Raw genomic sequence first — 72,089 nt, forward strand, 5'->3', positions numbered from 1 at the left:
GGCCACACTAGCAATGCTTATCTCATGACAAGTTTCCACTTTTGAAAACAGCATAAAACTTAGGCTTATGAAAACACATAAGCCTAAATGATTTATTCAAATTCCCTTATTATTAATGGTGGGCTTCCCTGGTAGCTCAGACGGTAAAGAACCTGCTTGCGGTGCAGGAGACCCAGGTTCAATCCCTGGGTTGGGAAGATCCCCTGGAGAAGGAAATGGCAGCCCTTTTCAGTTTTCTTGCCTGGAGAATCCCGGGATCGCAAAGAATCTGACAGGATTAAAAAAAAAAAAAAAAAAAAGAATCTGACAGGATTGAGAGACTTTCACTTTCGTGTGATGCAATTCCTATGCTAACCACAGGGTGGTGCTGCAGACAGATCTAGGGATTTGGGGGAACGGGTTTAAGAATATTTGGGTTTTTATAAATCGAGGTACAGCTATACAATGAAAGCTAATTAGAAGAATGAGGTCAAGATATATGACTTTTAAGGACCATCTTCAAAATATGCCACTAAGTGAGAAAAGCAAGTCACTAAACAATATGAAGAGTATGCTTGTAATCATGAAAATTTTAAAATGTAAATATATATGCAGGTACGTGCATCATTTTTTCCTGAGAGTTAAAAAAATAGATTCTTACCAGTTATTACTTTGAGGAGTGGTACTAGAGTCCAGGAGGAGGCAAAAGTGTGCTTCTTTTCAGTTTTATAAGTTAAAAAAATTATTTGATTTTTAAAAATGACTTGTACTCACTAATTTTAAAACCATCATTACAAAAACAATCTGATTGCTATAAAAATTGAAATACTGCAGGAGTTAACAGAAGTCCCTTCTCTTCCACCTTTTAACCCCATTCCCCAGAGGACAGGTGACCTCTGTTTGGTTTCTGGACCAGCAGCATCAGAACCACATGAGAAGCGGCCAGAAACGCAGATTCTCAGGCCCCACCCCAGACTTGTTCGAACTCCACAGTGGGGCCCAGTAATCTGTGTTTTCAAAAGATTTTTTGGTGATTGTGATACACTCTCCAAGTTGAGAGCCTTTAGCAGGTTAGACCAGCTCTTTGGTGGACACGTGGAGAAGAATACTGCTGCAGAAATGAATAACTCCAATGGCCTGCTTCCACTCACCCAGTGCACTTTAGGTTGAGGTTGGCAGCCCTTTGAGTCCACTCTGACCTCTCTGTTGGGGCTGAGTGATGACCATTTTGTCACAGTTTGGAGGAGAAAGGAAAAGAGGAGTGGAGTAGAAACTTTAAAAAAAAAAGGGTAAGGAAAGGGGGGGAAATGGCAGAGAAAGAATGCAAATAAAATAATCACATGATTTGGAGACAAAAAAATGTTCCCCGCCATTTCACTAAACAAAGAATGTCACCCCCCACCCCCCCACCATCAAGACATCAGCCACTGCAGTGCACCAGCCCAAAGGGATTCAGGATGGAGAAAAACAGGATACTGCTCGTAAATCCTTAAGATGCATATCTAAGGAATAATTTCAATAAGCCTAGATTCTTGCATCTTCCCATACAGAGAAAAGCAGTAAAATCATTAACTTGAGATGTTTTCTGTGATTAGCAGTAATTTTTTTGGATGTTCAATTACTTGTTTTTTTTTTCAGCAAAAATTCCTGGCTCCTTCCTTTGGAACAGTTCCTCAGCGCTATTTAAGAGGCTGTTTCATGGGCTATAGACCAGTAAGTTTTTTGAATAAAACTTAACTTTTAGACGGTGTTTTTCTTCAGTCAACAGACGGCAGGGAGACGAGATCAGAGCCTCAGGGCTGCTCATTCATTCATTTAATAAGCATTTCTCCTTTTTCCATTCTAAATCTATATGTTGATGTTCATTTCCTCCCTCGGACCTACACATTTCATTGTCATCATTTACCAAATCTGAGAGGGTCATTATCTCTTCCACCCTTCGGTGTGTTCACTTTTCGGGGAAGTGTTTACCAGCGATTCCTTGCTCTCAAAGCAGCTCAAAAAGAGTCAGAATCTACCTGGGGTGGCGTGGGCCTGGGGGTGGGGTGGGGGAGGGGGACTGAGGAGTTTTGCGCAGGCAGGTGGGCACGGCGTCCCCTAAGAGAGGAAGTGCGTGTGAAAGCGCTCCCTTTCCTGGCAACAACAATCAAGTCCACAGCTGGGAAGCTCATATGCCAGGGGAATCTCACGAAGTTCTTCAAACCACCGACCCTAGTCCCACTTAGGAATCTGCCTCTCCTGCAGAAGAGTCAGGGGCAAGTTCCTTCAACTGGCCCGGCGATGGGAGACAGTGCAGAAAAAAGCGAGTAGTTCCCGCAGTATCTCCGAGTGCGGAGACAACTGCGTTTGAATTGTTACATTAAATTAAGTTGTTAAATTAAACAAAGGTTTGACAGTTTTGAGCCTGTGTCTTCTGACAAAATAACCGAACCTTTACTCACCAATCCCCCACCCCCCATCTTCCAACAACAACAAAAAACAAACACTGTTCTGTCTCCTGAAGGAGGCTGTCCCGGTCAAGAAACCAGCGTTTGTTTTGCGGGAATGGTGGTGATGGGGGCGGGTGGGGGGAGGATTTAGCTTGTAAGGCCACTGATATCTCTCTCTGTTCCATTTTTTTCATTTGATTGACATCTGCAAGAAGTTCAGTACAATTGGTTAAACGGAATTCTTGACTCAATGGGACCCTTTGTTTTCTTATATTTTATACAAATGAGCATTTACTTTCATAGAATCGTAGACTTGTAAAGCTGGGATTACCTTCAGTTCATCTCTGGCCCATTAATACTGTCTTTGGGAGTTCTAAGAAAAATACAGTGCCCAGGCCCCAGGCCTTATCTACTGAATCAGAGAATCTCAAGGGGTGGGACCAAGGGTCATCTCTAGGTTTTAAGCCCTATAAGTGATCCCAGAGTGCAGCCGGCGCTGAGAAACAGCTCTAGTCACACGTTTCTATTTTATGGATGTAGAAGCTCAAAGAGATGATGTGAAGGTCATGGTGTCCGTCAGAGGTATCTCATGCCCAACTCTTCTGAATGTCCACCCAGTGTTCTTTCCACTATGCTCTTTTATCTCTTCTTAGCATTTCGCTGAACATGAAATTTAGGCAGTTTATAATTGAGGGAGAAGGGACAGAGTCCCTTCATTAAGGATTGAGCAGGGCGGGGTGGGGGGCAGTGTGCTTCCCTGGAGGTCCAGGGGTTAAGATTCTGTGCTTCCACTGCAGGGCTCACGGGTTCGATACCTGGTCCGGGAATTAAGATTCTGCATGCCTGCATGCCATGCAGCACAGCCGAAATAAAAAAAATAAAAATAATGGGGGGGGAGCGCACTTCTGAGCGCTCAACTCAGCTGCCGGTTCTCCAGGACAGAGCTGCTTCCTAGCCTTATTGATGGGGCAGTTAGTTTCACTCATGACAGAACACATTCAGTGTTCTCACTTTCAGGAATTAATCACATTCAAGCGAAGGACAGTGGGGGAATAGATCTTAATATTGGAGCAGGAGTGGGTGTTAGGGTGAGAAGTCATAGGTCCTACTTAAGAAATTGTAAAAACTACCAACTTCCTCAGAAAAATACACACATGTAAATCTTGCCTGTAATTTTGGGGGATTCACAGACACCTATCCCCCACCCCTAGTTAATCCATTGGAACCAGATTAAGATCTCCTGGGACTAGATGATTTTGAAGCTCTATTTTCTGGTACTTGAAATGTAGTCTGGGAACCATAGGAATCAGAATCACTTGGAGTTCTTGTTAAAAGAACTGATTCCTAGGAGTGCCACAGACCTACTGTTTCAGAATCTCTGGGGAATGAGGTGAGGATTCTACATGTTATTAAAAATCCCCACATGACACTTGGAAACTAACATTTGAGAATCAACGCTTTGTCCCAATTTGAGATCTTCATAGTTTTTGAATGCTTTCATTTGTTGAAGAGTTTAGGTTTCAAATGTTCAGTTGTCAACTATACTAAATAATGTGTTTAGCGTGAATTCTAACTAAAGAATATTTACATGTGTATAGGTAGAGGAAAAACAGCTTGTTGGATGGTGTCTCTTTCTGTGTACTCGGAATATGGATGATCCTTTCTTCCCTTGTCCTTCTATTTCTTCCTCATTGTCTTTCTATATTTAAATAAGATTCTTCCTCTTTCTGAGTTCAGTTTCCCCATCTGAAAAACAGGGTGTTGTAACTAGGTGAACTTCAAGGCCTGCTCTGGCGTTCACTGACTCCATATCACCCTCTAGCTCCCTTGTCCTTTTAATGACATGAACTGCATGGGCAACGGTGTTTGGAGAATAATCCTGTTTTATTTCTGTAGGTATGACGTTGCAATACCTAGCAACCATTTTTACTCCAGCAAAAGTATTCTCAAAGAGTCAGAATTGAAATAATCTATACTATCTACACCCCCAAAAAAAGTTCGTCTCTCCTTAAAAACCTCAGAAAGGGCCGTCCGCGCGCATCTCTTAGGAGCATAAAAATGACTGTGAACCAAAAAGCCAGGGCGTGGTCACCCCGCCCACTGGGCCCAAGCATCACCACCTCTAGGGCCTCTTTCAAGCGCGCAGATTGGCTGAAGGCAAGAAAGAGCCCCGCCCCTGGTCTTATGACCCGCGCTGAAAGCGCCGAGTCCTGGCTTTTGCAGCGTTGTGGTCGGTGGTCATCAGCGCTCCTATCAGGTTTCAGTGAGCCTTTTTCCTGCTGTCGCTGCTCTTGTCGCCGCCGCCTGCTCTCCGGGATCATGGTGTGCTTCCGCCTCGCCGCGGTTCCGGGCTGTGGGTTCCTTCTCTTCTGCCTCGTCCTGGGTGAGTTATCGGGCCCTTCTGCTTAGTCCCTGATCCTGGGCCCGGGGCTCCCAGTTCAGAGGCAGTAACCTGAAAGACTGGTCCGGAGGGGAGGGGGTTGAGAGGCTGAATGACAGACACTGGGCGTTGGCGCTTGGCCCGAGGTGATGAGCAGTGACCTAGCGAAGGCCCGACTGAGGGATGGCGAGGGACAAGGGCCCATGAGAATAAAAAAGAGCAAGGGGTGGGGGTGGACGCCGAGGGAGTGGGTAGGGAAGAGTGAGGAGTGGAGCATTGGGGGTGGAAAGAGTAACTTGGGGGAGATGCTAAGGAGAGGTGAGCGTGGGAGGGCGGTACGTGCGGACTCTGGGGTGGGGACAATTAGTCCTGGTCCTAGGATCAAGGAAGAGTTTTGAAGATGGTGGGAACCTGTGGGGCGGGAGAGGAAACTGAGGAGGGAAGGGGACTGCCTGCGTGGAGAAGCTTGGGTTAAGGGGGGGTGGGGGACAGATAGGGGGAGATTCTGAGGGGCAATAAGAGGCTTGGTGGGGCAGGAGTTTAACGCTGTGGAGGAGGGGTGATCCTAGAGAGATAAATTGGGGTTTGGTACTTGGAGTGTTGATGGGGAAGGGGGAGCTACGGTGGCTGGGGCAATTTCCAGACGAGAAAACTTGGATGTACCCAATCTCTGGAGACTAAAAGGGGTGAATACCAACTTCGGTGGGGAGTGAATATCTGACTTGGAGGTGCTGAGGACATAGTTGTTTATTTTTTTAAAAACCAGTTTTATTACTTCCTTCCACCTAGACTGATTAAAAAAAGGTCCCCAGATATTGAGGTTTTGCGGGTGGTGTATCTGAGTCTTGTATACTGCCACTTTGCGTTCAGAAGCTCCTTTTCTTCTCTCTCACACAACTGGCCTGTTACCGCCTGGTTTTCGGAGGAGGAGGAGGAGGAGGAGGGCAGGTCATTTTCTAAGGATCGGGTTTTTACTAGGTCCTAAGAATGACTGGCTGGCTGCTGGCGCTATGAGCGCGCCGTGCCCCACCTCCACCTCCACCCCCCACCCCCACCCCCCGACCCGAACGCTTTAGGTCCCCGAGGCCTTTAAATACCTGAAAGGTGAACTTTGACCAGAATTTTCTTCCTGTCCTGATAAATTCTGAGCTTGTTACTACCTGAAAATTGCCGTTTGTGACCTAATAAAAGACCAGAAAGGGCAGACTCAGATGGAAATAGAGAAGAAATAGATACATTAGGGGCCGGGGAAGGGCAGTGAGAGGCACACATTTTGTAATTCACATTTCAGTAGAAGAATAAAGTCAACACGTGGAATGGTGGATTCTCACCCAAGAGGCATTTAGCAATGTCTGGAGACATTTTGGGTTGTTATCACTGGGGATTGCTTTTGGCATCTAGTGGGAAGAGGCCAGTGGTGCGTCTAAACATCCCACAAGGCACAGGACAGCACCCCCCCCCCCTGCCCAATAAGGAATGACCCATCTCAGAATGTCAGGAGTGCCAGAGGATGAGGAGTCTGGCTCCAAAGCTGTGGCGTTGGAAGGGGTCTGGATCATCTAGTGATTCTTAAGGATCTTTGGGGGTTGGGTGGGGGGAAGTTCCTGTCAGATGAAAACTATTTCCAGACTGAAATTAAGATATTTGTCTTTTTCACACTCATCCTCTTCTCAGTACGGTGGAGTTTTCCAGAAGCTATACAATGTGTGATGACATCACCACTCTCATGGGTCTGACGTGTTTTAGTCCTTTTTTTTAGTTTTAATTTCTAGTACAGCAAGTAACAATGGATATAAGTCACATAAACAAAGCCCTTTGAGGTCCTCAGTGGATAAGAGAGTAAAGGGGCCCTGATGCCAGAAGGGAATCTAGCTGTGCATTTAGTGCAGGAAAGCCTCTAGCCCTTTTGAAAGGGGCCACGGAGCTTTGCTCAAATGTAATGTGCAGCCTTGACTGCCCTGTGAAGCACTTAGGGAGGCCAAATGACCCTATGAGAGGATTGTTTACAGTGAGAAGCACCTTATCAGTGACTAGAACAGATCTGACCAAGGCATCTAGTAATCAGTAGTTCTCTGCCAATTGGATCAGCACAAACAACACTTTTATTGTTCAGAGAAAGGGGGAAAAATTCATTGTCTTGTTGGCTTGCTTGTCATTTTTTTCCTTTTAATGAAAGCTTTTTTGTGTGTTCTTTTTACAAAAGCAGTACTTGCTCATTGCAGAAAATAAACAGGAGAAAAGAAGCACATTAAAAAAAAGCATCAGCTCATCTGCTAGTTTGCCATTTATTGTTTGGGACTAACATCCTCTTGGAAGATTTTCAAACTCCTGTGTGTGTTTAAGAATTTAGCAATTCTTCAGTTGCTTGGTGGATTTTGCATCTTACCTTTATATATCAAAGTGGGGATACCAATAATAGTTTTTTGGAAAGTCAATAAAGTATCTGCTGTGAAATTCACACTGTTCTGAGCACTGCAGAGAGTCCCAGGGAGGAGGATTTGTTCCTGGATTTATGACCTCATCAACTGGTAGTGCACTGGTTTCACTTGGTAACTTTATAACTCTCTCCCAGCTCTACCAGGTAGCTCTTTAAAAATAGCTGCTTTAGAGTAAGTATAGAAAGGAATTCTCAGAGCCTGTGTATTGGCCTTTTTCACAAAGATTAAATTATGCTAGTATTTATTGGAATGAATTGACCTGCCTAGAGAACGTCTGAAGAAAAGCTACCTAGAGGCGTTAGAGAGTAGTGGATGAAAAACTTTTCCTAGCATCATTGCTTATGTTTCCCCTATGACATTATAGATTTCAGAGTTCCGTGGTTACTGATTCCCATAACTAGTCTGACTTCTGGTTTTTATAGGGTGGAGGCTATTCTGGGTGGGGAAAAACCTGATAGAAATTTCCCAAGTGTGTATTTCACTGGTAGAGGAGTTTCTCCTTCCCACAGTTGTTGATGGAAGCCACTAGGCAAAAGGGGTCGATAGAGCAATGGAGAAGACGGTTAGGTTCCTGCTCTCAGGGAGCTTACCTCTTAGTGGGGGAAGACAGCCCCTCAGGTCAAGAATAGAGTTACAGAGTGCAATAAACAGGTAAAGCCAATGAGGCAGGATGTGAGGAAGAAGAGCGAGCAGCAGCCGGTAGGAAGGGAGTGGTGGGGTTAACCCTCTTTGACATTTGTGGTCAGAGGCCTTTGTTGTTGGGTGACATTTGAGCAGCGACTTGAAGGAGGCCAGCCCAAGTGACTTATTTGGAGGAATAGGAGTCAGTCTTGTCTTGTCCAAATGCCTAGGTTATTAGGCTAGCCTGTTTTCCACCCTTTTATTCCCCCTCCCCCCAGCATCCCCCCCCCAGTACTAGGGAAGTCTCTGTGGATTTAGTCTCTGAGTGGAGACTGTCTGCTGTATTGCTAACTTCCCATTGCCTCCCTGGCACAGGGCCTGGGGGCACGGGGTTAACTCATTAGGCATTTGTTGAAGGTCTTTGTTGGTGAGTGCTGGGGAGACATCGGTGAACTAGATTAAGTTGGTTACCTTTTTCTTCTGTAAACCTTACATTGGGCTTTGCAAGAACTTTAAGATCAGTGCTAAGCTGTACAAATGATTATAAACCAACTGATTAAAGTATAATCCCATATAATAATGCTGGTATCTTACCTGTTGTTCACTCGCAAAGTTGTGTCTGACTCTTTTTTCGACCCATGGATTGTAGCCTGCCAGGCTCCTCTGTCCAGGGGATTTCCAGATAAGAATGCTGGAGTGGGTTGCCATTTCTCTCCAGCTCCAGGGTATCTTTCCAACCCAGGGACTGAACGCATCTCCTGCGTTGGCAGGATTCTTTCCCGCTAGGCCACCAGGGAAGCCCCATCTTACCTATATCCTTTCGCATAAACCTAAGCGGTAGTGAAGGTTCACCTGGGGAACCAGAACATCCTAGATGAGGAGAATAAATAAGATTTTCACAAAGAACCAGTTTCTCTCTCTTGGAGGTGATTGAAAAATGAGAAAGTAAGCACTGAGATTTTTCTGTAGCTTTACCACTGATAACTTTGGTTTCACCGTTTTCCTGAAATTATTCTAGTTTTAATAAAGATAGTCGAAAGGACAGGCTTATTATTCGTCTATTGGTCATTGGTTATCACATCTGATAGGATTTATAGATATTCACATATTTCCCGTGAGTGCAGCTTTCTTCCACTATATCCTTGAGTGGAATTTGTGATGAAGGATTATTTCACAGCATTATAGCTGAATTCAGTGATCCTTGGTGCAAGAAGACTGCTCTTCCTCCTGTAGTGATGAAAGCATTTCGATCATAATTTCAGATTAAAGTGATCAGAGATCCCATCAGCTCCAAAAGTGTACTTTATAAGTACTTGTTGGTATCCTGCTGTGCATTGAAAAAGAATTCTGGAGGTCTGCCCAACACCACTCAGCAATAAGCACTTTCCATTAGTTGAATGGAAATCTTTTATTTCCTTACCCACTCTCTGACCTTAAAAAAATATTTCATAGCTTGAAATCTATTATTTTTTAAAAAAATTTTAAGAGATTTACCAGAATCCAGAGTCTCAGGAACTACCACGTGGTAATTGTACTTACATTAGGAATTGAGGAACAGTTGATTTGACTTGGTTGACTCAACAAACCTGAGTTGAAACAAAGTGTAAATAGATGCTGTATGCCTATGTCCTGATTTTTTTTCGTGTTTTTGTTTTTAAGATCCTTTGCTCAACCTCATTCTGAATTGATATCAGAGTTTGAGGACAAGAGTCCATCACTTAATACAATGAAAGTAGACATACTGAAAATTTGGGAAGGGATCCCTTTAGGTGCTGTGTTTCTTAAAAGGGAAAAACAAACTTTTGTTGGAATCTCTTAACTTGCATGGCAAAGGTCTCTTAGCTCTGAAGGGCTCTCGTGCTTTTGAAGAATGTGTTAGAGAAATACACTGTACAATTTTTAGCAAGGTTAACTTGCCCAGAATCTCACAACCAGTGTTTAAATTGGACTGCCTGATTTGAATTCTAGCTCTTCAGCTCCAGTGATGGGTCTCTTTAATTGTCTCATTATACTATTGCCTCTTAGATAATTGTTTTTTATTGGTTTTTGTTTTACCACTATTATGATGTTCCCACCCCACCCCCATATTGTTTACAAATGTATATTTTTCAATCACACTTTGGATCGAAAAGAAAAGACTTAGGAAAACCTAGCCACTTTTTGCTGTGTGTCATGCTTAGAGACCAGAGTCCTAAAAGAACCTATAAATGATTTCTTTGGAAACAAGAGGATATTTGCATTTGGGAAAGTTGATTTTGCCTCCCCGCCCCCAGCCCGGAGAGTAAACTCAGGTCTATAATTACACACTCTAGGATATATTCAGCTGTGTTTTTTAATGTCATAAGGCCTTTTAGACAAAAAAGGTTGGCTAGTCTAAAATCTGGAGAAGGCAATGGCACCCCACTCCAGTACTCTTGCCTGGAAAATCCCATGGACAGAGGAGCCTGGTAGGCTGCAGTCCATGGGGTCGCTAAGAGTCAGATACGACTGAACGACTTCACTTTGACTTTTCACTTTCATGCATTGGAGAAGGAAATGGCAACCCACTCCAGTGTTCTTGCCTGGAGAGTCCCAGAGATGGGGGAGCCTGGTGGGCTGCCGTCTATGGGGTCACACAGAGTTGGATGCGACTGAAGCGACTTAGCAGTCTAAAATCAGACACTTCGATAGGATGCAAGTGGCTTGCTGAAGATTTTTTTTAACCAAAATGTAAATGTTTCAACTATAAACTTCTGGGAAAAGCATTATTCCTAGCTTGAATCCATGTCAAAATGTATTGTGAAAAACTGACATAGGGGTTGAGGGGAGTATCCAGAAGACTGATGGGTTGGGTTCATGATTTGGAGGAGGTGAAGGCTTAGACTTCCTGTAATTAGATTAAGCTGTGTTCCAGGTCCTGATTGCATGGTATTTTCACCTGGATATAATCAATCAGTATTTATTGACAATCTAATATATTCAGCACTACTAGGGATGGTGGGAGATAGAGGAAAGTAATAGATATAGTCTCCCCTTCCCTGACACCTGTGATGGATGACATTCATAAAAAAGACACACTCCTAGGGGCTGTGCATAGATAAGATCATCTGCCTAAGGGAGAATATTAGAATTCAAATGAGTAGCAGAAATCTTATCAAAAGCGAATCTTGCATCTATTCGTGTATATCATTCATTCATGGTCTTTGGTACTTTTTTATTAGCTAACAATTTATTTGCTGTATATTATAATTTACCCTGGCATATCAGTTTGTTGCAAAGTTACAGTTGAAAACTTGTTTTGGAGCTTACAGTAATAGAGGAGACAGGATTTACAGGCATAAACTAACTGAATAATTCAGGGTAGTATAAAATATATGGAAGTGTGGCAATATGCACTATGACTGCCCCTTGAGGGCTGTTATAGTCAGGAAATCTTTAAGGAGAGAATGGTGGCTGAAAAATGAACAGCCTATCAGCCTGGGTTCTTTATTGTAAACAACAGAAATTAAATCTCATCAATTTTAAGCAGAAAAGGAATTTCTTAAAAGGATATTGGGACATGTGCATACCCTTAGACCCTGCAGTTTCATTCCTAAACATATACCCAATTGACACACAACACACACCTGTGTTCACTGATGCGTCCATTTGTAATAGAACCAAACTGGAAACTCTTGCCAGTGTCCACAAGCAGTAGCATAGACATGCAGTGGAGTACTGACCTAATGCAGGAAGGCTGTAGGTAGATACAGAATTAGAAATGACAAACCGCAATTATGCTCAACACCATGGGTGAATCTCAAAAGACATAGTGTTGCATGAAAGAAGCCAGATACAAAAGAGAGCATAGTGAATGATTTCATTTACATCAGGTTGAACCACAGGCAAAAGTAAAGTGTGCTGTTTGTTAGAAGTCAGGTTGTTGGCTGCCCTCGGAAGGGAATTGGTAACTGGAAGGGGGAAGTGAGGGAACTTTCGAGGGAGCACTTAGAATGTTTTGCGTCCTGACACAAGTGGGTTCAGTTTGTGAAAATGCTTCAAGCTGCATACTTTATGCACTTGAAATCCCTTCTGTATGTATGCTTTATACACTTTTCTGTATGTATGTTACACATCACACATTAAAAAAACTCACGTTGGAAGAAAGGTACAGTGGATTACTCAGAATTTAAGCCAAGTTCAGTGTTCAAACTCATGCCACTGAGCTGCACTGCCGCCGCCAAGCATTAAGCAGCAACTTGCCCTGCTGGCTGGCCCCTGCCACATTTTCAGCTGTTACAGTGGGGGGGTGGTATCGGCCAGAAATTGTTTTCAAAAAAAGGGCGGGGGTGTTGTAGATTTTGGGACAGCCAGAAATAGTGAAATCCCCTCCCAGGTAAACAAGTCTATTTCAGATGTTAGGAACGGTAGAAGCCTGGGACAGAGGTTGACTAGAGCACTGCGAATGGGTCCAGTGGAACAAGTTCAGCCGGATTGAAGGGTGTGTTCTGGGAACATGGCCTTGAAAGAAGTTGAAGGAATAGGGTGGGACAAGATTAAAGGTTACTTTGAAAGTCAGGCAGAGGAATTAAATTCTAGGATGGGTATTTTGGAGCCCGTAAAAGGTTTTGAACAAGACAGTATCCTGAGAGGAAGAGATGTTTAAGGACCATTCATCTGACAACACCTCTAGGGGCTGCTAGGAGGCATCTGTAGTAAGTTAGGGGTGTGTTGGTGGAGTTGGAGTAGAAATTAAAGGCAGAGATTGGATTTCAGAGGGAATTGGAAGGAAAAAAAATCAAGACTCAACAAAGAGAATGAAGGAGGAGCCAGTTCCCAAAACATTTTGAGCCTGAGTGACTGTACAGGGTGCTGCCTTTCCTTTCAAGCCAGTGAGGCTGAGAAGGGGGGAATGAGTTTGGTGATGGACAGGGAAGCCTGGTGTGCTGCAGTCCATGGGGTCGGAAAGAGTCGGACACAGCTGAGCAACTGACATCAAAACTAACATCAAAACAGCCTACCCACCTACCCAAGGGCCCAGCACATTCTGTCCTCTGACTTCACAACCCAGCTCCCTGGGAGAACTGTGCTTTCAGAGGTCTTCCACCCCCAGCTGCCCAGGGGCCACTTTTACTCAATGCCTGTCACCTCAAACTCGACAGATCCAAAACATCCATCACCAAAAAAAAAAAAAAAATCCATCACCAACTCCCGGAGCTTGCTCTGACTTGATGGACGTACAGATGGACTGACGTCCATCGAGTCGGTGATGCCATCCAACCATCTCATCCTCTATCGTTTTGATGTTGATGTAGCGGCAAATACAGACAACTGCCTTTGCCTTCTGTTCCAGAGAGCCGAGTCCTCCACCCTTGATACTGATCCTTTGATACTGAGTGCTTTTTCACACGGTTTTGTTTGCTACTCTAATATCTTTGGAAAGAAAATGATTAACACATGGCAGGCTTTTTTGGTTGTTTCTGATGGTTTTGAATGTTTTGGGTTTTTTTTTAATGAGTTTATTCAGAATCAACAAAGAATTTTTTTTTTAATTGTATTTTTGGCTGTGTTGGGTCTTTTGTGCTTTGTGTGGGCTTTGCAATGAGTGGGGGCTACTCTCTAGTTGCTCGGGCTTCTCATTGTGGTGGCATCTCTGGTTGCAGAGCACCGTTCCTAGGGCTCGCAGGCTTCAGTAACTGTGGCACACGGGCTTAGTGGTCCCGCAGCATGTAGGATCTTTCCAGACCAGGGATCAAACCCGTGTCCCCTGCACTGGCAGGCAGATTCTTAGCCACTGCACCCCTAGGGAAGTCTTGAATACTTTGAATACAAGGAGAATATGTTAAAATGGGGGACTTTAAACAGACCAAGAGAATGTGTTCCAGCTGATCAGAATTCGGAGCTGCAGTTCTCAACACCACTGCAGGGTAGCCTTGGATCAGTGATGGTAGCTCCATTCCAGATTGTTCTGAGAAAAGAATGGCTGTAAAACCTACTTAGGCCTCACAGGTCTTTTGGAGCCTGTAGCCAGTACATTTAGGCATTGTCAGTGACCACGAGCTTAGACATATCAGATTCAGGCTTGGCGAGGCAGCTTGGTCTCCAGAGCATGACGCGGGCTTTGTGTACAGCTTGAAAGCTGTTGCTGAGGCACGCCTTCTTGGTATTCCTTTCGGGACCTGATTCTCTATAGTCTAGAGCGTGTCCCCACTTGTAGGGGACGCTGGCATGCTTGGGTATCATTCAAGGCTGTACAGCTATCTCAACAGGAAACAGTGCACCCCTTGGTGAGACAGTGAAGAAAATCGCTAGATGGTGGTCCATCGTTTATGCTGCTGGTGTGTTTTCTGGCATATCGTGTTTTGAGTCCTTGGGCTCTTCAATGTAATAGGTGATGTCCCCCATTTAACCTACTGTAGAAGATCAGAGTCAAGGTAGCTGAAAATCCCCAAAGCTTTTCTGTCCCTGAAAGGTTTCTCTGCTAAAAAAAACATGTAGCAGGTTGAGAATGGAGAAAGGGACTTTGAGTCCACGTCAAAAGATGAATTAGGCTTTCTAATCGATTGGGTTTTAAAATGAAACTGAAATGATGAACGTTGTGTTTATAAAAATTAACTTTTTGCTTGTGGATCTAACGACCTTTGCAATACGCTTCCTTTGATCACGTGATACACATGCTTAGACCTGGCCCACGTTTTTACATCAGAATAAAAGGGTTTGCCAAGACTTCTCAGTGTCATAGGTCATGTAGTTTGACAGGATTTAAAGCACCAAGATCGCAGAAATCAGAGCTATCATTATTTTTATAGAGAAGGTTGTACCAGCTGGTTTGAGAAAACACCACTTCCACATTTCCCCGTCACCTCATTTACCTAAAAAAAACAAAAGTCTTAATAAGTAATAATTCCCTAAAACTAGCAAGGCACAGAGTGTGGAAATGATTATTAGGTTGAACTTTAGGGGTGAATAGAGCTTAATTTTATATATGTTTTTGTAGTCCAATTTAAAAATCTTATTGTTTTTAATCTAGGCACTGTCTCGTCTTATGCATTGGAACTTAATTTGACAGATTCATCAAAAGCCACTTGCCTTTATGCAAAATGGCAGATGAATTTCACAATACGCTATGAGACCACAGACAAGCATAATGTAAGTGCTTTTATTTTTCTTTGGGTTTTATAGTAGGAATTTAATTATATTCTCTTTTTTTAATCCTTTGCATTCATTTATACAAATTTAATTTCATGTTAACTAACACCATGTACATTTTGTGAAGCTATTTTATTTAGCATGTACATTTGAACATATTGTATTTAGTTTTGGAGTGAATTTTTTTATTTAGGAATGAATATTTTAATTCATCAGTTCTTTGGAGGCTTTTTGGAGTTGGTTAAGGGACAGTGATCTGAAGACTATGGTGTTTCAGTTCTAACTACTTCTATAATTTTTTGACATAAACTAACATCAAAGCTTTTTTAAATAGCTCGCTATTAAAGTCTCCTTTGGGTGGAGGTGGGTTTATCCTCTCAATCCTTTTTGCCTTATTTCTTTTGGTTGAGATCCTGCCTGCTTAAAGCCTGATATATATATTTTTAAGTCAATAGCTGAACTTCAGACTGGTTTTCCTTTTGTTTTTAGACGTATGTGAATTTGTCCAGAAGGACTGGTGTGTAGTTAAAGAATCGGAAACCCGTCAGCGTAGACGGGCCAGGATGGCTAGTGGGGTGTGATGTCAACTTCATAGTGGCACTCACGGTGGAAATGCTTGTTCTCATTGCTGCCTGTTTGGGACTAAGCCCCAGATGTCTTTTTCTTTTAGAAAACTGTAACCATTTCAGACTTTGGTGCTGCAACCTACAATGGAAGCGTTTGTGGGGATGACCAAAATGGTCCTAAAATAGCAGTGCAGTTTGGGTCCGGTTTTTCCTGGATTGTGAATTTTACAAAAGAGGCATCATCTACATCTACTTACTTAGTCGACAGCATCTCATTTTCCTACGACACTAATGATAACGCAACATTTCCTGATGCGAAGGAAAAAGGTAACCTTAAGAACTGGATTGCGTTTGTGTTCTCTTGCTTTTCATTAATAATGAACAATGTGAATAATTTAAAGGCCATGCTTATGCATGTCTGTCTCCCTAATTGGAATGGAAATGTCCTGTCTTTGGATTTTCTTGCACAGCATAGTATTTGACACAGTGAGGATGTTTGATGTCATTGCTTGACGCTTTGCTGTGTACTGTGTAGTACTCTAAGTATGTTGCCAGCAGCATCTCACTTAAGCCTTAACAGCAACTCTGAGAAGTAGATGTTATCTCAGCTTTGCAGGCCTGATGAGATTAGATATCTTTCCCAAAGGTCACACAGGCTGGTAAGTGGTAAGCTGGTGTTTGAACCAAAGTCTGTTGAACTTGTGTGTCTGTGGCACATAACTACTATTATTTACTTCATTCAATAGTGGGCAGTCAATAAGTGTTGAATGAATGTGAAAATCCTTTACTGATAACTATTTTAAATGGGTACAAGTTTAATAACCTGAGACCAGCAGAAAAACTTCATCTTCGAATCTTGTTACCGTTTATATATAGGATTTTGACTGTAAAGTAAAAAATGTCAGGGAAAAAAGTTGTTTAAAAAAAAAGGTAAGATGACTGAAGTCAACATTTGCTGCTATTTTGAGACAATTTTAGGTCAAAATGAACTTGGGAAGGCATTGGGAATTAGGCCATTCTGGTAACTCCAGAATACTGGAGTTGGGTAGCCTTTCCCTTCTCCAGGGGATCTTCCCAACCCAGGGATCGAACCCAGGTCTCCTGCGTTGCAGGCATATTCTTTACCAGCTGAGCCACCAGGGAAGCCCAAGAATACTGGAGTGGGTAGCCTATCTCTTCTCCATTGGATCTTCCTGACCCAGGAATCGAACTGTGGTCTCCTGCATTGCAGGTGGATTCTTTACCAACTGAGCTACCAGGAAAGCCGCTCTGGTAACTTACTAGAAGTGAAATGTGTATTAAAATATTTTGAAGGCATGGATAATGGAGATTTCAGTCTTGTTAGGAATATAATTCCCTCCTTTCTTTCCCTTCCAATGAGGTTGGGATATTAACATGGTGTTCCTAGTAGCTTAGCATTTCTCACAGATAGTATTTCATCCTGACCCCAGAAACACAAGTAGATGGGCTTTAGTTGCCTGGTCTGAGGGATGAGTAATTCATTTGGATTTATGGAGTATCAAAAGATTATATTTTTAAAGACCCAGAAGTGAATGAGCTCATGTAAAACATGGGCAGTATCACTAACTGAGACTCAGAAATCAAATCCTAGTGGTTTTTTTCTTTTGTTTTGTTTTTACTGATCTCTTAGTTTGAGAGGATAACTGAAGCAAGTTTGTTATTGGATATCTTGTATATTTAGCTTTCTGCTGTATATTGTCTTTCAGAACTAGGATTAGGATTTGCCCCTAACTTTCAAGGAGCTTAAGAACTAGTTGGAGAGAAAAGTGAGTGAAGTTCTTTTCCCAAGTATACATGGAAAAATTGGAAAGCATTGAGATCTGTGTGGTTTTGTTATGGTTTGTGTTTTTGGGGTGGAGGGTTCATAAATCTTTTCTGACAATGTGAGGAAAGCTCTAGACTCTCTTTCTCAAGGTGCAGAGTGAACTTTACCTATGGTATATAGTCCCTGAGCCCATCAGTGGATGCCTGTGGACAAGAGGGCCTGATGACAAGCAGAGGACGTCATGCATTGGAGGAGTGAGAAAGCTTGGTGTAGAGGAGGAGGGCTTGAGCCGAAACTTCGCCTAATGGTAGATTTTTAGTAAGCGGAGAATTTTGAGCATAGTATTTCCAGCAGGGGGAAGCACAGTATGTGCAGTAGTGATTGGAGAGCTGCCCAGTTAAAATAGAGGCTGTACATAGTAGAAGGAAAATCATGTTGGCCAGGTGCAATGAGTCTAAATTAATAGGGGGCTTTGGAAGCCAAGGAACTGCTTTTAGCTTGATGGGGTAGGCACTGGGGAACCATTTTAGATTTTTAAGCAGGAGAATGATGTAACAAAACTAAGAGACAGTAGTTTATAAAGAATGTTCTGCAGGATTAATCAGGAAGTGAGGAGACTACAGGCAGAGATAACAGCTTAAGAGACTGTTATAGAACTCAACGGTTGATGTAATAAGTACCTAGACCAAGGTGGGGTGGCAGTAAAAGCTGCTGCTAAGTCGCTTCAGTCATGTCTGACCCTGTGCGACCCCATAGACAGCAGCCCACCAGGCTCCCCCGTCCCTGGGATTCTCCAGGCAAGAACACTGGAGTGGGTTGCCATTTCCTTCTCCAATGCATGAAAGTGAAAGTGAACTCGCTCAGTCCTGTCCGACTCTTAGTGACCCCATGGACTGCAGCCCACCAGGCTCCTCCGTCCATGGGATTTTCCAGGCAAGAGTACTGGAGTGGGGTGCCATTGCCTTCTCTGGCAGTAAAAGCAGATGGGGGTTAATCTGACAGATTTGATGGGAAGACTGTGGACTTTGAAATGTTAACACGATCTCTCCCCTCATTTATTATTTATTTATTTATTTATTTATGACCATGGGAGACGTGGGTTCAAGCCTTGGATCAGGAAGATCCCCTGGAGAAGAGAATGGCTACCCACTCCAGTATTCTTGCCTGGGAAGAGTGGGACATGACTGAGCTACTAAACAGCATTAACAACATTTTTTTGGCTGTACCACATGGCTTGTGGGGTCTTAGTTTCCTAAGGGAAGCTACAATGTTTATTGCTAGCTTCTGTAATATTTGAAGCTATTTGAGATTTTAAATGACTCCCTTAAACTGTCGATAGTTTTTTGAGATAATTTAGTATCCTATTTTTAGGCATCTGGTAATTGAAGTGACTTTGAAGTTGTTTTTTGTTTTTGGATGTGCGACAGTTTCTCGGAGTTTAGTTCCCCAACCAGCAATTAAACCCGCATCCTTGGCAGTGAAAGACTGGAGTCCTAACCAAAGGACTGCCAGGGAATTACCTCCTGCTGTTTCCTTTAAATTTTTCTTTTCCGTGATTAAAATACAGTGTATGCTTCTCAGTGTTATGTGCCAACTTGGATGGGAAGTTGGGGGGAGAATGTGCTTCGTCGCCCAGTCGTGTCTGACTCTCTGCGACACCATGGACTATAACCTGCCAGGCTCCTCTGTCCATGGGGATTCTCCAGGCAAGAATACTGGAGTGGGTTGCCACGCCCTCCTCCAGGGATCTTCCCAGCCCAGGGATTAAACCCAGGTCTCCCTCATTGCAGGCGGATTCTGTACCGTCTAAGCCACCATGTATATGTATGGCTGAGTCCCTTCACTTAATCGGCTATTCCCCAATACAAAATGTATTTGGTGTTAAATAAATGAAAAATTTTAAAAAATTACAGTGTAGAAATAGAAAAGTACAGGAAATAACAGAACCACACATAAACCCATTACCTAGAACTAATGCTGTTTTTTCCATATTTGCCTCATTGTTTTATTTCAAGAAATAAAAAACCTTACCAGGTACTCTAGAGGTTTCCTTTGTACCCACTCCTCAGCACCATTTTCTTCCCTGCCTCCCAAGAAGGGACCACTCTTGGGAGTTAGGAGTGTGGCCTTCTTGTCTATATGTTTGTGTTTGACTAATATATGTGTCAATATATGTTCAGACACAATACATCATTTTAAAAATGACAAGTTTTATAATGTAACTCCGGTGTCTATGACTTGTTTTTGGACTCATTTGTTTTTTGAGGTCTGTCTATGTACAGCCAGTTCAGACATCTGTTCACTTAGTTAACAGTGAAAAATGGTTTTGGAGGAAACTGTTCTGGTTCATTGGTTTAAATTTTTTTTCCCTTTGGCATTTCACTATAGGCATTATAATAACTGCACAGAAAGGCAGTAACTTATTGCTTTCGTATTCTGAGATGTTCCTAAAATGGAGTAGTCTCTAAATTCTGTCCAGGAAGAGGTTTCAAAAACTCATTTTAGTTACTTTCACTTACTTTGGGATTGTAGCACAAAAATAATCCTTGATTATCCCATCTCTCTTGTTTGTTTTGTCGCTAAGTCCCATTGCCTCTGCCTTAGATATGTGTTTTCAATTTGCCTCTCTGCTCTCTTCTTGGGCTGCCCTGGTGGATCAGTGTGGTAATGAACCCGCCTGCCAGTGCAGGAGATGTGGGTTCAATCCCTGGGTCAGGAAGATCCCCTGGAGGAGGAAATGGCAACCCAGTCCAGAATTCTTGCCTGGGAAATCCCATGGACAGAAGGAACTGCCGGGCTACACTCCATGGAGTCACAAAGAGTCAACCATGACAGAGCACGCACGCCTGCTCTCTTCTTATTGCTCCTCACTCTCTTGGTTTAGGCGGCAACTCCTCATCTCCCCTGCTTTTTTATACTTTTATTTATTTATTTATTTTGTGCTGGATCTTTGTTGCTGTCACGCTTTTCTCTACTTGTGGTGACCAGTCGCTTCTCTCTAGTTGTGGTATGCGGGCTTCTCATTGAGGTGGCTTCTTGTTGTGGAGCATGGACCATAGGACGCACGGGCATCAGTAGTTGTAGCATGTGGGCTCTGGAGCACAGGCTCGATTGCTCTGCGGCATGTGGGACCTTCCCAGATCAGGGAGCCAGTCCATGTCTGCTGCATTGGCAGGCGGGTTCTTTACCACTGAGCCACCAGGGAAGCCCTCATCTTTCCCCTTAACCAGGTCATTAGCCTACTAACTAGTTTATGTCTTAAATGACTCTGCTTAAAAAGTTTTCTGCTCTGCCTGACCTCTACAGTTTTGCTGTCTTCCTTAAATGACACGTTTGTTATTTCCAGCTTTAAAAACTGAAACTCACCTTCTGTTGCTAACAAAACAATGCCCAACCTGTCCTTAGGTCATAGAACATGCTGCAAAGTGTGACCACCTGCAACTTATCTTTCCTTCCTAATCCCCATCACCCCTTTCCTCTTAACCCCTTGTTTTTAGCCACAGTGAATTTGTCGGTCCCTGAACAGGCCTTGTCTGTTGTCACTTCAGGAGTGGGGTGGGGCAGGCATACAGAAAAGGTGAAAGTCTATGTATTTATATGATCACTTTCCTCCTACCTTCTTGGAAATAGCTGTTGTTAAATCTTATCTTACAGGAGTTTTTACTGTTAATAATCGTGTGGCACTCAAGATTCCATTGAATGACATCTTTAGATGCAATAGTTTGTCAACCTTAGAAAAAAGTGATGTTGTCCAGCACTATTGGGATGTTCATGTACAAGCGTTTGTCCAGAATGGCACAGTGAGCACAACAGGTGAGACGTTTCTGTACTTGGGTCCTGACTTAAGATGAGAGTATACCAAGAAGCTTTAGTTGAAGTATCATCTGAAGCATTTATATGGTAAGACTTACAGCTTCATTGCACTGTAAAGTTTTTATAAATAACGACAATCCTTATTCTGGTAGAGCTTGCACTTAAAGGTTTCTGATGGACATGTGGCGGAATGATTTTCTGAAATACCCTACCTCTGGTGCTCTCCGTGGATAAAACCTAATCTTGGTTGGAACAAATCCTCAAATAGCATTTGATCCTCAGTTTCTAAGCTTTTGAAGATCCCAGACAAAAGCTGAGAAATTGGATTTCTGTGTTCTAATCTTGACTTGTATAAATTGATTTGGTAACTTTTACGTGACTTTATTGGAAATTCAGTAATTTGTCAGTCACCAGTTCTGGAAAACGGCCAACACTTCCTAAGAAGTTGAAATGCCTATGATTTGCTGTAGGGGCAACACAGATAAAAGGTTCATTTGTATTTAAATCCTTCAGTGATTTTTAAACTGTTTTTTTAGTTAAAAACACTTTTTTTTTTAACGTAGGGGTGAACTGTTTTCAAACTTAAATCTCTGATTTTCATCTCAGAAGCAGGTGATAATTTGGGAGGGAATAAAGGGTATAAAAAGATGAGTGTGTGGCCACATGTGAGTAGATAAAGCATTTGTATGTGTCTGGAGTCCATCTGCTGTGTCATAACTTTTTAAAGATTGTCTGCATGTGAAGCAGCAGTTTGAGGACCTCCGCCTCATTTAGTTTAAAATACTAATAACACTTTCAAGACATTCCTTATCCCGAATATAATCCTTTTGGACTTCTGTTTTGAGAAATATGTTGCTCTTCCCTGACCTTATGAGTTAAACAGTTTATTTTGTCCTTGTATGTTTTAGAGTTTTTGTGTGATAAAGATAAAACTGTAACCACTGCCGTGCCCATCATTCCCACCACGGCGCCATCTCCAACAAAACCAGTGGTCGGATCCTATTCAGTTGTAAATAGCAATGGTACCTGTCTTCTGGCTACCATGGGGCTGCAGCTGAACATTACTCATGATAAGGTATAGTTGCCTGTTTTTATTGATACATTCTTTTCTGTATCTCCTTTCCAATGTAGTGGGTCCAGCCTTCAGCCCAAGAGTGGTGTAATAGACTGATGGAGTTTTAAATACTGATCTGATGTTGTCTTGTAGAGTTGTGACTAATTAGAGTTAATACAACCGTAAAGAGTTAATGTTGCTGTCAAAGGATTGTCTTGGCCAGCAGGAAACCTATTAGTTTAAGGGACTCTTTGGGGTGTAGATTCTTTTCCCGTCACCAGGTCACAATATGAGCAGTTTTTTATTTTATTTTATTTTATTTATTTATTTTTACTTATTTTTCTCTGTGCTGGGTCTTCATTGCTTTGGGTGGGCTTTCTCTAGTTGCGGTGAGTGGGGGCTACTCATCGTTAATGTGCACAGGCTTCTCACTGTGGTGGCTTCTCTGTTGTGCAGCATGGGCTCTAGGCATATGGGGCTCAGTGGTTGTGGCGCACGGGCTTATTTGCTCCATGGCATGTGGGATCTTCCTGGACCAGGGATGGAACCTGAGTCCCCTGCATTGGCAGGCAGATTCTTATTCACTGCACCACGAGGGAAGTCCAAGCAGTTGATCTTTGTTTCAGTTAGTTTAAAAATACAACTCCTTCACACTTTTATGTGAGGGCTTCCCTGGTGGCTCAGATGGTAAAAAATCTGCCTGCAGTGCAGGAGACCCTGGTTCGATCCCTGGGTCAGGAAGATCCCCTGGAGAAGGGAATAGCAACCCACTCCAGTATTCTTGCCTAGAGAATTCTGTGGTCAGACCATGGGGTTCCAAAGAGTCGGACACAACTGAGTGACTAACACTGTAAACTTGGAAGAGTGCAGCTGTTTCTCCAGCTGTTTGATGATTTGAATGGTATATAGAGAAAGGAGTGCCTAACGGCACTTCTGCTTGCAAAGCTCTATTGGGCCTACAGAGGGCGTTCTGGCGAACCGATCCCATTTCCAGTGTCTTGGGACTTAAACAAGCTAGACAGATGGCTCTTGTGCTCCATAAAAAATGTCTTTTCATTTGGCTCATTGTTTGAGGAAGCTTCCCTCTTGTCTTCCCTTTTTTTTTTTTAAAGTCTGCTGAGTTACAGCTTGAGGGGCTTGTACCAGCTTTGAAAGTAAGACATCATACATTTAAATATCCAGGAGACAAAAGGAGTTTTTGTTCTCCATGAACTTGATCTTATTGGAATATAAGGTTTTGCTATAGATTTTTTTGGTTAATCTATGCCTTTCTCCCCTCCTCTTCCCCTAAAGGTTGCTTCAGTTTTTAATATCAATCCCAACACAACCAATGCTACTGGCAGCTGCCAACCTCAAACTGCTCTGCTCAGGTTGAGCAGCAGCAACATCAAGTATCTTGACTTTGTCTTTGCTGTGGTGAGTAACTGGTTCATGAAGAATTAGGATCATTCTCTCAGAAACACATCTGAAAGTCCCTGTGTGAATGGGTGTGTATGTTTCTGTGTTGAGGGGGATAATTATCTCTATTTTCCATTTCAACACTACTTAATTATACAGTATAGTCCACTGATTCCTATTAATCCCGCAGGGTCACTTCCATGTTCTGTGGACTGGGCTTATTCTCCTCTTCTGCTGTTATATAGACCTTAGGGTAGGAGTAAGAATTAACCCATATAAAAAAAATCTAATCTGTCCAAATAGATATATGTAATAATAAAGTCTACTTATAAAAGACAAAGTACTTTCCATAGTTTTTTTCCATTATTGGTTAGAAAATTCTCCTGTTTATCTCTTATAATATTTAGGCTTTTTCAGGGTTATATTACTGGTCAGAGTATCACTGATAATGATAGCTAACACTTACTGAGTACTCACTGTGTCCAAGGCTCTGCATGTACTACGTCAGGATAGTTTATAATGGTGGCATCCAGGTGTTCTTTGTTCATGGTCCTATCAAAGGCTGGATGGACCCTAAACAGAAGTTTTCATGCATGTTCTACTTCTAGCTAGCATAAATTAATCATTGGGGACCTTTATTTCTACCTTCTCAGAAGCAGTTGTTATCCCCATAATTTTTTGAAGGGTGTATGTGTGTGTGCATGTGCGTGCACGGGTTATGACAAATTGGAATGGGGAGGAGGGGCTAGCTACCCATGAGGGAACCTGCTAACCCACCAACAGTTAATATATAAGGGGCTAAAAACAGTTGTGCTTTTAAATCAGATTACTCATATCTGGGGATGGGGAAATAGCTTCAACATCTGATATATGCGAAGTTAGGTATGTCTTTGTTTCTTGTCTAAACTTGGTATTTTGAGTATAAAGCCTTTTTCCTCTATGGAAAATAAGCGGAGTAATTGATGATTATATTTTAGAAAGGTTTATAAAAATCTTCTTTTTCCAATATGTAAATAATTTCTCCATTACAGTACACATATGACCAGTGAACTGCTATTAAGAATGTATAGTTACGCTTGTCATCTTCAATGTGGTAGAGCAAGCTTCCCAAGTTATCTCATAGAGATTATATTGTAGTCAATAAGAACGAAGAAAGCAAGATTTTAGATTCATTCCCTTTTGAGTGAGTGAGCTTGATCTTTCTAGCTGAGGTAGGATCCTAAAGGGAACATGGTTTTTTCTGACTCTCATGGGGAAATATGTAATGCTTAATTCCAGAAGACTGTTCTAAAATGTGGTTCAAAATAGTGACATTTTAACCCTGCTACAGGCACTTTGAAAAGTCTAGAAATACCTACAGTGTCACCAGAGTTCAGTGGGGCCCACCTCACCTTCAGTCCTATCATGACAGTTGCCTGTCAGGATAATTGAATTCAGTGCATATACAGGATGCTTTTTATACCGTTCATGAGGTTCTCATGGCAAGTATCCTGGGGTGGTTTGCCATTCGCTCCTCCAGTGGATCACATTTTGTCAGAACTCTCCTATGAGCCGTCTGTCTTGGATGGCCTTACACTGCAGAGCTCGTAGCTTGAGTTACGCAAGCCATTCGCCATGACAAGGCATGTGGGGTTTTTTTTTTTCCCCATTGGAAAAGACCTGATGCTGGGAAAGATTGAGGGCAAAAGGAAAAGAGGGTGTCAGAGAATGAGATGGCTGGATGGCATCACCATTCCAGTGGACATGAACTTGGGGAACTCCAGGAGGTGGTGAGGGACAGGGAGGCCTGATGCTGCAGTCCACAGGATCGCAAAGAGGTGGACACGACTGGCGACTAAACAACAACACCACAGGATGCTATGGTGGGATACAAAGAAGAAGGCCTGTGTTCTTAAGATGCCCATAATCTATCGGTCAAGGTGTGTGCGTGCATGCACTCAGTTGCATCCAACTTTTGTGACCCCATGAACTGTAGCCCACCAGTCTCCTGTCCATGGAATTTTCCAGGCAAGAGAACTGGAGCAAGTTGCTGTTTCCTTCTCCAGGGGATCTTCCTGACTCAGGGATCTAGCCTGCATCTCCTGCGTCGGCAGGCAGATTCTTTACCACTGAGCCACTGGGGAAGTCCCCAAGTGATAAAGATAACAGTGTACAGATAACCACCACTTTTATGGAAGGCCTTGAATGCCCTGCTGGCTTTTGGATTTGATTCTGTGGAAAAGTAGACTGTGCTGTAGGAGGTGCATTCAAAGTGGGATGAGTGTTAGACCAGAGGAAAGTACAAAGTGCTATGGGAGTAAAGGAGGGCTTCCCAGGTGATTCAGTGGTAAAGAATCTGCCTGCTATTGCAGGAGACACAAGAGTCCCAGGTTCGATCCCTGGATCAGGAAGGTCCCTTGGAGAAGGGAATGGCTGCTTCCAATATTCTTGCTTAGAGAGTTCCATGGACAGGAATCTGGCGAGCTACAGTCCGTGGGCTCACAAAGAGTCAGACATGACTGAGCGCCCCAACACAACAATGGAAGTATAGAGGAACGAGCCATTAATTCTGGCTGGAGGAGAGTCAGGAGGGTTTTACAGAAGAGATGGCGTTAAAGCTGGACATTCAAGAATGGGCCAGATGTGTACATATGGAGTATAAGGGGAATAAGTGAAAAAGTACAGAATATCCCTGGATAAAGGAACACAATCAAGACCAGGTGGAAAATGAGGCATGGAACATGTTTAGTGAATCATAAGTTTGGAAGAGTGTTTGGGACAAATTGTGGAGAGCCTTGAATGGCGAACCAAGGAGAGATGGGGTGGCGTTGTCAAGACTTCTGTGTGCTTTCTCCCGAAGTTCTCTTAGTCTGCCCCCTTGTTTTCATTCCCTACTGATTCCGCCCTCCATTACCACTTACCTCCTATCTAGTTTCAGACCACCTCCTAACTAGCTCCCCCCTTCTCCTCCCCTCCCCTAATGTACTTCGGCATCAGCTGAATCTTCTTGAAGCTCAGCTCTTTCTCAGAAACCTGCAGTAGTTCTGTTTTGCCAACAAGAAAACATCTAAATTCCATGCCTGGGGTAGTTCAAGCCTCCTCTCCCCGCTGTGCAAAGTAACCTGCATATCCAGCTTTATGTTTCCTTCTTTCCCTTGTCGTGAAGCTCATGCTTCCGTCACCCTGTTCCCTGTGCACATCCAGTGTGGTAGGAGAGTGGCCGAGGAACCAGCACTCAGGCTCCACAGCCAGACTCCCTGGGGTCAAATCCCAGCTAACTCTGTAGCCTTGCGGAAGTTGCTCAACACCCTCCATGGATCAGTTATCCCATCTCAAAATGGGGTGTTGTAATTCTTTCATGAAGCCTCCTGGGTAAAGTTTTAGGAACAGTGCTTAAAGTTTTCAGATGCCAGTGTGCTTGCGATGATGCTCATTTCTGACTTCTTTATTCAGGCTCTTCCCTTCTTGAATACTTGTTTGTGCTTCTTTCCTAATTGAATCCTACCCCATTCAGAGAGCCCATCCCTAACCTTCTGTTGCCTTTGCTCCTTCCCTAGTTGGAATTCCTCTCCTTTTATTCATAATTTATCACTTTTTTTTGTAGTATGGTTATTTATTTTTATTTGTCTTCTCTGGCAGATTGTAAACGCAATGGGGGCAGGATCCAAATGTGTCCATTTTGCTGGCTCCCTGGAACACTTAGATGTGTTATCTTGTACATACTAAGCGGTGAAGTAATTGGAAGGATCCTCTGATCAGCTTAATGCTTCAGAAAGAAAATAGCATTGGAGGAAAAACAGAGCTGGACAGGCAGAAAGGCAGGGAGCCCTGTGAAGAGGCTGTTGTGATCCAGGCTAGAGGTGGTAAGGGCTTGGAAAGTGACAGAAAGATCAGAATGGAGGGAGTGAATTGCTGAGTGTCTGGGAACCAGGTGAGCACATCATCTCTGGTCCCAAAGCTGGAAACAAAAATGAAGAGGTAAAAGGGTATCAGTCACATTTTGAGTCTCTTGACTTATTTGCAATTTGTGCTCCTGGGCCAGGTCTAATCCATGGTTGGATCTTCTGAGTTATAGTATTAGATTGCTCTCCTTCCATAGATGTTAACTGTGTCTGTAAACAGCTGTGATGCATTGACTAACTGGATGCTTTTTTTCACACAGAAGAATGAAAACCGATTCTATCTGAAGGAGGTGAATGTCAGCATGATTTTGGTTAATGGCTCTGGTAAGCAAAACATTGGCCTGGGAGGTAGGGAGGAGTATAGGTTTCACTGAAAGAATACAAACCATACTTATCTTGTTACCAAATAACAAGATAATTTAATGACAAGTGCCTTATTTAATGGAACAGAAGATTCTATGTTAAAATTGGGCTTTGACCATAACTTAGAACCGGTTTTATCTTCCGCAATATCTTGTATTTTCAAAGCATAGTAAGTAATAGTTAAGAATGTGACTGGGTTTTAGACTGTTGCAACATCCAAAGAGATAGGGAACCTAGTTAGTGATCTTAAGAATGGCTTTTTGTGGGCAGACCCTGTACCCTGAACTCTCCCGTATTTCACAGAAAATTCCTCAGGATTGTCTTCCCCCTCCCCCCTTTTTAAAAAAGTATTGACAGGATGAGAAGTTACTAACATTTTTTTTTTTCCTTTAAAGTTTACAGCGTTTCAAATACCAATCTCAGCTACTGGGATGCTCCCCTGGGAAGTTCTTATATGTGCAACAAAGAGCAGACCGTTTCTGTGTCTGGAGCATTTCAGATAAATACCTTTGATCTAAGGGTTCAGCCTTTCAGTGTGACAGAAGGAAAGTATTCTACTGGTAAGAATCAGCAAGTTTTATTAATAATTTATGCTCATAGGTTGACTGCTAGGTGGCTTTTCTTTTGAGTCGTGGAAATTTAAGCCCTGGAATAGAGAAATAGGAATTCACCTCTCGACTCTTATAGCCCTGAGAAAGTGGTGTGACTGTATTAGCTAATCATTTTGCTCAAATTAAGTGTGTTTTGTAATCTCAAAATCATTTGCAGCAAAGTTCTTAAGGCTAAAAACTGATAGGTCCTTTAAGTGAGCTTTACATACTTTGGCCACCTCAGCAAAGAGTCGACTCATTGGAAGACTCTGATGCTGGGAGGGATTGGGGGCAGGAGGAGAAGGGGACGACAGAGGATAAGATGGCTGGATGGCATCACCGACTCGATGGACATGAGTTTGAGTGAACTCCGGGAGTTGGTGATGGTCAGGGAAGCCTGGCGTGCTGCGATTCATAGGGTCACAGAGTCAGACACGACTGAGCGACTGAACTGAACATAAGATGCAGACACTCCTCCATGGGTTGTTATTTGTGGGAAGGATGGCACTGGGGAGCAGCGGTTTTTGAGCATCTTGACTGCCTTCTTGGGGCCATCTTCTCGCTGGAAACATTTTCATACTCGAATTAAAGCAGTTTGGTCTCATTTTATTAAGACAAAAGATTGTGGTAGGAAAGTCTCAGATGTGGCCTATGTTTTGGCCAGCTAGAATGATCTGGAGAGTTTTAAAAGCATGTGCCAGTGTGAATGAGGCTCTTTGAAGGTCTACACAGGGCTAATGGTGGTATTTAACAGATTTTTAGTGAAAGCTTTGTGAACGGCTCATTACACTGTGTTTATACGATTATCAAAGATGCATTTGGCATTACAAGATTAAAATCTGCATGAAGAGGGAAAGTACATAAAATTCCTTAATTGACTCGTCTTTTAAACCCGATTACATAAAATGGATGATTTGTGGATCACAGCTCTGCCAAGCAGAGCCACATCAGTCATCCACATCCTTTCAACAATGAATTCAGTGGTTTAGAAAGAAATGTGGAAGCTGCATCTGAAAGTGCATATGCTATGAGCTGCTCAGCGGTTTTGCAGTAGTGCTGAACACCTAGCCGGCCTTGGTTAGGCCAGAATAAATTAGGCTCTTGACGCTATCATTCTTGTGATTAGAGGGGTTGATCAGAATTAAAACATAGTCCCAAGAATTCATGGTCCCCTTGGTCAGATTTTGCTTGTGCGCTCAGTCACTCAGTCGTGTCTGGCTCTCTGCGACCCCGTGAACTGTAGCCCACCAGGCTCCTCTGTCCGTGGGATTTTCCCTGCTAGAATACTGGAGTGGGTTACCATTTCCTTCTCAATTATTTTGATCCTTTCATCGTTTTACTTTTGAGTCTTTATCAAGCTCCTCCCCTACATTATTACCTTCAAGTTTTAAGTCCAGATTTGTGTTGAACTTCAGATTATTTGCAGTGTGCAGTCAGCTCAAGCCTGTTAATCTAGTCAGCTAAAATACAGATGAGCTGTATTTTTTCTCTTATTTGCCGCTTTGGTTTTCATATACATAGAATTAAAAATATCACCCAAAGGAGTATACAACATTTAGTACTAGGTTCTTGACCGGTAATACTCGACTGTGTAGGAGGAGTAAGGTAAGAGTGTTGATGGATTTTACTGAATCAGACTGCTCTCTAGAAATGGAAAAGATAGCCCCTGTGAGCCCTGACTGGATTGATAAATTGGTAAACGCACTCAAATTAGTCAGCGGTCTCAGTTTCTTGACTTTAGCAGCCACTAGAAGCGTTTCCTTAAAGTTGAGAATCTGCAGGCTTTTTTTTGTAGAGGCTCAGACAGCGTTTCAGCTTTGGAGGCCATATGGTCTCTGTCACAACTGTTGAGCTCTGCTGTTGTGGCGTGAAAAAGAGCCACAGGCAGTAAACAAGTGAACGTGGCTGTTTTCCAGTAAAACTTGCCTTGTGGATACCAGAAACTTGAATTTCATGTAATTCACATGAATCACAAAATCATCTTCTTTTGCTTTTGTCCCCCCCCCCCAATCATTTAAAAATGTTCAAAAGGCATTTTTTTAGCCTTTGGGCCAGATTTGGTTCACAGGCTACAGTGTGGCTCTTCTGATCCCGTGATGAAACCTTCCTGATCTGCCAGTTTCCCTAAAGACATCACTCTGCCACGAAGAGTCTAAACTGGCTATGTAGAAATCTGGCTAGATTGGCTCCCTTCATTTCTGATAAAGTAATACTCCTATTTTGGAAAGCACTTGGAATATATAAACAAAGAAATATAGACACATGTATGTGTTTTACATAAATGAGTATACATGCATATCTATCTAATACATACAAACATACATGAATGAAAGGACAAATAAGTTTGAGGATTTTGATTCTAGAACAATCCATAATTTATGTAGCTTTATCATAAAAATAGACCTGTCTTAATTACTTAAAGTTGATCTTTTAAGAGCATTTTCTGACTTTTTAATGAACATCTTTTACTTTTGGAACATCATTTCTTTTTTATTATACTCATTCTTTGTTACACACTTTTTCTCACCTACAGCCCAAGAGTGTTCGCTGGATGATGACACCATTCTAATACCAATTATAGTTGGTGCTGGTCTTTCAGGCTTGATTATCGTTATAGTGATTGCTTACCTAATTGGCAGAAGAAAAAGTTATGCTGGATATCAGACTCTGTAACACTAATCTACATGATAATAAAAGCAAGTACAAATTCCAACATGCAATACTGTTCAACTTAAGGTATATATAGTTTACAGTGCTGATCTTAAAACAGGTGGTATTGGGGGATTTCAAACTCAAATAGTTAAAAAAACACCCCTAAAATGATAAACTATAAATTAATCACATGATTTTGGCTTTTCCAACTAAGGAATTTAAAACATTTTTATAGCACCTCCCCCCCCCAAATGTGCAAAATCGCATGGATTATAGATTCTGTTTTACATTGTCTTGAATTAGTATTTCGTTGTTGTCACTTGAGACATTCTGATTAGAAATACACAGTTTAGGAAAAAGAGCTTAACCCCCTCCCCACCCTCGTATGTAGTCAAATTGAGACAACACATTCTATGGTGGATTTGTACTTGCTCATTTTGCATTTCTTAATGATTTTGTTTGCAGGTTAACTTAGCTGCTTTGGCATTGCTGCATATTTGACTATGAGAGATATGCCAGTAGATGTGAACAGGGTCTAATAGTATTATGTTCTTAGCAATGCATGCTTTTCTAATGCCTTTTGAGTACACTTGTACTTAATATGGCTGTAGTGACAAAAGATACAGAAGCTTTTAAAATTTTAGAATAGGTGTTAATCTTAACTGTTGAGTCCTTTCTTTAAAAAAAAAAGCAACTGAGTAATTCAGCCTTTTAAATGGTAAGATAAAAGACTATTCCACCTGGGCATTTCAATCCATTTTCTAGATGCTTTAGAGATAATTGCTAGGCAGTGCCAATTTGGGGTGTTAGTTCTTTGTACCCATAAATTGGCCCCTACTCACAGTGCTAATATTAATGTCACTAGATTTATGTAGATTTCTCTTTAGTCTTTGAGTCTCCGTGTTGGTGGTAGTTTGTTTTATTCTTTCCTTTTCCTTAAAGAAGAAATGCCAGTATGTCCTAGATAAAGAACTTGGACCTAACCCCAAAATCTTGGTCTCCTCTTCGTTGACGAAAAAGCTGTTCTTCCTTTCCAGCTTACATTGATGGCTACATTTACTAATGTGGCTTTCGTACTTAAATAGTTCAGTGCTAATCAAAGCTTATGTTATTATTGTTCATTACGGTAGCATCATCAATTCACGTACTTTTTGTTAAGTTTTGTGCTCTGGGGAGAGGCACCAAACTCCATTTCACCTGCACCACCTAATGTCTAGAGCCCCTCTCTAGAAAGCTACTTGGAGCTGCTTTGCCAGCTTAAGGCACTTTTTAAAGGCTAAATATAAATCTGATTTTTTAAAAAATCTTTATTTAAATAATGTTTTAGTGTAAGATTGTTACCCTTATAGGAATGGACAACGCTTCCAAGAGTATGAGCCTTAGATATTTCTCAAGAGTCAAAGCAGCTTTTTTAAAAAATAAAAATTGGAAGCACAAGCAAGTGGCACTGGCTTAATGCTGTTAATGTTTCTAGAAGTTTCTACCTTGAGATTATATACCTGATTCATATTAAAATACCTCTAATTAGCACTGTTTTATAGAGAATCTGACTTAATTGACTATTTTCGTATTTTACATGGGCCAGTTTATATGCTATTACACTATTATTCGTATAGCCACGTGTTCTTTGTACCTTTTGTAGTTTTGTTTTACTGGGTTTACATCTTGATGGTCTAACACTCTATTTGGTTTCTGGGTGTTTCTCATGGGTTAGCATTTGTATAAAGAGTCTGGTCCATGTAAATGCTTTTCATGTTTTTTTCCTCAAATGTTTAAACCACTAGTTGATGTATGGTATTTCTCTTCGGTTATTTGACTGTCCACTTGCTCAACATATTGCTTCTAAAACAAACAATAAAGATTCTTTTATTTCTTAAGGAAATTTGCTCACATTTCTTTCCTGTTGGCTAAAGTCTAGATTTTGTATACTATATAATGGCAATTTCTTCCAAAAGGAAAAACTTCAAAAATGCCTAGAACTAAATTATTTCCAGAATGTTCTGTGTATTACTGTCTGGGAGAGTTGTGTGTGTGTGTGTGTGTGTGTGTGTGTGTGTGTGTGTATAGGTCCTTACTGATGTTGGAGTGGCTACAGAGTAAAAATCAGGTCGGGGATGAGATGTGTATGGGATGCATGTGTGTGTGTAAGCTCCCCAGTTGAATCTAATGTGTAGCCAGTTAGGAAACCAATGATTTAGAATATTTTACTGTAAAAGCAACAGAGTATCTCTGTATACTTTTCTCAACACCTAAATTGAGGCTGATATTTAATATCTGTACATTGCAGCGATACAAACCAAGCTATTGATCCAAGCCAAAACAGGATTGTATGTAATCTTTCTCTCAGATCACCTTAAAATGCATGAAACTTCCAATTTTTAGATGACTTCCCAGTCTACCTTAGTGTGTCACACACAACCATTTAGCAACCTGGCTGGCTTTCCTCTGGATTACCCAGTTAAGCCTGTGACTGCCAGTTAATCATCACAGCTCTTAACTCTACTAGCTACCATGTGCCTTGGGTCAAGCTACTCAACTGGGGTCTCTCAGTTTTTTCATCTGGGGGTTGAGGGTTTTCAAGTCTTGTTACTTGTATTTCTTTGAGTGAAATTTTTCATTTCAGTGAAGAAAAATATACATCTGAGTATTTTTAGAAGAAACCTGATAATCTACTTGTTAGGGATAAAAAACATATTTTCATCAAGTGTAAAACATACCATCTGAAGTATTGCATTTTTTTAGGAGGAATTCTTAAAAGAATCAAGATATTTTTAGGATTATAGCATTTTTATTTCTGTTTATTTAAGTAGATAATATTATATTGTCTTAGGCTCATCTTTCTCCTACTTATCTCCTGATTTTTTATCCTGCTACTGCTAAGTCACTTCAGTCGTGTCCGACTCTGTGCGACCCCATAGACGGCAGCCCACCAGGCTCCCCCGTCTCTGGGATTCTCCAGGCAAGAACACTGGAGTGGGTTGCCATTTCCTTCTCCAGTGCATGAAAGTGAAAAGTGAAAGGGAAGTCGCTCAGTCGTATCCGACTCTTAGCAACCCCATGGACTGCAGCCTACAAGGTCCTCCGTCCATGGGATCTTCCAGGCAAGAGTACTGGGGTGGGGTGCCATTGCCTTTTCCGATCTTTTATCCTAGTACCTAATTTTCTGCATCAATAATTATCATATTTTTGAAACTAGTATAGAGTGAGTAGTTTCAAGTATCTTTTCAGATCCGTGTAATAAACTTCAAGCAGTTTGACTGTAGATCTAAAAGGTATGTGATAAATGTCACATAAAAATGTGCCTCTTAATTCTGATTCTTCTAAAGAGAAATTTAACTCATTGGTTTTAAAGAGGTGTTTGTTTTCTATTTTATTATAAATGTACATCTTGACTTTTCAACCCTCACCCTGAAAAGTGTATCTGACAAATTTCTGAACTAACATAAAATTGAAGATTAACAGCATTTTAAAAATCTCATGAACATTTTCCTTGAGATTTCAATGGCCATGAAATTTTACTTCTAAAATTCTTCACTGCTTCTGTGATTATTAAACTCTTCCACTTTTCCATTCTCCAGAAATATTTTCAGTATGGTCTCAAGTGTACATTAGGCAGATAGAGCAGGTCAGAATGACTTACAGAAGGTTTTTCAAGTTGTGATTTTATTAAAATTTCTGTTTACCAAAATATCTTTCCATTACCTGAAGAATTTTTGCAGGTTGAATTCATAAAATCAATAGTTATTATAAATTAACACTTCACATACTAATTGAGAGCATTTTAGGTAAATGACAGCATCTAGAAAAATCTTTGTATTAGTGGAATTGCCTTTTTGATCTAAGAATATTTGTCTTACATGAAAGCCTTATTGGCAGTATTTATTAAAGTCGTTTCAGTCGTTTCAAATTGGGTCAAATACCCAATTTGGGAAAGAGAGGACTTTGAATTTGTTTCCAGAATGAGAAATTAATCTACTAACTAATGAATTTTTTAAAAACCAAGTTATATAAAATCCAAGGCATAATACTTTATGGTACATGTCACCCAGCTGTTTATATGCTGGCTGGTAATTTGGGAAATTGAAGGGGAGGACTCACTGGGTGATCTTAACACCATAAATCCACAAAAGTCACATCTGGCAATCTCAGCTATCCTGATTGTTAACAAAACCAAGAAGCAAGTGAAAAAGATCATTGAGCTGGCAGCCAAAGCTGATGTCATGAAGTCCATAAACTCTAGGACTGCATATTGCTCCCAGTTGTTGCTCCAGAGACGAGTGAAAGGCTGGCACATTTCCTACATGAAAATACAGATTTGCCTTGCAGCTATTCATTCTTTTGGGCACAGTTCTAATAAGCATAATTATCTGATTTATCAATCCCTGGTAAATTGCAAGCGAGGAGGAGAATTAGGGCAGGAAGAGGCAAAGAAATGGAAAATAGAAGTTGTGGTTCAGCATACTAGCTGCTTCCTATCTCTGCAAACATACCACCGTCTACGCTGTTCCTTTCTTCTGGAGTCTCAGTAGCTTTCCTTCTGGTCAGTGCTTCTAGAATTGGATTTCTCCTGCCTCCCAGGAGGCATCTTCAACCTGTAAAAAACTCATGGCTTTTTCTTTGATCGTGTAACCACTTAAGTCCCTCGCACCCTGAAGATATCCTTTCTTGACCCAGTGTCCCCCTTCTGTCTACCTTTTTTTGTCCCTCTAAACTTCTCATAACAAATACTGTGTTCCCCATCCCAAGTTCTTGATCTCCCAACCAATCACTTCCCACTCACTCTTAAACCTGCAACAATATGACTCCTAGCCCCCACCCTCTATATTGCTTCAACCAGTGGGCCTTTCTCAGGCATCTCTAATAATTGACACTATTCTCTCATGATAATGGAAACTTTCTTTCCTTGGCTTCTGAGGCACCATTTTCTACCTACCTTTCCTACTTTTCCCTACTCCTTTATTCTTCAAAGGGTTTTGTCCCTGACCCTCTTATTTTATCTGCCCTTGCTGAGAAATACCTCTGTCCCTGGTTTGACCTATCACTTAAGTACATCAACCACTTGGTTAAGAAGCAGGTATCTGAAGCTTGAATGTCTCCCTCTTCCACAAATCCCTCTTTACCCTCTCCTAATACACAGATTTTAAAAATTAAAAAACTAACCCTCACAAAAATAAATACATATAAAACTGAAATGCATACTGTTCCTCTGTATTCCTTATCACCATGAATGGCACCAGCATCTACCTAATCACCAAAGCATGGAATTGGAAGCCATTCTGTTATCTCCTACCACACTGCCTACATCCATTTGGTCAATTCTGTCTTCTCATTGGATCTCTATAGTCTATCCCTTCTACATCTGCACATTACTGAGTTCAGGATTGAATTATTGGTCATCTAACTTCTAGCAGTAGAGTTGCTTCCTAACAATACCTTCAGCCTTCCATCTCCCATAACTTCTGAAACAAATATCCTGCTTAAAATTCTGCAAAAAAATGTTTTTTTCTATCAGTATAAGGCCAGACTACCTAGAGCATACAATGCCTTTGTAAGCTTGTCCTAACATCCTGTTTCCACCTCTTTTCCAAGAGTATTTCTTAATCCATTGTTTTAGCTATGCCAACCTGCTTACATTTTACCCAAAGCCCTGTGTTTTGTTAGCATCCATAGGTCCATATTTTTGTCTGTGCTATTTTCTATACCTGGAATGCCCTTCACCCGTTACATGCACAGCTAATTCTTACTCATTCTTAATATCTCAGCTCTAGTGTCACCTTTTTCAAACTGTGTCTTGGGTAACAAGGCTGAGTAAATTCGATGACACTTTGTGTGTTCCCTGTCCCTGTTATAGCACATTTTGAAATTGCAACCACTGATTCTCTTGTCTGACTCCTATACCAGACTGAAATCTTGAGGCTAACAATTATTTAATCCGGGCCAGTTGATACCTTTCCTTACTACTAAGTGACCGAGTATTGCTCTGCATTGAGTCTTCTATCTGCTTTGTATAGTTGGTTATTTGGCTCATTTCATTATTGCTTCCCAGTCTGCGGGGCACCTGGCACTATGCTTCTTCAACTTCATAACGGTTTGCTTCTGAAAGCTCACAGCTTGATCATCAAGGAAAGGCTAAATATATTTATCCATTATCTTCCATTTAAGAAATCTGGGAAGTAGGTGATTGTTTTATGTCTTTCTTCCAAAATGACTGCATTTGTGGGAGGGAGGCGGTACTTAAACATTTTGGTTATTTGGAAAATCACTTTCGTGGGACATCTCATCTGCTGGTAATGAGTGCCAGTGATTTGTTGTCTGGGTGTGAAAAACGAATGTGTGTGTTGGGAAGAACTGTCATTTTAACTTAAAGTGTACACATTAGAAATGTTGTCACTGTTTTTGTTCTCAATTGTCCTTTCTCCACATCTAGCTCAAGACTGCAGTGCAGATGACGACAACTTCCTTGTGCCCATAGCGGTGGGAGCAGCCTTGGCAGGAGTGCTTATTCTAGTGTTGCTGGCTTACTTTATTGGTCTCAAGCGCCATCATGCTGGATATGAGCAATTTTAGAAACCTGCTTTCTGATTGATTGTATAAAAATACATGCACATAGCAAGATTTTCTTCCTTTTCAGTTTTGAAATATTTTGTGAAGATAGCAAAACTTTAAGTCTTAAATCAGTCCCAGCATATTGAGATTATTCTTTATTAGTAAAAACTGTAAATAGAACAGCTTAAAATTGAAAAAGCGTCGTGTTAACTGGTCCTGAAGACAAATTTGTTGAAAAGAACATGGGTGTGCAGTGTTTCAAGATCTATCTTAAGAAGCCTTGGCCAAATTTGGATTCTAACCTAAGATGCCTGAAACTTAGTAACATGGCCATTATGGAGGTTGAATGTGTAGTTGTCTCTTCATGGAATTAATAAACATTGTTTCACTACCGGTGTTCTGTTTTCAGTGTATAAGAACTATCCTGATTTAAACTCATCACTTTGCATATAGTTAATTAAATAAATGTTGATGTGGCATAAATGCCCATCATATGCTTAAACTTGGTTTTCAGTCGAATGTCCTCAGGAGTATCAGCATTTTATGTGACTTTTGCTGACTTCTTTGAAGCTGAAGTCAGTATCTTAGGCTTGTGATTTTTCCCTAGGTATAAAACAGACCCAAGAGACCACAACAGAGCTTAAACTGGCTTCAGAATTAAGAGCTTTTTAAAAAAATGTTTCTTTTTCAGCAGTATAGACTGAAAAGATTCAAATATGTTTGACCACTTACCTTTTTTTTTTTTTTTTAAAGTGTTTTTCTCTTCCTTGGATGCCCAATTAGCACTGAAAGGTAGAAATATTCTATGAACTAATAGGGAGAGATTGTGTTGTGTTTCTCTACCTCATCTTGTTGATCTCTGGAGCATTAGAATCTATTTAGTGTTGTCATCAGACTGGTACTTATGAAATGTAAGCTAACAGCAATCTCAAAAGGCAGGCAGTGAGGCATAGCAACTAGGCTCTTAGTTTTTCCAAGACATCCCCTGTGAGGCAGAGCATAGATGGGAGTGTAGGGAGAAGCTGTTGGTGTTAAAATGAGCCAGAGAATCAGCCCCTATCGAAGCATGCTCCATGTTAGAAGTGCAGCACAGATACTGAATGTATAGACAAGTAAAAAGGAAGCTTGGGAATTTCACATTGAAGTGATTATTTTATGAATTCATTCTACGTATATCTTGACTTGTTCAGAATTTTTATAATTCACTAATCAGTATTTTGGCACTCAGCTATCAGTCTCAGAAAGCTTTCAGTAAAATACAGTAAATCCTTTTAATAAAAGCTATTGTCATTGCTGAAATTCATATATTCAGAATGGTAGCAACTTTTTATGCATGACAAAAATGCAAGAGGAGAAAAAGATAAAATTAGAGTAAAAACAAGTTACTGTTCGATCATAAATCACACCAAATACCACATTTGTTATGTGCATGAGATTTATAAAGGACCTTAAAGACTATTTACTCTATACCCCGTAATTTTTACAGGAGAAGTGCCTTCACTGAGGTTATATATCTAGTGGACAACAAAAGCATTATTACCATTTTTATTTAAAAGAGTCCCAATGAAATCTAATCACTCAATAGTAAAACTGGTTTAAACTTGAAACTATGAGATTAGCATTGGACACTGAGTTTCTGTACTAATTACTTCCAATAAATGATATATGACACCAACTTTGCTTAAATATTTTTGAAGGTAATGTTAGTTTTTTGAATGCCTCCTATTTTGATCTGTTTGCTATTTTCAAAGCCTAAAATCTCCTTGGATGGGATCACAAACATGGAAGGAAAAGAGAAGGGAGTAAACACTTGTTGACCTTCTGATGTGTATCAGATATTTTAGAAATATAATTGTTTTTAATCCTCAGATACCTTATAATGTAGGTATTATCCCCCTTTTATAGATGAGGAAAGTGAAGCTCAGTTTAAATTACTTGACCAAGGTCCTTTAGCTAGTGCTTGAAGGAGTCAAGATTTAAACTCAGTTCTGTCTCAATCCAGAGCTCAGAATCTATACCGCACATGCACACAGCCTTCCTGGTGGTCCGGTGGTGTCCACTGGATTCTGCTTTTATTCCAGGCCACTGCTCAGCAAAAATTAATATAACCTGATAGTTACCTAATGCTTGTATGAAAAACATTATATTGCATTTTCATGATCATAAATCCTTTTTAACTTGAATTTTATTACTCATTCAGAATTTTTATATTTTCACGACAGTTATGGCAAGGTAGGAAGGGAGTGGGGAAATACACAGGTGGTGGTTTTATTCTTTTTTCCTGTGGTGCTATTAGACAATTCAGCATAAAGTCTTCCCATAATAGGCAAGCACAATTCTTTTTTTTCTTTTTTTTTTTATTATTATTTTTTAATTTTTATTTTTACTTTATTTTACTTTATAATACTGTATTGGTTTTGCCTAAGCACAATTCTTTGTTTCAGACTCTTTCCTGTTGTCCCCTTAACTGAATGGTTTTTGTACTGAGGAATTAGGTGTGAATAAAGATGAAATGACAGTGAGATACAGGAGGATTGGTTAGTTGGAAATGTTAATATTTGAGTGGATATAGTAAAAATAGATGGGATAATGCTCTAAAAGACTTAACCTATGTACACATTCAAAATGCTTGTTTCTTGTTTGCTTGTTTCTGCTTAATTGCATTCCTTACTAATTTCCTTTCCTTGCTTTCTGTCTCTTTTCTGACAGCTGAAGAATGTTCTGCTGACTCTGACCTCAACTTTCTTATTCCTGTTGCAGTGGGTGTGGCCTTGGGCTTCCTTATAATTGTTGTCTTTATCTCTTATATGATTGGAAGAAGGAAAAGTCGTACTGGTTATCAATCTGTGTAATCAATTAAATCTAGTAGGTTCTTTTATTTTTATTTTTTGGCTATGAGAGGTCATGTCTATTGGCTAAAAGCCAGGAAATGCTGTGCAATTGTTTGGGATATGCAGATTAACCTCAGTGAGTTTGCTAACTAACTTGGGCATGAGTAGCACTCTTAGGACCAATTTCTGTTTTTTATTTTTCTATTTTTTGTTCCTTTGTAAAAGTGTAATTGAAAGAAAAATTGTGGCTTACAGTATCTTTTTTAGTAAATAATGATTTTAAGCCTCTGACTCCAATTATGAAAGCATTGCTATTGAAGGGTAATTTTATATGTTGCAGTTACTTGTATTTTGCCTCTTTGACATTATTTGCAAAATCAAAGCTGTTGGAGAATTTAACTTGCTTCAGAAAATAAATTCAAGAACATAATGGAATTCATTTTCATTGGTGGCAAACGTAAAATTTGGTTTGTCATCAGACTTAGTTTTCCCAAGATTATTTAAATCTTGATTTTTCTTCTAGTTAGAAAGAAAGGAATGTTTTCCCAATATTGTATTTAATAGCAAAAGTCTGGCTGTTTTCTTAATTACAATTAATGGCTACTCTATTTTAACAAGGACGTCTTTTTTTTCCTACTAGAGTTTGGAATATATTGACTATCTCAGACTTGCCATTTATGCTGAAGGTTTAAGTAAGATCTACAACCCTTTTTTTTTTTTTAAGGTGTTCATACCAAATTTTTTTGCCGTACTGCACAACACAACACGCGGGATCTTAGTTCTTCCACCAGGCATTGAACCCTTGACCTCTGCAGTGGAAGTGCAGGGTCTTAACCACTGGACCGCCAGGGAATTCCCTGGGTTATTTTTTTTTTTAGAGTTATGAATTAGAAATTTTTTTTCCTCATGGAGCCTTACCTTGTTCAGAAAGTTACTTCATCCTCCGCTAAAAAAGAACAAGACGAAGCTTCATTTTGTGTGCCGTCTGCACTCTCGTCCCCTGTATGAATAAGTTCTAATTGATAAATTTTTAATGTGTTGGTTTCTTTTTCTTACAACAGCAAGTGCTAACTCTAGAAACTAGTGGGCCCTGAAGTATCATCAGTCAAATGGCTGCCTGGCCAAAGCTGGACCAGGAATATTCTGTAAACTTGTTGATCTTGATAACAGACTTGTATCCCTGTAGGGACCTCTGATGGCTCTGGCTGCTAGAGTCAGATACTAGAGGCCTTTCCTCCCAGTGTCTGCTTGTTTGGCCAGGCTATTGAATCACCCTGTGATTTGGAAGCACAGTGCTGTATCTCTCTAGTGTGCAGCTTTGCACACATGTGATTCGTGTGATTCCCATGAAGACAGATGCTGATTTTATCAAGCTATTTTCTCTCATGTAACTAAAAAACAAGCATCTTCCAAAGATCTGTCTTTGCTTTAAAAACTTTCTTGGATTAAAAAATTAGGCTTAAACCTTAAATAAAGTTTCTTATTAAATCCAAGGATAAGATCCCCATCTACCTCTCAGCACAGTGCAGATGCTCTCCACTGTGTTGCTGCCATTAAGTGATGCCAGAACTCCGCCAATAATTGGGACTGGAAACTTTCATTTAAAAAAAAAATTCATTAACATCTTTCTTTACTATCTTTACATGTGCACCTCAAAGGCATATATTCCAAACTGGAGTAGAAAGTCAGAATGCTCAACTATACTTCCCTTAGAACTTTCTAGTTCTGACTCGCAGACTTGAGCTCTCCTCGATTTGCTAAGTATATAAAGAATGTTTTCTTTTAAAATGTTTTTTTGTATGTGTGAAAACAATTGATTAGCTGTTATTTAGTCAGAGTGATGGCACCATAAAGAACAGTGGCTTCGTTTCAATAAATATTTTTGAGATGATTGTCTAAAAGCCAGGTTATTTAAATCAGCTTGTGACCTTGCCAGGTATATGGGTTGGAAAATTCAGATACATTTAGGAGTATGGGTTCATTTAAAAGTTTTCTACCTGTTGAGTAGGAGACTAACATTAATTCTTCAAAGAGTATCATGGTTTTATCTTAGATAATTAGCAAATATGTTTAATTCTTGAGAATTAAGATTAATTAAAATATAAAATTATCAGATGGTTAGAACAAAAACTGCTTCAATTCCAGTAAAATACAGGAAGCCCCAAATCTATGAACTGAGTGAGCTCAGTTCATTTTTGTTAGTACAACAGTGGATCAGATAGTGGGGCTTTGAACTCATGAATATAAAGAATTATTTTCACCTGAGCTTCTTTGGAAGAGCTGATGCTTGCTGCTACCTAAAGTTTTGGATATATCAATATAGTGAACTAATTAATACCTACAAAATAAAGCATACTGTGGCACTCCTGTTTCATCTGATATGTGTGAATTTTAGATCGGTGGATTAAAATACAATAAAGATCATTCAATCTATATTACTATGGGTAACTTCATTTTTATTCCATGTTCTCAGTATTTAGAGGTTGGATTGGTTTGTATAACTGAGTTCCTCAAATTTTTGTCTCTTGAATTGTCAATAGGACTTACATAATCTCATAGGTCTGCAAATTTACATAGGGCAGTCATTAAGGCATTAGAACCTTTAATGTAGACATCTCAAATATGGGGACCTATATGGTCATGAAAATTCCAAGAAGATATTGAAAATAAAATATAAAAATCAAATTTAAGAGCTTCATAGTAATTGTACTTTTAATATGTATATCTGTCTGCTTCGATAAACTATTCACTGTTGAAATTGGTTCCATTCTGAGCAAGATAAACACCTCAGGGATATGACAGGGGCAGAAGAGGAGCTATCCATTTTCTGAAAATTCCTTTTGAATTCCTGATAATCCAGTCTAATGCTCAAATGTTATATGACTGGATTAAATGGCACACATTCCTTTTTACTTAAGAGACATTTTTGGTGGGAGAAGGAATTGAACTTAGCATCTCTCCATAGTTCTGAATAACGGGGTTTCATTTTCTGATTGTTAAATGTTTAATGGGCTTTAATTCAGTCAAAAAATAGCCTTACCTTGCATTTGTGGGACTGGGGTCGAGGTCGTCTGTCTTCTCTCAGCTGAATATATTTCATAACTCTACACCTCACAAAACCTCTGAAAGAAGCACTTTATAGATAGCAAGTAGAGTGTTTCCATATATGTTGCCATCTAAAAAGTCAATGTGGAGGTCCATGTTTTTGAAGTTCAGTGTGTATACTGTTAAGTTCTAGAACAGCCTTTAGAATTATAAGGAAATTTTTGCTTTCTCTTTGCTGTTACTGTCTTTTTACTGTATTTTGATGGCAGTGTAAATTTGAGTCCCTCTATTTCAAGAGAGTGTGAACAGGAAAAATCTTGGCATCCAATTCGTTTTTAGTAGGAAAATGCAGCTGTAGTTTTATTGAGCAATTACAGTCCTGTGCACTTTATACACACATTTCATTCACTTAATCCTCACAGCAACTCTCTGAGGTTGAGTGCTATCATTCCCAGTTTACAGAGGAGATAACTGAGGTTTGAGCTGTTGTTTAACAAAAGTCCCACAAAGAGTAAGTGATGAAACTGACATTTGAACCCAGTTCTGTCTGCCTTCAAAGACCGTGCTCTTCATCACCATGCATCTTGGCTTCTAAGAAAGAATAGATTAAAAAGAAACATACCTTACATTAAATGGTTACAGAAATCTGACCCCTATACTCTTCTGTCCTGCATGAAGTCACCCTATAAATGTTCTTCAGTATTCTTAAAATAACTTTAGTTCAGCCCAGTTGAAGCGAGAGTGAATGTGGTGGCAGTGTGCGTTGTGAAAGATCAAACCAAGGCCAGTTTGTGCTGCACCTCATTAGAGATGTTAAGCCCTGAATGTCACTGTTTTTCAGAGTAGCCTCATCTAGTTATTCTGATCACGTATCATTATCATTCTGTCCTCAAATTGTTCTGCACCATGAATCATTCTGATCGTGCATTAGTGTGTTTAAGAGACTAAATGGATCTGTCTCCTCACTTTACCTAAATTAATGTCATCCCTACCCCCCAGCCATCCCTTAACTTTGAGTGCAGTGTAGCCATGACACTTGGCAGTCCTTGCTGGGTGGTTCTGAGCCCCAGTATGCAGTTCCTCCCACTATCTAGAGCCTTTCTGAGAGGGCATTGAAACATGTATATCACCATAGGTAAAATAGATAACCAGTACAAGTTTGATACATGAAGCAAGGCACTCAAAGCTGGTGCTCTGGGACAACCCAGACAGATGGGGTGGAGAGGGAGGTGGGGGGGGTGTTCAGGATGGGGGAACACATGTATACCCGTGGCTGATTCATGTTGATGTATGGCAAAAACCAGCACAATATTGTAATTAGCCTCCAATTAAATAAACAAATTTTTTTAAAGAAATCCTCATTCACATTTGGTGTTGGTTGCTCAGTCATGTCCAATTCCTTGTGACCCCATGGACTGTAGCCTGCCAGGTGCCTCTGTCCATGGGATTTTCCAGGTAAGAATACTGGAGTGGGTTGCCATTTCCTTCTCCAGGGGATCTTCCTGATCAGGGATCGAACCCATGTCTTCTGCATTGCAAGCATGTTCTTTACTGCTGGGCCACCAGGGAAGCCCTTATTCACCTCCTTATTTTCCAGCCATAGTGTGCAACTCTTCCGCTCCCACCTTATCTGCTCTCCTGTACTCCCTCCTCTCCAGCCATACTGGCCCTCTTGCTACTTCTCAGAGACTCTCAGGGTGTCTTCCCTTCAAGGGCCTTGTGTTTGCTCCACCTTCTGCCTGGAAAGATCCCCTAGCTATCCTCACGGTTCATCCTCTAGTCCCATTTAGGTCTCTTCAAATGTCACCTAGTCAGGGAAGCATTCCTTGACCACTCTATAACTCCAGTGTCCCCCCCTACACCACTTCCCATCCCCTTTAGTCTATTTCACTTACATTACTTCCACCCGTTACCATCGGACATACTATTTATTTTACTTGCTAATCTGTATTTCATGTATGCTTCCCACTAGAAGGTAAACTTCATGAAAGCAGGAATCGGCAATGTTTACTAGGCTGTTCAGTCTCTAGTGCCTGACACACGGTTCACACTGAATGAATATTTGCTGATGGATAAGTGGTCATTTTTTGTAGTCATAACTAAACACTAACTCCTTAATACCTGTTTTACTCAAATCTAAGATGCTATCGGTTGTAAGATAAATACTCGTTAAACTGTGAGAGGCCTACTGTTTTCAAAAATGTGAAAAAAATGTACATCTTAGAGTTGATATGCATCAGGCACTGTGGAGAGTACTACTCCTGCATTATAACACCTACCATTAATCCACTGAATGCATCTGGGATTCAGAGCCAAGCCGTAAGCATGCTACCATTACAACTTCCCTTCAGTATGACATACTGCTTCTTGTGTCATCTTCAATTCCAAAACAAGTCTGGCGGCTATGATTTTCCATTTTAAAGCAGACAGTATTTAATATTCATGTTTCCTTCTTTTTAAATGCTACATAGCATAGCATGGCAGGTATATCAGAAAAGAATTTGTATCCTTGCTCTTGACACACAACAGGGTGATAAGTAACTTGGACAAGTCATTCAACCTCTCTAAGCTTAGGTTTCTCCATTTGTAAGATGGAGATGGTACTGTCTTCTACTTACTATCTTGTAGGATTTTAAAGGGAATTAAGTAAGATAATGCCACCAAATTTACAAAGTAAGCTCACATAAATATGAGCTTTTAAAAAATCATATAGGTTGGAATCTTTTTGCTAAAGATGAAAGATGTCACATGTTTAGACAAGATCATGGAAAGAGGAAGTGAAGAGAGAATGAAAAGTGAAAGTGAAGTCGGTTAGTCGTGTCTGACTTTGCAACCCCATGGACTGTAGCCTACCAGGCTCCTCGGTCCATGGGATTTTCCAGGCAAGAATACTGGAGTGGGTTGCCATTTCCTTCTCCAGGGGATCTTTCCGACCCAGAGTTCGAACCCGGGTCTCCCACATTGTAGGCAGACGCTTTACCGTCCGAGCTACTAGGACAGGCAGAAGAGAGAATAGGGCTGAGATAAAGCCTTAAGGAGTAGAAATCCACTCAAACTAGGTTATAAAAAGAGCAATGAATTATGAAGTGATTGTATAAGTCTCACAGAATCCAGTCGAAGAAGTACATTTGAGACTCAGAGGAATAGAGTTAAATTATAAAGCTTCAACTGAGAATGTAACAGGTGATAACTACTAAGAAAATTTAGAAAAAAAATGAGTGAGTGATAACTTTACTGCATTTATTAAGATGTGTTATAAAGCTCAGATCAAGTGTTAGATGGATATAATAACAGACCAACAATTTAATGGACAACATATATACACATACTGTATTTGGTATTTGATAAAGATGGTCCTTTCAGATCAGTGGGGAAAGACTGGAACATTGAAAAATGATACTGAGCTACTAGGTTGATTATTTGGGGGAAAAATACATTGAGACCTACCTCATAAGTACCAATACTTCTATCAAAATGCCACCACACACAAATTTAAAAATAGTCTACAAACAAGGGAAAATACTTGGCATCCTAATTATGACATAGGGTTAGGTTAATATCCTTACTATCAAATAAAAGCAAGGTGAGTATTCCATGAGTACACTTAGGACATGAATAAATCATGACAGAAGAAATACAAATGGATAAGTAATTTCAAAAAATACTCCATCTTTCTATGTAAGCAAAGAAATGCAAGTCAAACTAAGATCTTTCAAACTGGTTAAGATTTTTTAAATGATTATATTTACTATTAGGTTTTCTTCTTGTAGCTCAGCTGGTAAAGAATCCACCTGCAGTGCAGGAGACCCATTGGGAAGATGGAGAAGGGACAGGCTACCCACTCCAGTACTCCTGGGCTTCCCTGGCGGCTCAGTTGGTAAAAGAATCTACCTGCAGTGTGGAAGACCTGGGTTTGATCCCTGGTTCAGGAAGATCCCCTGGAGAAGGGAAAGGCTACCCACTCCAGTATTCTGATCTGAAGAATTCCAGGGATGGTATAGTCCATGGGGTCGCAGAGTCGGACATGACTGAGCGACTTTCACATTCATATTTAATCTTGGGCATGGTACAGAAGACTCTGCACACTAATATTGTTGAGAGTGAAATGAAAATTTGAAAACAATCTAAATGCCCAGTGAGAACTCCTTAAGTACAATAAATTGATATGCTGACATGACAGCATTTTACATGACCATTTAAAGTTACATTCTCAGATAATTCAGATATGAGACAATGTGCCCTACTGCTAAGTGAGAAACAGATGCAGGAAAGGAATATGTACTGAATTAATCTGTTTTGGTAAATAAATCTCTATGTATCTGTAACAGCTCTGCCACCCAAAAAGTGCTTCTGTCAATTCCTATATCTTCTGCATGTGGGGTACAGAGCCCACCAAGAAGGGATCCAAATTTGAGTCACTACTTTTACAGTTGAGGAGGCTTCAAAAAAAATATGTACCATATTGTCTTGGTGTATATAAATATGTGGTTCTCTATACACTTAAGTGTGTGTGTATGTAAAGTAAATACATTATAAACAGTAGTTACCTCCAGGTTTGGGGATTGTACGTGGTTTCAATTGCTTTTCCTACTTCTGTTGTGGTGAATCCAGTTTACTTTGACAGTCAGAAAGGGCCTCAGGAAAATAATTTCCCAAGAGAGTGAGTTATGAATCTCCTTGGTTCTCTCTTGCATCTTGCTCATAAATAAGGGTTGACTCGGTGAGAGGACAAAGCCTCCACTCCTGCGAGGTATCAGGGCTCTGCCCTCATTTGAAACTTATTTTTATTAGAGGAAACTTGAACATTGCTCACTAGTCTGGCTAGCTGGCATTTGCCATGCCCTGGGCACAGCTCTCACCTGTACAGGAGTGCAGCACACCTATCATGGAGCGGTCTTTTGTTGCCTCCTGCGCCACCTGACGGAGAAGGCGATGGCAGCCCACTCCAGTGCTCTTGCCTGGAGAATCCCATGGATGGGGGAGCCTGGTGGGCTGCAGTCCATGGGGTCGCGAAGAGTCAGACACGACTGAGCGACTTCACTTTCACTTTTCACGCATTGGAGAAGGAAATGGCAACCCACTCCAGTGTTCTTGCCTGGAGAATCCCAGGGACGGGGGAGCCTGGTGGGCTGCCGTCTCTGGGGTCACACAGAGTTGGACACGACTGAAGCCACTTAGCAGCAGCAGCGACACCTGAGCGGAGCTTCTCCCCATCCCTACACTCGCTGCCTGCAGAGGCCCCCGGAGGAAGGGTCAGCTTGGAGCCACTACTTCTGCAGCTGTATGAAACAAATGGGAGTGGAAGTGTTCATGGCAAGGGGCTCTGTGGAGGTGAAGTGGGGAGCGCAGCAGCCACCCTACGCTGCTCCGCTTTCTGCATCGCTCTCCCTGTAACTTTCAGCAGGCTGACACCCCTAGAAGCCATGTCCACACTCCTTCCAGCACCTTCTTTTGTAGCATCAACACTCCACAACAACCAACCCTGACTCTCTGGGCACCTCCACTCACTTCCCTCTCCACCAGACTGGCTCTACAATTCAGAGTCCTTCCATTATAGTCAGATACATCCAGCAAGGTATTGACAGACCCTGTTAACTCCTAGTAACTGGTAAGGGTACAAGGTTGAGGTTCTGATATAGCAGAAAGGGCATGGAGTTCAGTGCCAGACGACTGGGGTTAGAACCCACGCTTGACCAACTCCCAACTAAATGACTTTGGGTAACTTACTGAGTTGCCACATTTGTTAAAATGGGAGTAAAATATCCTCCTTGGAGAACTATTAACAGAGGCATCTATTATACCTATACTTTACAGAGCTGTCACCAATGAGAAGAGCCATACAGTGTCACATGGTGGCCACTCTGGTATGAGAAGTCACACCATGGGCACCCTTTATACCCATTACCCCATCATCACAGAGATCCTAATGGTGGGGGAAGGGAGCCGACACGTTTTGGGGATCAGAGAAATTCAGTAGCTTGTTTTAGGTTACACAGCTAGTAATTCATAGAGCAGGTGTATGAGCCCAGTCACCCAGGCTCTTAAACAACTTAGTGCCTTTACCTGCATGTGTCCAGCTTGGGCACAGCCAACCTTAATGATTCTGGCCAAAGATTCATGCAGGTTGCTATAGAAAAAAGTCAGCCCTGAAACATTAGGTGATTATATTGAGCTACAGAAGAGTTGTACCTGGAGAGTCTGGTTTCTTACAGTTCTACAGACATTCCAATGGACATCAGTGTGTTGTGGAGCCTTAAGTGAGCCAGCCATAATGAGATCCAGGGTGATTTGTTCCCATTACACTATGGGTACAAACAAAGGTTCTCAAACTTTAGTAAGCACCAGAAACACCTGTTAGACCCTACCCTCCACAACTTCTGGAGTCAGGAGGTCTGAGGTAGAGCTTGAGAATTTGCATTTGTGATTAAGTTCCCAGTTGATCCTGATGCTGCTAGTTCAAAAGCCATGCATTGAGAACCACCAGATTAAAATGTACTGTAGTATTCCCATCTCATCTGTGTCCTATCCTCCCAGAATTCCAGGGAGTAATCAGCATACACAAGTGTATCACAAAACCAGCCTCCAACCCAGAAAACTTAGCTTTGTGATGATGCCCTCGACGGTCCCCTTCCTCCCCAGCACCTTCCCAAATAACCAAGGCCTCCCAGTCATCAGGACCCTGGGAGTCAGGATGCTGGTGGGGCAGCTTCATGTCTTTTCTCTGCCCCATGTGTCTCTACACCAAGCCGGGAGCCAGACTCTACCCCTTTTGCCTCTGGAAACATTTGCCATATTAGCCAACTGGCTAAACCTGGCTCTTCTCCAGAATCCTGAGCACCTTGATGGGATTGTGCATAGGAGGGAGGGGAGAGTGCCCTGCAGGGCATAAATTTCTGCTCAAGGCACTTCTGGGAGACAGGGCCTCAGGGAAATGGCTTCTTGGTGCAGACAGGGAAGCTGGACACATCCCAGCCTCAGCAGAAGCCCCCTCCTCACCTCACCTCACCTCTCCTCTCATGCCCCATGGGCCCAGGAGTAGCAGAGAAGCCCACCTTCAAGGACACGGACAGTGAGGGGAGCAGGGACAATCACAATGGACTGAAGACCCCACGGAAGTCCCTCCCCCCAGTTCTTGAGTAACCCGCAGGAAGAGCAGGGGCCCTTCAATAGCGAATGAGATGGCATTCTCTAGTCACCTCAGTGGGATGGAGGGAAGAGGCAGATTTAAACCACTTCTGAGCAAACCTGCCCCTCGGTACACACAACACAGAAGACACAGCAGGTAAGTGAACACTCTATTACTAGTTAGAAGCAGAAAACCTCTGACAAATGCTGATCCTGGTGAGCTGTAATCTCCTGGAGGAACTTGAGGACACCTCTTGTTCAGACTGGAGCCTGAACTGACTTCCAGCCCCTGGGCGGACCCTGGCTCCCCTGGCTTGCAGTAGCTGCCTCAGAGGAGCAGAGTGCCTGAAGACACCAAGTGGAAGAGAAAGGCCCAGGGGCATTCTCAAGAGTGCCTAACCCAGTCCAGTTCTATTTTTAATCTAGTTCAAGAAAGCACAATTTATAGCACAATGCCTGTCCTAGAAAATACATGTTATTCTTCATCTACTCTTGACTGAAGAAGGGCTTGGGATGGGAGAAGCCTGAGGCTGAGGGCTTGAGTGTGTAGCAAGACAACCCAGTGGTCTTTCAGAAAACCAGGAAAAGTTGCCCTTCTCAGGGGGGAATCAGCAGGAGTATGAGAAAAGTCCTGCTTGTTCTTTTGTGAGGCTACATTCCCAATATACGCCCCTGCTCATTTATTTCCACTGGGATTAATGTGATGAGCAGTTCAGTCATTCAAATTCTTCCATGAAAGTCTGATTTTGCTCCCAGAATTGTAGAAATGAATCTTGACTTTATTTCAGTTGGATTTACTTAAAAGCCACACTATATGTAAGGCAAAGAAGTCATACCTGGTATAATTGGTATGGCCAAATTAGGCTCTCTCCTGTCATGTAGCCTCTTTCATCCAATTGAATTAAAATGTGTGCACCAGATAACAACATACAGTAGTAATTCCTAGTACATGCTAGACAAAAACTGCTTGTTCAATGAATTAATGAATGCAATTTGACAAACTTGCTAAATCCCTAAAATTTAATACTACATTCCCACCCCTCTTTGAAACTTTGTCATTCCCTTTTCCTCAACAGACGCATTAAGCTTAACAAAATCTTGTCTGCCCTCCCTTGTTACAAGATGTGTGTCAGAATGTCTTCTTTCCTCTGATTCTTCATTCTTTTTTTCTGCTCCAGCCAGGTGAGATCTCACTGAGGCAAAGGCTGCTGAGAGCTGGAAGGGCATTTCGTGGTGATTCACACATAGGGAGGTGGACTTCCTTCAGCCTCAGATGAAGATCCTGGAGTTTAGAGACACAAAGAACAGGCCCAAACCAATGAATGTTATAAAAACAAATCCAGGAACAAATATGAACATGGCTGCAGTATACAGCATAACGATAGTATTCTCAAGGAAAAGCAGTGTTCCTAGAATAAAACGTATCATGTTCTAAAAGCACTGTTATTCTCAGCCAAAGACCTGGTATCATGGGGGAAAGGGGCTAAGAAGAATACAGGAAGGAGAAAAATAATGTTTAATCACATTAGCCCATATACCTTAAGGTGTCAACCAATCAGTAGCAGCCATCAACAGTCCACCACCTGTGAATTTAAATGCCATTGGAGAAATTTTCCTTTAAAAATTAACATATTCATTAGAACCTCATCTTTCTTTGAAACAATACACATATACACACGTATACATGTATAATATGAAAGTAGGGGAAGAGATCCATATGTAGAAACATATTGTTGTGTTAAAATGGTTATGGCTCATTGGTAGGATAATGAAAATTTTTGTTTGATGGATTTTCAAATTTTTTATGATGTAAATAAAAGTTTTTGATCAGAAGGGGACCTCCAGAAATTGATTTCTCTTTAGAATATGTCTCCATTCTTTTTCTACATCCCTGAATTCAGTGAGGAGCTTCTTTGGGGCAAGACTTCCCACCTCAGTTAGTATCTAGATTTTTTTGCATTCATCGCAAGCCAAACATCAGGAAAAGTTAATCCCATTCTGTACCTTAGGCAGTCCCAATCCCTCCTCCTGAGGATCCCTCTTCCTAGGGTTTAAAGGCTTTCTTACCATCTGGAGTCCTGGGCATCTGATCCTCAGGTTGTTGATTCATTGAGTCATCTTGGAAGTACCCCACAGGGCCTCTGAAGTGGGGACCTTCCCCTTGGCCTTCGATCCTCTGGTCCCACGGCAGGGCTGCCTTTTCCTGGGACACAACTACAGGCCACATAGCAGGTGCACACATCACCCCAGCAGGCATCTGGGGGGCCGGGTATGCTGCTGCTGCAGCGGCGGCTCCTTTGGCTTCTGAGAGTGCCCCAGGTGGGGGAGGTGGTGGGTATGGGAAGGGCATGGGGTATGGCATGTGCTGGGGGCATGGCATGGGGGCTGGGGGTTGAAAAACCTGGGCCCAGGGATCCTGGGCTCCTTGCACGTACTGCACACCGCCTGCCGAAGCATTCTGTGCCTCCTCCCTCTGGGCCTCCAGCTGCCTGCGCTGCGAGGTCGCGACCAGCAACTTGTTGCGCTCCTCAGTGGTCATGGGCCACGTGTCAGCCCGGAGCTGCGGGGATCGAGAGCTGACTACGACCGCCTGGGACTGCCTCTCGGCCTGCAGCTGCCTGCGCAGGTCCTCGCGCTCGCTCAGCGCCTGTTGCAGGTCTTGGCTCGTGCGGCGCAACTGCATGATCATCTGCTTATGCTCCTCGCGCAGACGCTGCAGCTGCGAGGCCAGGGCCCAGGTGGCCGTCTCGCGCTCCTCCACCTGCTCCTGCAGCCGCTGGACGCGGCGGGCCTGTTGCTCTTGCTGCCTCGTGGCCACCCGCACGCTCAAGGCCAGCGCGCTCCAGGCACAAGCCGTCTTGAGGTTGCGAGGCATATTCAGGTCGGCCAAGACGGCCTGCAGCTCGTCCTCGATCTCATTCCAGGGCCGCGAGCGGTAGGTCATGTAGAAATCTGGGCCGCCGCCGTTTCTGAGTACTTCTTGGTTGATGAACGTAACTACGTCGCTGTGGCGAAAACCGCTCCTGGGATCTTCGCTGTCTAAGGCCATGACCTCCGCGGCCTAGTCTGCGGAGACGCAGCAGCTCTGGTGAGCGAGGACCGCTAAACCGATGCGCCTCTCAGCTCCTCACTCAGTCCTTCAGCCCTAGCTCAGTCCTGGCCTCCTCTTTTGCCTCCTTCCCTCACACCCACGAGTCCCCTAACAAAGAGTAGGGTTACCGGCTCCTCTCACCACATAACGCACCAGAGCTGTGGGCTTCGAGTGAGGCTGCAAGGCATGGTGGGAGCCCCCGTCCTCAGCATGGCGCCCCCTGTATGACGGGAAGTGGGGCGCCTGCTCCTGGATCCGCCGTGGACACACTTCCCTTGGCACATCGCCCCCTACAGGGCGGGCTGGCTAGTGACGGCAGTGTGCCGCACAGTGAATTTGCGTTCCCAAGAGATTCTGAAGCACCCGGATACTGAAGAATTTCGAATCTGGGAGTCAGTTGAGTGGGCCGGGCGCGGGGGTCGGGGGGTTGGGGTTGGGGTTGGGGTGGGGTCTTTTGGTTCAGCGCCCTCTCGCTTTACGTCAGCCACTATCTCACATTTTCTATATGGTTTCAAGCTGTCTATATTCTTCCCTGGTCCTAAAGCAGACAGCCCTGGAGTTCGGCTAGTCAAGAAAATCAAGTGGTTGAGCCATGAAGCCCCTTGGTTTTCCTTGCTGAACCCTATCTTCAAGCTCTAGATCCCAGTTCCTCCTATTCCTTTTTCTCAGGGACTTCATTACGTCTTCCCACCCCTCCCCCCACCCCCACCCCCTATTTCCTGCATCTCAGCCAGGCTGCACCACCCCTGTGCTACTGGGTATTTTTCTCCCAGACAGCAAGCCTGTTCAGGCTCCCTATGTGCTTGGAATAATTTCCTCCCTCTAACCTGTGTCCTGGACTTTCTTCTCATTAGAATAGTCTATACTAGGTCCACTTCACTGTGCTCCCTTTACCGTTCAACCTGCTGCACTTTGGTTTTCACCCTACAAAAACTAAGGTGAAAAATCTCTGATAAGGTCACCAGTAGTCACTATCTCACTACAAAAGCAAGTGGATACTTTGATAGTTTTTATATGATTTTTTTCAGTAGGCTTTGATTCCGGAGTAGGTGATGGCATCCCACTCCAGTACTCTTGCCTGGAAAATCCCATGGACGGAAAAGCCTGGTAGGCTACAGTCCATGGGGTCGCGAAGAGTCGGACACGACTGAGCGACCTCACTTTCACTTTTCACTTTCATGCATTGGAGAAGGAAGTGGCAACCCACTCCAGTGTTCTTGCCTGGAGAGTCCCAGGGATGGGGAGCCTGGTGGGCTGCCATCTATGGGGTCACACAGAGTCGGACACGACTGAAGCGACTCAGCAGCAGCAGCAGGCTTTGATTCTTTTGACCATTCCCTCCTTGACACTCACTCTATCCTGTCTTGCTTTCTGTGACATCAAATTTTTCTGATGTTCCTCCTGTCCCTCTGGCTTATCTTTCTGTTTCTTTCGACTGTTTGTTCTTCTCTGCTCATGGCTCCAAAGTTAGTTTTTTCCCAGTTTTGTCTTCAGACCCCTCCTCTTCATTCTATATGTTCTCCTTGAATGAGCTTATTCACTCCTATATTGTTATTTTATTTTCTCAGGACTTCAACCCCATCAGCTGTAAAACGGGAATATAGGTAGGATCTACCTTATAAGGTTGTAAAGATTAAAATGTTTAGAATATGTTAATTCTTATTGCAATGATTACATAATTGCTACTAATAGAAGTCATAATAGTGGTAATGGTGGGGTGATAGTTTTAACAGTCTATGCCCAGTCGCAGCCCCAGATCCTGTCTGGTTATATATATGCACATATATGTAGAGAGAGAGTTGATTTATAATATTAGTTTCAGGTATATAACAGTGCTTCAACATTTTTATAGATTATATTCCATTTATGGTTATAAAATATTGGCTGTTTTCCCTGTGCTATACAATAAGTATATCCTTGTAGCTTATTTATTTTATACATAATAGTTGGTACCTCTTAATCCCCTACTCCTATCTTGCCTTTCCCCCTTCCCTCTCACCATTGGTAATCACTAGTTTGTTGTCTATATCTGTGACTCTATTTCTTTTTTGTTATATTCACTAGTTTGTCTTAGTTTTCAGATTTTTTAGATATAAATTATAATATACAGTATTTTACTTTCTCTGACTTATTTTACTAAGCATACTGCCCTCCAGGTCCACCTACGTTGTTGCAGATGACAAAATTTCATTCTTTCTTATGGCTGTGTAGTATTCCATTTGTGTATGTGTGTGTGTGTACCTCAGATCTCCTTTATCAATTTGTCTGTTGATGGACACTTAGGTTGCTTCCATATCTTTCCTATTGTAAATAATTATAGGTAATGCTGCTATGAACATTGAGGTGCGTGTGAATTTTTGAATTAGTGTTTTCATTTTCTTTGGATATATACCAAGGAATGGAATTGCTGAATCGTTTGGTAGTTCTATTTTTAGTTTTTGGAGCAACCTCCATACTATTTTCCGTAGTAGCTGCACCAATTTACATTCCCACTAACAGTGTACTGCGGTTCCCTTTTCTCCACATTCTCACCAATACTTGTTGTTTGTGGCCTTTTTGACAAAGGCCATTCTGACAGGTGTGAGGTGGTAGCTCATTGTTTTGATTTACATTTCTCTGATGATGAGCACTGTTGAGCATCCTTTCATGGGTCTGTTGGCCACCTATATATCTTCTCTGCAGAAACTATTTAGGTCTTCTGCCTATTTTTTGAATGGGTTGTTTTTTGATGTTGAGTTGTATGAGCTATTTATATATTTTGGATATTAACCCCTATTGATCATATCATTTGCAAATATTTTCTCCCATTCAGTAGCCTGTCTTTTCATTTTGTCAGTGATTTCCTTTGCTGTACAAAAGTTTTTAAGTTTAATTAGGTCCCATTTGGAGAAGGCAATGGCACCCCACTCCAGTACTCTTGCCTGGAAAATCCCATGGATGGAGGAGCCTGGTAGGCTGCAGTCCATGGGGTCATGAAGAGTCGGACACGACTGAGCCACTTCTCTTTCACCTTTCACTTTCATGCATTGGAGAAGGAAATGGCAACCCACTCCAGTGTTCTTGCCTGGAGAATCCCAGGGACGGGGGAGCCTGGTGGGCTGCCACCTATGGGGTCACACAGAGTCCCATTTATTTACTAGCTAGAGCTAGTGCCAGCCTGCTGGTAGGTAAAGCCAGGTCCTGGGATCTCTCTACAGGGCCTTGCGGGGGCGGGGGGGGGGTGGTGTCCCAGGATTGGTTCCTGACACAGCTGGCAGCAAGACCCAGAGTGTCTTAAAGCTTATATTGACCTGCTTATGGGTGGGACCAGGGCCCAGTCGGTCCTAGTGCTGGTTCTGTCATGCTGGTGATTGATCTGGGTCTGTAGACTTCAGGCCTATGGTTTTCCTGGGGCTGGTGTTCACCTGTGGGGGGTGAAGCTTGTCCTGAGGCTAGAGGAGGCTTGCTGGTGGGCAGGGCCTGGGCCCATCTAGTACTAGGGCTGGAGCTGGCCTGCTGGTGAGTGACTTGGGTACATAGGTTGGGGGGGCTGTGATTTTCATGAAGCTAGTGGCCTCTTGCTGGAGGGAAAGTCTAGAACAGGCTTGCTGCTGGGCAGGGCCTAGGATTCTGGGGCTGGTGTCTGCCCACTGTTGGGTAGACCTGTGTCCCAGGATCTCTGGCCACAGGAACCTGATCTATTACACGTGCACTGGTGTATGGGGCCTGCTTCTGGGCCCTCTCATGGGCAGGGCCTAGTCTAAGGGTGGCTGTGGGCTCAGAGGATCTTAAGGCAACCTGTCTGCTAGTGCAGAGGGCTGTGACCCCTCACAGTTAGTTGCTTGGCCAGAGGTATCCCAGTACTGGTGCCTACGGGCTGTTGGGCATGAGTGGGGCTGGGTCCCGAGGCTAATAAGCTAGACGGAGGATTCCAAAATGGTGCTTGCCAGCACCAGCGTCCACATGGTAGAAAGAGCTCTCAGAAATGGCTGCCACCAGTGTCTGTGTCCCCAGGATGAGATATAGTTGCCTCTTGTCTCTCCAGGAGATTCTCTACATCAGCAGGTAGGTCTGACCAAGGCTCCTTTCAAATTAGTGCTTCTGCCCTGGGTCCCGGAGCATATAAGATTTGGGTGCACACTTTAAGAGTGGAGTCCATTTTCTCCAGTCCTCTTCATCTTTGGAAATTGAGTGCAGCTGGCCTTCAAAGCCAAACCTAGGGGATCATCTTTCCCCATGCAGGACCCCTGGACTGGGGAGTCCAATGTTGGGTGTGGACCTCTCACTCCTTGGGGAGAACCTTTGCAGTTATAATTATTCTCCCTTTTGTGGGTCACCACTTGGGGGGATGAGACTTGACTATATTGGACTCCACCCTTCATACCCCTCTTCTTGTGATTTCTTATTTATATCTTTAGTTGTAGATTATCTTTTCTTGTAGGTTCTGGGCTTTTTCATTGATAGGTGTGCTGTAAATCATTGTAATTTTGATGTGCCTGTGAGAGGAGATGAGCTCAGGGTCTTTCTTCTCTGCCATCTTGGCCCAATCACACAATTTTATTTTTTTTAATTTATTTTATTTTATTATTATTTTTGGCCACACTGTGTGGCATATGGGATCTTATGTGGGATCTTAGTTCTCTGACCAGAGATCAAATCCACATCACCTGCAGTGGAAGTGCACAGTCTTAACCACTGGACCACCAGGGAAGCCTCTCTATAATTGAGAATACTACTTCCATCCACCACAAGTCGAAGTATTCCCAACCTAGACATCTCTCTTAAACTTAAGATCCATACATTTTTCTTCCCTTAACATGTAGCTATTGAACACATATAGAGTCACTTTTTGAAAGTAAAATTGAGAGATATTATAGATTGTTTGGATGGGGGTTGTAAAGATTAAGAGGAAAAAAAGGAGACAAGGATGACCCTTAGTTTTTAAGTTTGAGCAACTGTTTCGGAGATGTGGTTTGTGATGTCTTTTAGTGACCAGACGAGAGATATCAAGCAGGCCTTCTGGGATATACAGGTTTGGTACTTAACAACCAAGGACTTGAATGAGATCTCCTAGGGAGAGAGGAGAACAGAAAATAGAGGACTGAGTCTCAGGGCACTCCAATTTATAAAAACACAGTTCTAGAATAGTCAGTTATTAAAAGCACAAAAATGATTCTGTGGTAATTCCTATTTAACCTTTAACACCAGGTAATTATGATGTATGCCATTTCAACCATAGAAAAATATGGAAAACTCCCCCAGATCATTTTGTATAGCCATTATCATATAAATTCTGATGACAAAAATATAGTACCAAAAAGAATACTATTGACCCATCTCATTTATAAATATAGCTGCAAAGAGATTGGACCAACATTTATATGTTACTTTTGGTTCATATCCAAGAATAATTCCTTGTTGTGAGATTCTTGTATTATATATGAAGGAGTATAATAACTCTTAAAAGTGTATTAAAGATGTATATTGTAAGTTAAAGATATATATTCCGCACCATAGAAAAAGATGGGCAGCTCCCCAGTTCATTTTGTGAAGTTGATAAAGCTAATAGCCAATCAGAAAAATAGTGTGCAATTTAATATTGTATAAATATACTGCTGCTAAGTTGCTTCAGTCATGTCCGACTCTGTGCGACCCCATAGATGGCAGCCCACCAGGCTCTGCCGTCCCTGGGATTCTCCAAGCAAGAACACTGGAGTGGGTTGCCATTTCCTTCTCCAATGCATGAAAGTGAAAAGTGAAAGTGAAGTCACTGAGTCGTGTCCAACTCTCAGCGACTCCATGGACTGCAGCCTACCAGGCTCCTCCATCCATGGAGTTTTTCAGGCAAGTGTACTGGAGTGGGGTGCTATAAATACACTGACCCATCTGCAAAAATCCTACATATCTGAAAATGGACAGTATCAACATTCCTAGGACAGCAAACCCTACTTTCTTCCTTGCTAACAGAACCTCTACATTGCTTAGTCAGTGGCGTATGAACCCTGGGCAGGGTCTTGTGATTGACTTAGGGGTGGACATGTAACCCTGTGCTAGTCGGTGAGATATATCAGGAAATTTGCTGGGAGTTTCAGGGAAAGATTTTCCTTTGCGATTAGATATAGGACCAATAAAGTGAAAACCTTTTACCACGAGCCCTCATCCTTAGGATGCCAGTATGGGGTTGTGTTGTTTGCAGCTGCAGCAGTTACCTTGAGACCAGGAGGGGAGACATGGCAGAAATATGTTGTGACCATCATGTAGGGTGAGCCTCCGTCCCAGATTTGGTCCAGATGTCCAGACTGATGACATCACATGCACAGTAAGAGGGTTTGAAAATGTTTATTCTATTAACGAGCTTTCTGGGGAGAACAGCCAGACCTCCCAAGTTGGTCCAAAAATGGCTTGAGAGAGCAAAGAAAGACTGACTGGGGATTTTGGTTGTAGTTAGAGTTGGGACTGTGGTGACAGTTCCTGTGTGTAGGTGGGGGCTTGTGGTTTGAAACTCTTGCCATCATGAAGGGAGAAAGCACTGAGGCTTTCTTCTTAGCTTTCCCAGATAAGGGGGTACAAGGGGAGAGTGAGGGTTGAGGTCTAAAAGCTGTCAAACATCAAAAAGCAAAGTCAGATTCTTCATGATAATTCACCCCAGTGTTTGAGTGATGACGAAAGTGTACGACACTTCATTTAATTGAAGTTGGTTATGGCGCTCTATGGTGGCCTGAGGGCTTCCCAGGTGGCTCAACAGTAAAGAATCCATCTGCCAGTCAGGAGACACGGGTTTGATCCCTGGGTAGGGAAGATCCCCTGGAAAAAGAAATGGCAAACCACTCCAGTATTCTTGTCTGGGAAATCCCATGGACAGAGGAGCCAGGAGGCATGAGAGAAGGTTGCTAAAGCTTCTATTTGTGAAAGGAGTCTAGCCGAAGGGCACTAATGAGAGTGGCTGTTGTATTGCAGTTTTGACAGAATCTAGAGCCTTTGTTAGAAGGGGCTCCATTCAAGGTGGGCTGATTTGCAAATAATTGCATAAATGGGCTAAAGGAAAAATTGTAGATAAGGAGTATGTAACCGCCAGAACCCAAAAGGCCTAAAAGATACTGGGCTTGTTTTAACACTGTGGAAGTTGAGAATTCATAACTATTTCTTGACAGTGTCAGGTATGGAGGGGTCCTCTGTTTACCAAATAATCTTTAGGAATTTACAGAGGTAGTGGGGTCTTGCACTGTTTGTGACGCAATGGCCTAGCCCCCTTTTTGAGCTCCCTATGTGATTGTGTTCATCCTGAATCAATGTGCCTAGTGAATAGCCTCGGAGAAGGCAATGGCATCCCACTCCAGGACTCTTGCCTGGAAAATCCGTGGACCGAGGAGCCTGGTAGGCTGCAGCCCATGGGGTCGCTAAGAGTCGGGCGCGACTGAGCGACTTCACTTTCACTTTTTACTTTCATGCATTAGAGAAGGAAATGGCAACCCACTCCAGTGTTCTTGCCTGGAGAATCCCAGGGACAGAGGAGCCTAGTGGCCTGCCGTCTATGGGGTCGCACGGAGTCGGACACGACTGAAGCAACTTAGCAGCAGCAGCAGCAGCAGTGAATAGCCTCAGAGGAGGATGTCAGGAGTATAAAGCCATATCTGTTTGCAAAGATTGTGTGCAATGGCAAGACTGTTAATGTGCTCCATAGATAACCAGGTAAAGGTGTATCATGTACCTTAGGAGGTGAAGGCAAACTTGACCTTCACCTTTCAAAAGTTGAGACTTTTAAAATAGAGACTGAACAGAATGTATTAGTCAAATCTGTTACAGAAAAATATCTACCATTTGCTTGGACAGAGTCAGTAGTTTCAATAATTTTGAGTATGGAAACCTTAATGGGTGTGACCACAGCACTGAGGCTACAACAATCTACTGTGGGGCATCATTCATTCTTTTTTCACTTGAAAGCGTTTAATAATTAATACTAAAAGTTATACATTTTTCTTTACTCACTTAAGACTTATATAACATATTTTTTTCCCTTGGTGGATAATTGCTTCACAGTGTTGTGTTGGTCTCTGCCATACATCAACGTGAACCAGTCTTAATTATTGTTGTTGTTCGCTCGCTAAGTCATGTCTGACTCTTTGCAATCTCTTGGACTGCAGCACACCAGGCTTCCCTGTCCTTGACTATCACCTGGAGTTTGCTCAAACTCATGTCCATTGAGTCGGTGATGCCATCCAAGCATCTCATCCTCTGTTGTCCCCTTCTTCTCCTGTCTTCAATCTTTCCCAGCATCAGGTTCTTTTCCAGTGAGTCAATTCTTCCCATCAGGTGGCCAAAGTATTGGAGTTTCAGCTTCAGCATCAGTCCTTCCAATGAATATTCAGGGTTGATTTCCTTTAGGATTAATTGGTTTGATCTTGCTGTCCAAGGAACTCTCAAGAGTCTTCTCCAGCACCATAGTTCAAAAGCATCAATTCTTTGGCGCTCAGCCTTCTTTATGATTCAACTCTCACATCCATACATGACTACTGGAAAACCATAGCTTTTTGACTATATGGACCTTTGTCAGCAAAGTGATGTCTCTGCTTTTAAATATGCTGTCTAGGTTTGTCATAGCTTCTCTTCCATGGAACAAGCATCTTTTAATTTCGTGGCTGCAGTCACCATCTGCAGTGATTTTGGAGCCCAGAAAATAAAGTCTGTCACTGCTATCACTTTTTCCCCTTCTATTTGCCATGAAGTGATGTGACTGGATGCCATGATCTCAGGTTTTTGAATGTTGAGTTTTAAGCCAGCTTTCACTCACATCAACAGGCTCTTTAGTTCCTCTTTGCTTTCTGCCATTAGAATGCTATCATCTGCATATCTGAGGTTATTGATATTTCTCCTGGCAATCTTGATTCCAGCTTGTGCTTCATCCAGCCCAGCATTCACATGATGTACTCTGCATATAGGTTAAATAAATAGGGTGACAATATACAGCCTTGACGCACTCCTTTCCCAATTTGGAACCAGTCCGTAGTTCCATGTCCCGTTCTGTTGCTTCTTGACCTGAATACAGGTGTCTCAGGAGGCAGGTAAGGTGGCTTGGTATTCCCATCTCTGTAAGAATTTTCTACAGTTTGTTGTGATCCACACAGTCAAAGGCTGTAGCATAGTAAATGAAGCAGATGTTTTTCTGGAACTCTATTGCTTTTTCTATGATCCAACGAATGTTGGCAATGTGATCTCTGGTTCCTTGCCTTTTCTATATCTACCTTATACATCTGGAAGTTCTTAGTTCATGTACTGTTGAAGCCTAGCTTGAAGGATTTTGAACATTACCTTGCTAGCATGTGAAATGAGAGCAATTGTACAGTGGTTTGAACATTCTTTGGGATTGCCTTTTTTTGGAATTGAAATGAAAACTGACCTTTTCTAGTCCTGTAGTCAATGTTGAGTTTTCCAAATTTGCTGATATATTTGAGGGCAGCACTTTAACAGCATCCTCTTTTAGGATTTGAAATAGCTCAGCTGGAAGGAAGGAATTCCATCACCTTCACTAGCTTTGTTCATAGTAATACTTCCTAAGGCCCACTTGAGTTCACACTTCAGGATGTCTGGCTCTAGGTGAGTGACTGCACTGTCGTGGATATCTGGGTCATTAAGATCTTTTTTGTATAGTTCTTCTTTGTATTCTTGCCACCTCTTTTTAATCTGTTCTGCTTCTGTTAGGACCTTGCTGTTTGTGTCCTTTATTGTGCCCATCTTTGCATAAAATGTTCCCTTGGTATCTCCAGTTTTCCTGAAGAGATCTCTAATCTTACCCATTCTATTGTTTTTTGCTATTTCTTTGCATTGTTCACTTAAGAAGGCTTTCTTATCTCTCCTTGCTGTTCTTTGGAACTCTGCATTCAGTTGCGTATATCTTTCCCTTTTTCCTTTTCCTTTTGCTTCTCTTCTTTTATAATTATGACTAATTCACATTGATGTATGATTTTATATATATGTATATATATATATACATATACATATATATATATATGGCTTCTCTGGGTCAGGAAGATCCCCTGGAGAAGGAAGTGACAACCCATTCCAGTATTCTTGCCTGGGAAATCCCATGGACAGAGGAGCCTGGTGGGCTACAGTTCATGGGGTCACAAAGAATCAAACACGACTTAGCGACTCAACAGCATTAGTCACAGCTTAGGCTGGAATCAAGACAGATGATTCATTCTAAGACTCACAGATAGGTCTGGGCCAAGACACACAACCCAGGGTCATTCACTTTAAGGAGGGCTCTGATCCCATACTTCTAAAGGCCAATTAATTATTGAAACTTCTGACTTAGTTAAATCTATAACAGAGCTCTGTAGGACTCAGCCAATGTAGCACAAAGCAGCACAACTCAAAGGGGAAGCTAGCCAGCAGGCATCAGAGTCAGTTAGCAAGCCAGAGCAAGCGAAGACACACCCCTGGTGGTGGTGATCATTGTCTCAGCATTCTGCTCACAGTACTGACTGTGGACACCCTACAGCATGGACCCCCACCCCAAATTTGGTTTTGATGTCAACACTGAAATTGCTTACATAATGAGGCTTTCTGGGGCAACCAGGGCAGGCATCTCAAACTGATCTGAAATGATGTGAGAGAGGAAAGAAAGAAAGACTGGCTTGGGATATTTTCTTTCTTTTTTCTTTTCTTTTCTTAATACTGGAGTGGGTTGCCATTTCCTTCCCCAGGGGGCCTTCGTGACCCAGGAATCAAACCCGCATCTCCTACGTTGGCGGGCAGATTCTTTACCACTAGTGCCACCTGGGAAGCCCTGGCTGGGGACTTTTATGGTGGTCTGGGGAGTGGTGGGCTGGAGTGAAGGTTTTTGTCCATGGGTTGGGGCCTGGGGGTTTGAATCTATGGCTGGTGCCAAACAAAGGAGAACCCAGGCTTTCTTACCAACTTACCAAGACGTGAGGCACAAAGGGAAGAGGGAGGGTGAAACTTAAAAGCTGTCAGCAGTCAAACATTGAAAAAGGGATTCGACTTTATTAGAGCACACTTCTAATGGCAGTATGGAAAAGTGAGAGAGCTGGGTCCTTGATGAGTTTATTCAGCCTCTCAAAGGCCTTGGAAACACCTGCTCCAGACTTCCACTGTTGCTGAATAATTCAGTGTCTTTATGGTTAACAGGCTATTTTTAATTAGGCTTTCTGTTGTTGCTGCTGCTGCTGCTAAGTCGCTTCAGTCATGTCCGACTCTGTGTGACCCCATAGACGGCAGCCCACCAGGCTCCCCCATCCCTGGGACTCTCCAGGCAAGAACACTGGAGTGGGTTGCCATTTCCTTCTCCAATGCATGAAAGTGAAAAGTGAAAGGGAAGCCGCTCAGTCGTGTCCAACTCTCAGTGACCCCGTGGACTGCAGCCTACCAGGCTCCTCTGTCCATGGCATTTTCCAGGCAAGAGTACTGGAGTGGGGTGCCATTGCCTTCTCCAAGGCTTTCTGTTAGTTGCAGTTAATTCTGAACTGATTTAGTGTTGAAAATATTGTATAATCCATTATTATCATTTTAGATATATTCAAGGAATACAAAGGCGGTTCAGTATAAATAAACCTGTACTCGTAATTCATAATGAAATGAATTGAAGGAGAACATCATGGGTCATATTAATAATATACTTTAATTGCTTTCATAAAATCCAGTACCTATCCCTAATAAAAACACAAGGTAAAAGAGGAATAGAAAGACCTACCTAAAGGCTCCTTACTAAAAACAAACAACAAATATCATTCTGAAGAATGAAACACTAAAAACATTTCCAAGATAACCAAGAATTACACAGGAATGCTATTATAATTATTCTTCCACATATTCTTATTCTAATCAATGCAATAAAGGAATAAAATGATTTAGTACAATAAATATTGAAAAAATCATAACTTTTTCTGCTATGAGTGTATACCCAGGAAATCCAAGAGACACTAATAAATACTAATACAATTGATGACATCATCAAGGTTGCTGGATATATATTTATTCAGTCATTTGTTTATTTATTTTAAAATATCTATTTATTTATTTGGCTGTGCCAGGTCTTATTTGCAGCATGCAGGATCTTTACTTGTGACATGCAAATTCTTAAGTTGCACCATGTGACCTCTTAGCTGTGGCATGTGGGATCTATTTCCCCAACCAGGGATCAAACCTGGGCCCCCTGGATTGGCAGCACAGAGTCTTAGTCACAGAGAAGTCCCCAAAGTAAATATTTAAAAGTTAAATTTTCTTTGTATTAGGAACAAATGAGGATAACTAGAAATGGAGAAAATACTTCATTCACTGAAATGACTTAAATTATAAACTACTTCATAGTAGATTGGTAATGAGTTAATTCGTTTAGGTCAGCTACATTTCCCAGAATTCCTTTTCCTTTATGTTTCCAGCTAGGGTGGGACACAGGAGAGATTATTGTGGGGGACTTGGAGGACTGAAGGAAAGCAGTAGCCATTTTGTAGCTTGAACACATTGTTTTTTTCTGCTGACTGACTTCAGTGGCACAAGATAGCAACTGGGTTTGAAACTGTCCCAACCTTCCCCTCAATTCTCCTTTAAGTTTTCTGAGTCCTGAGTCAGATGTGTGAGTTTAGTTTTGTGACAGTGCCTTGGCCTCTACAGGATACACATTCCGTCAAGGTCAGAGGAAAAAAGAACTGACACAAGTTTCAGTTCATCCTTGGGAATGCTAGCTCATGCTCGTGAGGTCCAGTTTGTTTTGGTTCTCTCCCATACTTCATATCTACATCCATCTTGCCTTCCTGACTATCTGCACTGTGGATTTCAAGTTCCAGCATCAGATGTGAAGATAGGAGCCTTCCAGAGGCTTCTTAACTAGTTCTCACAATTGTGTAAGGTAAAATCTCCATAACGAATGCCTTAAAAACTACACACATACACTCACATGCACACTCACGTGTGCACATGCATACATACACGCAGAGTAGTCCTACTACTTTAATTGAAGCCTGACTGAAATACTTTGAAATAAAATTTAACAAAAAAGGAGATAGATTTTTGCTACCAGCCAAGATGGTACAGTAGAGACTGGATTTACTCTCTTATTACAAAAAGATTACTACATTTTTACAAATGGACACCAGATATGAAATAACAGTTTTCTAGTCACTGGACATTAAGTAATGAAGGACAGCGGTCCCTGAGAAATGGGAAACAAATGAGGTGATCCCCATGTTTGCTCAGCATACTGTCTGGAGAGAGTTTCCAGCACATACCATAAGGAGAGGGAATCAGGTAGAAACGGAAAAACCCCATGAGGTGAGGAGAGGGAGTGAAGAATCTGGGGGATACTAACGCAGCCAGTATTTGCAAGACAGAGTAAGACTATATACATATATATATATGCATACAACTTCAGAGACCTGCAGAGGGTCCTCTCAAGTATTGCTGTGCTCACATGTGAAAAAACTACTCAAGGCTAAGGAATTAATCACAAAAAAGGATTAGAACACAAATAGACATGGAAATAGTGCCCGTTCCCTTAGCCAGACTGGTAATAATCTCACAATTCATGGAACATTGGGTAGAATACTGAGGTTCTGGCCTAGGTGGTGGAGGATATTTAGACTCAAACTGAACACTGCTCTCAACCTACCTAAAATATCATAAAAGCAAGATCCTAAAGGATTTAACTGTTTCCATGTAGTAACTTAAGTGTCTCTGAGGGAAAAGCTTCAATAATTGTACGATTACAGAGACAACTAGTACTCAACAAGTTAAAATTCTCAATGTTGGTTATCTAATAAAAAATGGCTAGGCATGCAAAGAAGCAGGAAAACTTAAGTCATAATGAGAAGAAAAAAAAAATCAACCCATCAAAAGCAGCCCCAAAACAACAGAGATGTTGGAATTAGCAGACAAGGGCATTAAAACAGTTGTTATAACTACTAAAACTGTTATAACTATAACTCTGTATGTTCAAAAGTCGTAAAGACATGTATAATATAAAAAGAGAAAATCTATGAAATTGAGAACTATGCAATTTGAAATAAAAATATACTGAATGGGACTAACAGTAAATTAGACATTGAAGAAGAAAAAAAATAGTAAACTTGAAAATATAGCAATGGAAATGATCCAAAATGACACACTCAGAAGAAAAAGCATCCAAAAAAAATGAACAAAGCATCACTGAGCTATGGTAAAACTGTATTTGTGTAACTAAGAGTTCTCAAACGGAGTACAGAAAATGGTTAAAAACTTTCCAAAAGTTCATGAAAGCTATGAACCCACAGATCGAAGAAGCTCAAAGAACCTCAAGCACACAAAATATTAAAGAACACTACACCAAGGCATATATGATTAAATTTGCTTATGAATGAGAGAGAAAATCTTTTTTTTTTTCACCCCTCTTTGCAGCTCGCAGGAAGGATCTTAGTTCCCTGACCATGGTTTCAACTGGAGTCACAACAGTGAAAGTACTGAGTTGTAACCACTGGACCACTAGGGAATTCCCTGAGAAAATCTTAAAAGCAACCAGAACAAGGCATGTTATATAAAAGGATGATAGTAAATTTTATATCAGAAATTATGTAAGATGACAGAGGAGCAAAACCTTTAAAGTCTTGAAATTAAAAAATGATTGTCAACCTAGAATTTTGCCCAGTGAAAATATTGTTATAAAACAATTTTTTACTCAGTAAAAATTAAAGATCTTATTGGCTTTATTCAATGATTCATGAATCGGACAGCATCCCATCTAGTAGAAAGGCATTTCCAGGAACTATACAAAATGAAAGATTTTTATAGGCAGAAGGGAACAGGAGCAAGGAAATTATGCTAGAAGATAAGATAGTGGCAAGGTCACTCCTTTAGGGGATGGCAGGGGTCTATCAGAAAAATTGCCTCACTAGTAGTGATCAGGAAATTCCTGACTGTTTGGTTTAAGATTCCATTTCTGGGAAAGCTGAAACTGTAGTTAAGTTTTGTTTGGTGATGTGAGACTTAGCATAAGTGACTCCATTTGTGACCTGTTGTCTTATTTTTAACAATATCAAGAAAGAAGGTGAAATACTTATTCAGATATACAAAAGCTGAAATAATGCATTATTAGCTGACCCATACTGTAAGTGTTAAAGGGATTTCTTCAGGCAGAAGGAAAATGATAAGATGGAAATGTAGATTTCTACAAAGGAATAAAGAACACTAGAAATTGTTACAATAAGGAGATATACATACATATATGATTTTTTCTTATTATTTAAATCCTTAAGATAAAATTGACTTAAAATAATATTAACAATCTAGTGTAGATAAAGCAACCCTAAAATAACAATAGAGAGCAAATGCTAATAAAACCAACAAAGGCAAAAGTGAAATAATAAACAATATGCAATTCATCAAAAATAAGGCAAAAAGAGGAAAAAAAGAATAAATGGGGCAGATACACCACTGAAGTTGTACCCCAATTAAGTCAGAGATTCTCAAGAGAGTGGATTTAAAACCAAGGCCCAATTATAAGTTGCCTGCAAGAAACACACTTTAAATATAAAAACACAAATAATTTAAAAGTAAAAGAATGGATTTAGCAATAATTTCTTGGATTTGACACCAAAAAATGCAGGCATCAAATTTTTAAAAATATATAAATTGCACTGTGTTAAAATTTAAAACATTTTTGCATTAAAGGACACAATCTTTGCATTAAAAGACACATTAAAAACACAGATTGAAAAGGAATCCTCATGGAAAGGGAGAAATATTTATAAATCTGATAAGGGGTTAATATGCAGAATATATAATGAACTTCTACAAGTGAATGATTTAGAAAACCTGATTTAAAATACGGGCAAAGGTAACAAGATGGTGGACTAGGAAGTTACAGGCCCTCCTTTCCCCACAGAGACACTGAGTTACACTGAGTTAACAGTAATACACAGACCAGAATACCTCTGTGAAAACTCTAGAGACCAGCTGAGAAGCTACAGCAACTAGGCCCTTATAAAACCAAGAGGGATTCCAGTGAAAGAATAGGAAAATTCATGCACTTTGGTTACTCATTCAGGTCACTCCCTCTGTGTAGCATAGTACAGACAGAGTAACCAGGAGGAAAACCTCCATACCAGAGCACCTCCCCCCAGAAGGAATAAAAAAAGAACATATGTCCAACATTCTGACTTGTCTGGGACTGCCAGAGGAACTAGTTTCTGTCTTGCCTGATTCAGAACACTGATGGGACTAGCACCATGGTTTGGAAGCCACTGAGAGCAGGTTTGGGCTTCTCAGGTGGAGCTAGTGGTAAAGAACCTGCCTGCAAATGCAGGAGACATAACAGACGTGGGTTCGATCCCTGGACTGGGAAGATCCCCTGGAGGAGGCATGGCAACCCACTTAAGTATTCTTGTGCGGAGAATCACATAGACAGGGGAGCCTGGAGGCCAAAGTCCATAGGGTCGCAAAGAGTCAGACACGAATGCATGAAAATAGATTTGAAAGTCACTGAGAATAAAGACGGAGAAGGCAATGGCACCCCACTCCAGTACTCTTGCCTGGAAAATCCCATGGACGGAGGAGCCTGGTAGGCTGCAGTCCATGGGGTCACTAGGAGTCGGACACGACTGAGTGACTTCACTTTCACTTTTCACTTTCATGCATTGGAGAAGGAAATGGCAACCCATTTCTCTGGGGTCGCACAGAGTTGGACACGACTGAAGTGACTTAGCAGCAGCCGCAGAGAATAAAGAACATCGTGTTAGGACTGTAGTTCTGCAAGCAGACACCAGGGGGAGCAAGAGATCGGAAAAGGTTTGAGAGGTTTCAGAACTTTCAGCAGCGAAGCTTGGAGAACGTCTTCCCTTGCAAGAAGCTAGCGCTTAAAGATTGGGAGAAGTGGTTGTTTTTCAAACGCTCAAACGCCCAAATCCCAGCAAAAAATTACAAGAAACAGAGAAACATGGCCCAATCAACTGAACAAAATAAAACTCTAGGCATCAACCCTAATGAAACACAGATCTATGAGCTGCCTCACACTCATTAGCATGGCTACTATCACAAAACAGAAAATAACATGATGATAGGGGCGTGGAGAAATTGGAACCTTTGTGCACTGTTGAAAGGGCTGTAAAATGATGCAACTGCTATGAAAAATTATACGGATGTTCCTTTAAAAATTAAAAATAGAACTACCATATGATCCGACAGTCCCACTTCTGGGTGTGTACCCCAAAGAATTGAAAGCAGAGTCTTGAAAGATATTTGTTCACCCATGTTCATAGGAGCATTATCCATAATGGCCAAAAGGTAGAAACAGCCCAAATATTCATCAACATATGAATGGGTTAACAAAATGTGGAATATTCATACAATGGAATATTATTCAGCCTTAAAAGGGAGGAAATTCTGTCATATGTTACAACATGGATGAACCTTGAGGACATTATGCTAGGTGAAATAAGCCACATGACAAATACTGTATAATTCCACTTATATGAGGTATCTAAATTCATAGAAACAAAGTAGGATGTTTGTTAACCAGAGGCTGGAAGGAAGGGGAAAAGAAGAATTGCTGTTTAATGGGTACAAAGTTTCAGATTTGTAAGATGAAAAAGTTTTGGAGATCTGCTTCACAAAAATGTGAACTCACTGAACAATACTGGACTCCACTGAAAAATAGTTAAGATGGCAAATTTTATGTTGTGTATATATATTTTTTTGGCCACAGAAAATATCCTAAAGGAATAATCAGAAGTGTGCAAAGGGATTTTAGCACAAGAATGTTCACTGATCATTAATATCAAGGAAAAATAAGTAACAACCTTAATGCACAATTTGGAATTGATTAAATAAGTTTTGATGCATTATGGATAATGCTATTTAGCTATTAAAAGTCATGTTAAGAACAAAAAAATGATACATGATAAAGCAAGCATAATAGTAATAACAATGAAGTGTGGTGTTTATAACATGCATAGAAGAAAAATGTATGATAAATAGCACAAAGATGAAATGGAAGTTAATTGTTGTAAAGTTCCTATACTATACATGAATTGATATAATATGACTTGAAGGTAGAGAGTGATAAATTAAGGATTTCTATAGTGAAACCCTAAAGCAGTGTCTAAAAACACACACACAAGAAATAAATGAAGCAATAATAGCTAATAAGTCAATAAAGTAGAATCATTTTAAAAACAGTGAATTCCAATGGAAGACAGAGAAACAAGAAAGGGAGAACAATAAACAGATGGGACCAACAGAAAACAAATGGCAAGATAGTAGATTTAAATACAACCAAATTAATAATCACGTAGTATATAAATGGTCTAAACAACTCAAATGGTAGAGGTTGTCAGTATAAAATATATAACTACATAATTAAATACATAATATTTTTTCTTATTACTGAAATCTCTTTAAAAATAGTTTACTGTTTAAATAAAAATATAAC

The 72,089-nt window shown here is 41.5% G+C and overlaps 1 protein-coding gene across 3 annotated transcripts; it reads left to right on the forward strand.

Moving 5' to 3' along the window:
• Positions 1-4,644: 4,644 nt before the first annotated feature.
• On the forward strand, positions 4,645-37,967 carry LAMP2 (lysosomal associated membrane protein 2). Of its 3 annotated transcripts, none has more exons than XM_068962010.1 (9): positions 4,645-4,791; positions 14,836-14,954; positions 15,625-15,847; positions 20,961-21,119; positions 22,028-22,194; positions 23,467-23,589; positions 27,713-27,776; positions 28,211-28,375; positions 37,485-37,967. In XM_068962010.1, exons 1-9 carry the CDS (start codon positions 4,728-4,730, stop codon positions 37,622-37,624), a joined length of 1,224 nt encoding a protein of 407 aa, XP_068818111.1. In that variant the 5' UTR covers positions 4,645-4,727; the 3' UTR covers positions 37,625-37,967. The 3 variants fall into 3 exon arrangements, with proteins under 3 accessions (XP_068818111.1, XP_068818113.1, XP_068818112.1); XM_068962012.1 differs by having other exon boundaries at positions 27,716-27,776; XM_068962011.1 differs by lacking the exon at positions 37,485-37,967 and adding an exon at positions 30,939-32,876.
• Positions 37,968-72,089: the final 34,122 nt, after the last annotated feature.

This window comes from Capricornis sumatraensis, chromosome X (genome assembly GCF_032405125.1).
Source record: "Capricornis sumatraensis isolate serow.1 chromosome X, serow.2, whole genome shotgun sequence".
Taxonomy (NCBI): domain Eukaryota; kingdom Metazoa; phylum Chordata; class Mammalia; order Artiodactyla; family Bovidae; genus Capricornis; species Capricornis sumatraensis.

Excerpts from the sequence above, each read along its gene's own strand:
- LAMP2 (XM_068962010.1), top strand. The coding sequence starts at position 4,728 with ATGGTGTGCTTCCGCCTCGCCGCGGTTCCGGGCTGTGGGTTCCTTCTC. Across the intron at positions 15,848-20,960 it reads TCCTGATGCGAAGGAAAAAG|GAGTTTTTACTGTTAATAAT; the intron begins GTAACCTTAAGA and ends CTTATCTTACAG. Across the intron at positions 23,590-27,712 it reads TTGACTTTGTCTTTGCTGTG|AAGAATGAAAACCGATTCTA; the intron begins GTGAGTAACTGG and ends TTTTTCACACAG.